We start from the raw sequence: 55,136 nt of genomic DNA on the forward strand, positions 1-55,136 counted from the left end.
GAGATCAATTATTGGGGGGGGGGGGGTCTCAGCTGCTCTATAGGGGTGTCTTTGAGGGGGTCCCTCATCACTAGAGGAGGAAGAGGAGCTTAAGATGAATCCTTCAAATTCCCCGCTTGCCTCACTGGCTGTGTCAGAGTCAGAGGCAAGCATGGCATATGCCTCCTCCGCTGAATACATTCTTCTGGATGACTGGGATGACATTTGGGATGACATTTGGGATGCCATTTTTATTTTTGTGTTTCTGGTAGTGAAATGTTTCAACACGTGTATAGTGTAGGGGGGGGGGGTACAAACTTTATTTCAACCCGGGGGGGTATGTAGTGTGTAGTGTGTATGTAGTGCAGAAAAAAAAAAAGGTCCTGCGCCAAAAATTGAGCACAGATGTTGGTCAGTAACGTCCGTCACTGAACAGCGCTCAAAGGCAACAGGAATTTGATCAAAAAAATAAATAAATAGATCAACCCTGTGCCGAAAAAGCTGATCAGTGATGTACGTCACTGATCAGCGCACAGTGGCCACAGGACACCCACAAAATCACAGTGTGTGTAAAAAAAAAAATTTAAAAAAGACCCCACAGCACCCTCAAAAAAAAAAAAAAGGTGATCAGTGATGCGACACTGATTACCAGTGAGGGGCAGCAGGTGCACAACCTTTGGTGCAACTGACAGTGCAACTGGCAGCAACTGACAGGTATATATATAAAAAAAAAAACCTGCACCCCCAAAAAGTTGCTGATCAGCACAGATATACTGATCAGCACAAAAGGGGGGGTAGCAGACACAAAATATAGCACTCTCTATCACTCTCTGTCACTATCTCTCTCTATCTCTCACTATCTCTCACTATCTATCACTCTATGACACTGCAGCAGCAGCACTGACAGTTATTTATATAAAAAAAAAACCTGCACCCCCAAAAAGTTGCTGTTCAGCACAGATATACTGATCAGCACAAAAGGGGGGGTAGCAGACACAAAATATAGCACTCTCTATCACTCTCTGTCACTATCTCTCTCTATCTCTCTATCTCTCACTATCTATCACTCTATGACACTGCAGCAGCAGCACTGACAGGTATATATATAAAAAAAAAAACCTGCACCCCCAAAAAGTTGCTGATCAGTTAATTTATACTAATCAGCACAAAAGGGGGGGCAGCAGTCAGTTGCACACGCAGCACAGCTGTATATATATAAAAAAAAAACCCAGCACCCCCAAAAAGTTGCTGATCAGCACAGATATACTGATCAGCACAACAGGGGGGGGGGGGGGGGCAGCAGACACAAAATATAGCACTCTCTGTCACTATCTCTCTCTATCTCTCTCTATCTCTCTATCTATAACTCTATCACACTGCAGCAGCAGCAGCACAACACAGGAAGTCACAAGAAGTCAGATCCAGGAAGCATCCAGCACGCTACAAGCAGTGATCAGGTGATCAGGTAAGTATTTGCAAGGATCAGGTCAGTATATCACGGCAGATAGGCACGGTGACCGCACTGCACGCAATTCCAGACCGGAATGGCGTCTGCAGTGCAGTCACCGTTAGTTTAAATCACCCTCCATGGCTGTGATTGGTCCGTCCGTCCGACGAACCAATCACGGCCTTTGGGGGCGGGTGGGTTGACACCAGGGACGTGCAGTCAGGGGAGGCAGGGGAGGCAGTGCCTCCCCTGTCATAAATCATAAAAACCAAAATACAAAAATGGTATTTATAACACACACTGGGTAATACATATCTTATTGCTATTTTTTTTTAATCTAATTTATGGTGTGAGACACTGCCTGGGAGCTTTGGGAGGCAGCGGGAGCTGTGCCTCCAGCTGCCAATTGAAAACTGTCAGCACCGGGGGCGGAGCTGATCGGAAGCACAAAAGGAGACTTAAAAGCCCATTAAAAAGTATTGGGGAAGCGGCACCTACATGTCTGCCTCTGTGACAGGGACGTGCCTTCAGCCAACATGAAAGCATGCCCCTGTCACAGAGACAGATGTGATAGGACAGCGGATCAGGCTGTCACACACTGACAGTCTGATCCGCTGTTATCCTTATACTGCGGTGGCTGTCTCCCCCTGGACCCTGCCGGGGGAACTGCCCGACTCTCTTCCCTCCTCCTCCCACTGCTGGAGACCGGGCACGGACATGTCAGGATGGCCCAGCGGCGAACCTCCCTCCTCCCAAAGCTGCTGGAGCCTGGCCGACTCACCTCCCTCCTCCTGCTGCTGCGGACCCGCCGGGAGGCCCGGCTGTCCTCCTGTTGCTGCTGGTGCCCAGGCATTGGCATGTCAGAGAGGTCCGGCCGGCTCACCTCCCTGCTCCTCCCACCACCGTGGCTCCCACCGCTGGGAGAACTGGCTCCCCTACCTCCTCTCCCTAATGCTGGAGCTCCGGCATGGGCATTTGAGGGTGGCCCGGCCGACTCACCTCCCTGTTCCTCGCGGCCCCATCTCTGGTCCCTCCTCCCCCACCTGCTAGATCTCAGGCATCATGGCATGGGCAGCAGTGGCAGCATCCGAGGTTCCTGCTGACGGTCACAAAGTCCTGCAGGGGGCTCCTCCACTGCCTGTCACTTCAAGCAGGGGTCTTTCAGAAGCAGTGAGCCAGGCCCAAGTCAGCAGGTCCAGCTGTTCCTACTGCTGGAAGGCATATCCAGGTGAGCACTCTGCCCTCTGGGGTGATGTCTGTTGGGAAGTATATATATATATATATATATATTTATTATATATATATATATATATATATATTTATTAACACACACTCATGCACAAACCATAATATTTTGTATTTTATTTTTGGGCAGGCGAGGAGGTGCAAAATTCTCCTCCCTCTTCCCATCACCGTATCCTTGGGAGGCTTCAAATGTGAGTAATACTTCAGCCCTGTGTCCCTGTCACTGTCCCCACGTCCCCTGATGTCACTGTTCCCGCATCCCCTGACGTCTCTCTCCTCGCGATGCCCACTGTCACTCTCCCTGGGTTGCTCGCTGCCACTGTCCCCATGTCGCCCACTGTCACTCTCCCTGCGCCACCTGCCTCACCTGACACTAACCTCACCGCACGTCACTGGTTGACACCAGTGTCACCCTTACACCCCGCGGTGATTGGTGCTGTACTTTACAGCACCAATCACCACCGATCCCTGTGTCACCGGCGAACGTTATTCGCCGGTACACAGAAAACGCTGTAATTGGCTGTTCACATTTGAACAGCCAATCACAGCGATCGCCGACGGGGGGAGGCATCGCCACCCCCCCTGGGCATGCAGGGACATGTCTGCTGTCAGGGACAGCAGACATGTTTAAACTGTCACCGCGTCTATAGACGCGGTGACAGTTTAAAGCCATGACGTACATTTATGCCATGCGTCGGGAAGTACATCCCGGCCATGACGTAAATGTACGTCAAATGTCGGGAAGGGGTTAAGTCAACAGTGTCTAGGTTGATAGTCAAAAGGTCAGCCACTATTCGTCGACAGCCAGATGAATGACCTCATGGTCAAAAGGTTGACCTGAACATAATCTTTTCTTTTTAACTGATTTGTTGGTACTTTATCATACAATTGCGCATAGAGCGAGAATATAATAATGTGCCGACCATAGTTTTTGTTATGTCGACCCTTCGACCATGTTGACTTTTTTCATGTGTTGACCTTTAGTTTTCACTGTTGACCTAATGACCAATACCCATCCCCAGAGAGGGCAAAGGTGGGAGTTGGGGCAGATCTGATTTGTTTGTACAAAGGTGCACCAGTTATGTGTTGCACACATTCAGCCTGTCAGCGAAACACAGCCACAGGTGTCCTCCCCACACAACTCTGACACACACCATGTGCACTGCGCATCTTGCTTCCAATGACAACAACCACGTCACCTCACACGCTCCCCGTATATAACGTTACGAAACAGGTCGCGCGGTCTGCGCGCTCCCGGCGCCACGTGAACGCGGCTGCATTGTGTAATGATGATGATGTCCCCGCGTTACACAAGATGCCGCTATGCGTTATCTTATCGCCGATCTGTACTGTGTGTTATATACTCGGCCGAGGTGACACCGCACATGTGTCCGCAGCAGGGCAGAGATAATAAAGCCTCTCTGTGTATATGAGGGAGGAGTGCAACGCCCGAAATGAAGTGAGGCTTCACACAGGGGCGCTCCCAGTTACGGGAGGGGTCACCATGGGGATGAGACAGGCAGAGGGGAGGGGGTCTGGAGGCACGGCCAATCACTGGGCGCGGACCGGAGTGTTTGTTGGTGGTGGTTCCATCGGGAAAGTTACACAAGGTTCGGAAAGAGAACGTGGGAGACTCAGTGACCGCGCCGTGCAGAGAGAGGGAGATCCCGGGGTGCCCGACCATTACACCATCCCGTGTACCGGGCACTGCTCCCTTATCCCCGGGGCTTCTCCTCCAGCGCCCTCCTCCTCCTGCCGCCGCTTCTCTTCCCATGGAGCTGCTGGACCCCGGGGTTCTAATCACCGGTGTCTCTTTCGCCTGCTTTCGTCTCCTGAACGGGGAGCTGCCGAGATTGATCCCCGCACCGAGCTCCGCGCACCGGAACCCCTGGAAATGGAGGAACATCTGGACGTCGTTTATCCACAGCCTGATCACCGGGAGCTGGGCATTACTGGGGTGAGAGATGGATGCTGGGTCTGCCGGCTGCAGGGGGCATGTATACAACTAGTTCATATCTGGGAGCCTGCTGTTTTGGGTGGCAGGGATCACGGGCAAACCCGGCTGTACTGGCATCCTGCAGTGCACACGGCTTTTAAACTGAATGAGCGTTTGGCACATGTGGCACCTGTGCAGAAGTGGATGTTGGTTACAGGACAATTTGGTCTCAATGGGTGTTGGGTGTACTGCTCCCCTGAACTCAATGGGTGCTTGGCATGCTACTTCCCCCTGATCTCAAAATCTGCTGGGTGCGCTGCTTCTCCCTGATCACAATGGGTGCTGTGCGTGCTGTTTCTTCCTGATCTCAATGGGTGCTGGGTGTGCTGCTTCTCCCTGATCTCAGTGGGTGCTGGGCGCGCTGCTTCTCCATGGGTTCAGTGGGTGCTGGGTGCGCTGCTTCTCCCTGATCTCAATGGGTGCTGGGCGCGCTGTTTCTCCCTCATCTCGAAGGTGTGATGGGCGCGCTGCTTCTCACTGATCTCAATGAGTGCTGGGCATGCTGCTTCTCCCTGATCACAATGGGTGCTGTGCGTGCTGTTTCTCCCTGATCACAATGGGTGCTGTGCGTGCTGTTTCTCCCTGATCTCAATGGGTGCTGGGTGTGCTGCTTCCTCCTGATCTCAATGGGTGCTTGGCATGCTACTTCTCCCTGATCTCAATATCTGCTGGGTGTGCTGCTTCTCCCTGATCTCAATGGGTGCTGGACGCGCTGCTTATCCCTGATCTCAATGGGTGCTGGACGCGCTGCTTATCCCTGATCTCAATGGGTGCTGGACGCGCTGCTTCTCACTGATCTCAATGGGTGCTGGACGCGCTGCTTCTCCCTGATCTCAATGGGTGCTGGGTGCGCTGCTTCTCCCTGATCTCAGTGGGTGCTGGGTGCGCTGCTTCTCCCTGATCTCAGTGGGTACTGGGCGCGCTGCTTCTCCCTGATCTCAGTGGGTGCTGGGCGCGCTGCTTCTCCCTGATCTCAGTGGGTGCTGGGCGCGCTGCTTCTCCCTGATCTCAGTGGGTGCTGGGCGTGCTGCTTCTCCCTGATCTAAAAGGGTTGCTGGGTGCGCTGCTTCTCCCTGATCACAATGGGTGCTGTGCGTGCTGCTTCTCCCTGATCTCAATGGGTGCTGGGTGTGCTGCTCCAGTGTGCTCAATGGGTGTTTGGCGTGCTACTTCCCATTGATCTCAGTGGGTACTGGGCGCGCTGCTTCTCCCTGATCTCAGTGGGTGCTGGGCGCGCTGCTTCTCCCTGATCTTAGTGGGTGCTGGGCGCGCTGCTTCTCCCTGATCTTAGTGGGTGCTGGGCGCGCTGCTTCTCCCTGGGCTCAGTGGGTGCTGGGCGCGCTGCTTCTCCCTGGGCTCAATGAGTATGCTGCTTCTCCCTGGGCTCAGTGGGTGCTGGGCGTGCTGCTTCTCCTTGATCTCAGTGGGTGCTGGGTGCGCTGCTTCTCTCTGGGCTCAGTGGGTGCTGGACGCGCTGCTTCTCCCTGGGCTCAGTGGGTGCTGGGTGCGCTGCTTCTCCCTGGGCTCAGTGGGTGCTGGGCGCGCTGCTTCTCCCTGGGCTCAGTGGGTGCTGGGCGCGCTGCTTCTCCCTGGGCTCAGTGGGTGCTGGGCGCGCTGATTCTCCCTGGGCTCAGTGGGTGCTGGGCGCGCTGATTCTCCCTGGGCTCAGTGGGTGCTGGGCGCGCTGATTCTCCCTGGGCTCAGTGGGTGCTGGGCGCGCTGATTCTCCCTGGGCTCAGTGGGTGCTGGGCGCGCTGATTCTCCCTGGGCTCAGTGGGTGCTGGGCGCGCTGCTTCTCCCTGGGCTCAGTGGGTGCTGGGCGCGCTGCTTCTCCCTGGGCTCAGTGGGTGCTGGGCGCGCTGCTTCTCCCTGGGCTCAGTGGGTGCTGGGCGCGCTGCTTCTCCCTGGGCTCAGTGGGTGCTGGGCGCGCTGCTTCTCCCTGGGCTCAGTGGGTGCTGAACGCGCTGCTTCTCCCTGGGCTCAGTGGGTGCTGAACGCGCTGCTTCTCCCTGGGCTCAGTGGGTGCTGAACGCACTGCTTCTCCCTGGGCTCAGTGGGTGCTGGGCGCGCTGCTTCTCCCTGGGCTCAGTGGGTGCTGAGCATGGCTCTCCCCTGCCTCTGTGGGTACTAGGCACTGGGTTTTCCTGATTTAATTGGTAAGGAGCACAGGGCAATGGCGCACGGCTCACACACCTCATACTCAAACTGTTGGGTAAATGGCTAGCTTGACACATTAAATATAGAACTGTCTTGGCTCCGTGATCATTGGGCATGCAGGTGCCTTGGGCCATTGAGTGCTGTAGGAACCTTTGGAACTCAGTTGCATTCACAGGAAGCCACAGAGCAGTAAGCTTTGGGAACAGTCATTGATGCAATTTTGTTGTGTACTTGAAAATATCTCCTCTCTTTTTGTTTAGATTTTACCTGCATCCTGAGATGGCAGAAGATCTGATTTCCACACATTCCAGCTTTTCACATTGTCTTATTGCTGTCTCCATAGGTCAGATATTTTGCATTGCTTATTTTCCATTTAGTACCATACATTAAATACAACCAATTTCTTACATTTATGAAAGTCTAAATACAGGTTTTACTGCTACTCATACAGCATACGGTTACCAGCTAGTCATTTTAAGTACAACTTTTAAAACGTGTCACGTGATTTGTCACACTCTCCTGGGTTTTGACATGTATATGTCTAAATCTCTAGTTCCACACTCCTCCTCCCATGTCTTTTCCCCTGTCCTATTATGTGGGCTCTCTGTTCTTCCTCGTGACATCTCCTCCTTGCCCTTTGACGTAAGAAACTGTTCTGTTTGCAGAACAAAACAACAACTGTTCTGGTTTGTAAATAAACTGCATTATGTAATTACAAATTGGTGGTACCCAAGGTCAGTCTCCAAAGATCAGAAACTGTGCTCTGATTTGAATGCAAACGGGCAGGGAACGTGAAGATTGCACTGGTATGATATTGCATTTACTGTTGCCTAGCAGCATCTGAGTTGCTACTTAGAGGAAGTCTTGTTGAGTTCTATACACACGGGGCAATCATGTGCTTAGTGCAGGGGTTCCCAATCTTTTTAAAATCACGGCACCCTAGAGTATCCACGGGGTATCCACGGCACCCCTAGGCCCAATAAAATAAATATAAAATTAAGTAGATTGTGTTTAAATGTGCTTCTTAGGTTCAGTTATGCGGTAAAGGGCACACATTTTATGATTGGCAGCCACCAGCACTGGTTTTGTCCATAAATAATTGACCATAAATAATTTGAGTTGGTCCTGATCCACCAACCCGTGGCACCCCTGCAAGTGTCCCGAGGCACCCCAGGGAGCCACGGCACACAGTTTGGGAACCACTGGCTTAGTGATCTATGCTGGGTGATCCGACTAGATATTAATTGCATGCACTAATTGTCTGAAATGGCAATGTGTGGAACTGCGCATCGACATCGCTGTGGGATGTACACAGCAATTTGTGCTTAATTTCTAAACGCTCTAAAGAGATCGCTTAGAAAAGAGGCACAAATTGCCCATCTGTATGCCGTCTAGACCTCAATTCAATTAGCTGTAACTAATTAGCACTTTAAGGGTTCTGTTTAGGAACAATTGCTAAATTGTTAAAATGACAGGGGCCTCGGCTGATATAATTAACACTATCGGCTGCGGGTCCCAATATTGCGTGTACCCAGGCATGTCCCAACTGAGGCTAAAATCCCAACATGCCTTGCCATAGTTCCTTAATAGCAAAACTGTGGTAAAGCATGATGGGACTTGTAGTTTTACAACAGCTGGAGGGCCATAGTTTGGACATGCCGGTGTTCACACTGAACGATATTGGTAAATGATATTGTTTAGTGACGTCAAAGAGACCTGCTTAACAGAACACATCAATCTTGTTAACGGCATGCGGGAGAGTGTGCATCATTAACAACATTGAGTATACACACTAGACGATATACACAATTTCACGATTGTGAAAAATATCACTTCGAAGGCCCTTTCTGAGCAATATTGTTCACAATATCCTCTAGTGTGTATTGGGCAATGTAATGGGACAGCAGTTGCATTAACACGCTTTTCCTACAAAGTCACTCCGGTAGCCTTGTTTTTGGAATCCCAAGAAGGACTGTTAATTGTGTAGATCAGACGCAGTCCTGGTGACTCAGCTCTTCAGAAGCATTGCATTATCACATGCAGCGCTGAGGAAAGTACACGGACCAGTACTCTAACAGAAATGGCCCATATCCCACTCTCCACTGTCTGTCTGTATAACATTAAGGGGCAAATTTATTAAGCACATTTTCTATTGAATATTTGCGGCTAATTCCCTGAAAACAAAAATATTAAGTACCGTCTGCATGTATCATGGAGAGACAGCAGCAGGAATATACGATACATGTTGCAATCCCTGCAGTCCCGCCGGCAGTCGCATCTCCCATAGGGCTATTTCACACACTGCGCTCTTGACAAAAAGCCAGACGAACTTCTGGGCCCTAGACACATAGCAATGTATGTAGGGCGACCTAGCTATGCTAGGTTAGGCAGTTCTGCGCCTCTGTCGCTCAGCACACATAGCTGAAAGCCCACACACAGAGCGAGCTGACAGCAATAGTGTTCACCGGTGAGAGAACCCTGGCGATGCCGAGATTGATGGACACTGCTCATCAATCTCGACCAGCGACGCGCATTGCTGTCGCTATTGCCCCTATACACACCGATGTAGAGGCATTTTCTAAGCGACTTTGCCAAACTAAGCAAAGTCACTTAGAAAATGCCTTAAATGACAAAATGAGAAAAATATATATATATATATATATATATCCATTTCTGCCATGCTCATCAAACTAATTCTGGGGTGATGTGATGTCAAGTTTGGGGAGAGCTGCAGTAGCTCACCAAAAACCAGTGTGTTTGAAAGACCCTTGAAACACTGACATGTTAGGACGGCCGGGCAGCCGTCTTTTTCAGTGGATACATCTTGCAGCCCGGCCGTTTGAAAGAACTCTACACCCCATGTCATAGATTAAAAGCCGGCACATCTTTTTTTGCCGTCCAGCCTGCACTGTATAGTGTAAAATAGCCCATAGGTTTCTATGTATCAATATCGGGCAGCATTGCATAAGGTCCCGGGCTACCGCCATTCTGATATGGTGGTAGTACGTTGTAGCCTTTGGGCTACTTACCACACTATTGCCGGGGAAGTGCACTCAGCGCAGTTCAGCCGTGGGTCAGCGCTAACCACGCATGCACAGACCCCTGGGGATCCTATGGTAAATGGGCTCCATGTCTGGGTTTGAAAAATGACAGTTGACTGGTCTGTTATCACTCTCCACTTTATCACTTTAAATAGCTTAATAAATCTACCCCTAATCGGTGGTATTCAATAACAGTTGAAAATATTGGTCAATTCAACCAAAGCTATTCAATCTGACTGTCAGAAATGTTCCAACAGTGGGAAAACACATGGATCGCCAAAAACTTGCATATCCGCGTATATTGTATTTATGCTAACTCTAGCAGTCGTTTTCACCAACAAAGATTCGATTTAAAAAAAAAGTTAAATCTGCATGGGGAAAGATGCCCCAAAACGGCCGAGATTGTACCAATATGTCCAACTGTCGGAAATAATGGCACACATTGCATATTTCCCAATGAATGTGTATACTTCTGAATCTCTGGGTGACATTTAATAGGATGCGGGGAAAAAAAATATTGGCAATATTTTTGCCAAAAACGGCCATTGTCTCACTTTTTCCAGAATCGCATCATTAATGAGATGCACATTCTGAAGTGGCGATTTTATAAAGAATACAAATCGCATATTTAATGAGATGCGAATTCAGGATACGTGGGAACCCCTACACTTTTTGTCCCCTGTATTTTTACATAAGGTCCCCTGGCCATATCATGCTCACCGTGGCTGGTCAGCCTTGGACGGGGTACCTGGGGGAGTGGGGACCCCCCCAATAAAGGGCTCCCCCCAGGGTTCACCCGTCCAGGGCTGAAGCCCGGGGCTGTCACCAGTGGGCTGTGGACGCCGGCCTGATAGGGTTAAATCATCCATACAAAACATTGCTTTACACAGGTGAACTACAAGTCCCAGCAGGCCCATTAATGCCCCACATGCTAGGACTTGTGATTCACCAAGTCCCAGCATGCGGGGGAGGCCTGCTGGGACTTGTAGTTCACCTGTGTAAAGCAATGTTGTGTATGGATGATTTAACCCTATTTGTGTGTGTGTGTGTGTGTGTGTGTGTGAGTTCAGCCGTGTGACATGTATACTGAAATTTCACGTTGCAGCCCGCTGCAAAGTAACAATGTAAGAGGACACACAAGTGTGTGTGTGCATATATATAATTATTGTGCATGGATTGGTAAAGAGCTAATTAATTTACTTTGTTTACATTGCGTCCTGTCAGTGCAAGTAATCCCTACATTGTGTGTTTCAGGGTATTTCATCCATGATTTTTTGGATATGTTGCAGAACCAGAAGCTACATCAGTCATGGGAGCTGCTCTTCCATCACACTGTAGTAAGTAACTCGGAAATAACTCCTCTTGCTAATACTGTTTGCTAGATTGATAACTTGATAGCCATTTTGCGGGCTATATCCATAATTCACTAGGAAATTATGATAAAAGATACGATTGTTTTGGTCTAATGTGAAATTAATGCAAAGTGCATCTGTCTATTTTTTTCTTAAGGGCCGTATACACTTGTCCGATTTAGGCACTTTTCACCCGATTCCGACGTATCGGGCCGAGAAATCGGGTATCTGTCCCGAGCGCATCGGATCAGAGTGGGAGGTCGGACCAGCTGCACGTCTGACCTCCGACCTGGTCCCCCTTCCAATATCAGCGAACTAGGTTGCATGTGATACATCACATGTCAAAGAACTGCATGCAATGTATCGCATATGAGCCCTTCCCAGGCAGCTCAAGGGGGACCGGATGGCTCTACACTGCTGTGAGATGTGGCAGTAGTGTGTGTGGCCACCTTCACCATAGCAGGCTTCAGATCAATTCTGATGCAAGCACACCAAACATTGTTTTGGCAGGAGTGGATCACATACTGTACAGCAGGCACTTACTGCATGTTAAGGTCCTGATGTTCAATCTGAGTCCAATATGGCCAAAGGCATCAGGCAAGGATTTTTTTGTGATTATTCTGTGACATTAGTGCACCAGTCACCCTTTTAGTAAGGAACAATTAAGGAGCTAATGTGCTATATAAGCATCCTTACAGGAAAAGGGAGGATGGCAGAGCCAACGCTCCTCATAGGGACTGTAGATAATCCCTATAGAAACTCCAATCTGCAGTGGTACAATGACGTCATTTACTAAACTTGAAATAATGACAGAGCCTGTGTCATCATGCTGAATCCTGCTGGTTATGGTATAACACTCCGGCAGTCGGGATTCCAACGGACGTTTCGCTGATATCGGAATCCCGACTGTCTGGAGCCTGATAGGGGGGCGAGAGCATTCATGCCCCTTGTGGGCTTGTGGGGAGCTGTGCTCGCTACCTATTCTATTCTCCCTCTATGGGGGTCATGGTCCCCCACGAGGGGAAATAGCCCAAGTAAGTCAGAACTGTTGGTGAGTCATCTGCAACCATCCAGCTACACTGAATGAAAACTAGCACTAAAAATATAGGCCCTTATTCAGATCTGATTGCAGTACAAATTAGTTCTCAAAATGGGCAAAATCATGTGCACTGCAGGTGGGGCAGATGTAACATGTATAGAGAGAGTTAGATTTGAGGGAGTTATTTTGTTTCTGTGCAGGGTAAATACTGGCTGCATTATTTTTACACTGCAATTTAGATTTCAGTTTAGACACACCCCACCCAAATTTAACACTCTCTGCACATGTTACATCTGCAGCGCACATGGTTTTGCCCATTTTGAGAACTAATTTGTACTGCGATCAGCTCTGAATAAGGGCCATAGTGTTTGAATGTGTATCTAGCGATCAACAAATACTATTTATTCAAGATTTTGAAAACAAATAGTTACAAGAGAGGGTTTATAATATAACTGTGTCTGTGTATGTGTAAAATGTATGTATGTATGTATGTATGTACAGATGTAGCCGGGCTCATCTTTGCAGGGGATGGCGATTCTCCCGCCAGCGGCCAGCTACCGCCAGGGGCCCGCGCGCACGAGACACTCGTGCACCCCGTGGCAACGGAGCTTGGCAGGGGTCCCCGCTGCTGCCATCGCTGCCCCGACCCCCCTGAACTGGGCAGCGTCTCCCTGAAGCGGAGACGGGCAGGGAAACGATGCCCAGCCGCCGTGATACTGGGACGCGCGTGCGTCCCAGTCTCTTATCGTCGGCGCTCGCCAGTGAAAGGGATCTGGCGAGCGCCGGCCAAGGATGGCAGCGGCTCCATCTGTGTATATACCAATACACATTCACGTGTCCCATTGATATATACAGTTGTCGAAAGCAGGACTCATTGGATTTTTTTAATGAAGAATCACACATTCATGTATAAATTTGGAAAGGGGCATGGTCACAGTAAATCCCGGGACTTTGTCTAGGCATTTCAACCATAGGTTGAAATGCCTAGACAAAGTCCTGGGATTTTTGGCCCAGGACCCATTCACAAGAGCACTAGGGCATGATCCCGGGACCGTATTCCCTGGTAAGTCCCTGAAAGAGTTAGTATCTATCTATTGCATATTTTATGAATAAGGCAACTAATAGCTAGAAATCCAGTGCAAATAATCTCCAACATATGAGTTTAGTATTTTAAACAAAATTACAGGTTTATCCTGTTGCTTATGTCACCAAGAAAACCCTGTTAGGGTGTGACTGCAATACCTTTCATTTCCTTTGTTTTTTTTTTTTTTTTTTTTTTTATTATAGTACAGTTAAATGCATGTTTCATGAAACTCCCTCAGCTTAAACTAGACTGTAGGTATTATGAACAGATTTATGGGACAGGCCAGCTGTGCTGATTAGTCTGCCAGGGGATGTTCACTTGCTACTTAAATATCAAGTAGCAAATCAACAGTCAGTTTTTGAAGTTAATGTGTTGCAAACATGGGTGTGGTATAGGGGTCCGACAGTCATTATCCCGACTGGCCGGACCCAGACAGCATGGCAAGCGCAACAAAGCCCCTTGAGGGCTCGCCACCTATTCCTTTCTCCCTCTCGTGGACCCCCACGAGGGAAAATAGCCGTCGGCCGTCGGGAACCTGGTGTCGTGTGAATGCCTGTCGGGACCCCGTCCGGCACCCGCAAACATTAGGATCTGAGCGAATATGGCAAGGATCAGATTGTGATGGCTGGATGACTGGGTCAGAGCATTTACAAAGCAGCAGGTTTTGTGGTTTTTCTTGGGATGCAACACTACGTACCGGGTGCCGGACGGGGTCCCGACAGTCGGGATCCCAACAGGCATTTATCCGACGTCCGGTTCCCGACTGTCAAAACACCGACAGCCAGGTTCCCGACGGCCGTCGGCTATTTTCCCTCGTGTGGGTCCACGACCCCCATAGAGGGAGAATAGAATAGGTGGCTCACGTAGCGAGCCACCGTGCCCGCAGCGTGGCGAGTGCAGCGAGCCCGCAAGGGTCTTTGTTGCGCTCGCCATGCTGTCTGGGTCCGGCCAGTCGGGATCCCGAAGTCAGTCTAATGACTGTTGGGATCCCGACTGTCGGACCCCTGTACCACACCCCTTCGTACCTACTAAAGGTGGTCCATAGAACGACAACCAGTTAAACAGCAACAATGTAATCGGTGCCCATGGATCATTGTGTGTGGGAAGGGAAGGCTAGCTCCTGTGATCCTTTCTCACAGAAGAGCTGCTGTAGCACAAATGTTAATGCAGGCTATGAAAGAAAGCTGACCTCCGAGTACACATGCTGACCACTGTCTCTTGCCAAAAGCACCTGCAATGGGCACGTGTGTTTCAAAACTGTACCATGGAGTAATGGCTGCAGACTGCTGGCTGTCCATGGCCATTACCTGGTGAAAAGGGTTATGGTATAAAGCAGTGATGGGGACCCTTCTGCCCTTCAGCTGTTGTTGAACTACACAACCCAGCATGCCCTGCAACCGTTTTTCTATTTGGCCATGCTAAAACTGTTGCAGGGCATGCTGGGATGTGTAGTTAAACAGCTGGAGGGCCAAAGGTTCCCCATCCCTGGTATAAAGGGTCGACAATAGGTCAACACCAAATGTTTTGACCCAAGATTGAAGTGGAAATGTTCAACACATCAAAAGTTATACAGGGTTTTACTTTTTTTTTATTGTGTGTATCAATTTGTTGTCACATGTAATCCAAATAGTGTTCCACATACCCTAGCATGGCTGCCGCTCACCGTGCTTTGAACACGTTACCATCCCCAGTCACATGGATGGTATGATAAAATCCCAAAACTCATGCTGACCTTTTAATGTGTCAACCGTTGCCATGACTACCTTCATGTTACAGTGCCTTACATGAGGTTCAGCTACAAAATATGGGAGATGGGACCTGGTAGCATCATTTGTACTTGGTTAAATTAGCTGGAGAATAGGGAACAGAGAATCGTGGTAAATGGAACCTTCTCAAATTGGGCTACAGTTTGAAGCGGTGTTCCTCAAGGATATGTGCTGGGGCTACTTCTTTTTAATCTATTTCTTAGTGACCTAGGACACGGTCTAGTGAGCAAAGTGTTTTGCAGATCACCGTACTTGGTAAGGTAATTACATGGATCAGGATGTAGTCTCTCATACTTAAATAAATTGGAGGATCGGGCAGCTAAATGGAAGATGAGGTTTAATATTGATAAATCTAAGGTTAAGGAATATGCGGGCGATCTATAAATGAAATAGGGGAATTGTTGATTGAAAAAGGATTTGGGGGTGTTCGTTGACCATAGACTTGGTGGCTCTGGCTAATGTCAAGGAGCAACAGCAAAGGCAAATAAGGTATTCGTGTGCATAAATAGGGGCATAGAAGACCGTGCCACTCTATAAATCATTGGTATGGCCTCCTCTAGATTACAGTGTACAGTTCTGGTCACCACTCCATTAAAAGGACATATTGGAACTTAAAAAGTTTCAGAGAAGAGCAATAAAACTGATTTTAAGGTTTTAGAATCATTGGGTTATGAGGAAAGGCTAACCAGGTTATGTATGTTTACATTGGAGAAGAGACGTGCGGGGCGTACAAATGGGGCGATTTTGGGCTGTTTTCTAAGCTATCTGTCTAAATTGCTTAGATATTAAGCACGGACTGCTCAGTGTGTATGCCCCATATCGATGCGTGGTTGCGGGAGTCTCCTTCGCCCGCTTAGAACTTTAGCACATGCAGTCAAGATCTAATTAGATCTGCTGCATGTGCTTAATAAATCACTGGCAGCACCGATTTGTTTATTTTATTTTATTTACAGTTTGTTACATAGCACAGCAGATTCCATAGCGCTTTACAATTGTAGACCGTGAAAGAACAAACTGGGAAACGGACAGACTTGGAGGTAAGAGGGCACTGCTGCAATCTTCAGCACCTATGTGTGTATATGCGATCTAGCAAGGGATGTGCTGAGCGATCTAGATAGCTTAGCACACATTGCATAACTTGCCCCATGTGTACGGGGCTTAAGAGAGGATTTGATAAATATATGCAAATACATAAAGGGCTAGTACAGAAAACTAGCTGGCGATCTGTTTATCAGAAGGACTGTACACAGGACACACGTCACCTCCTAAATTTAGAGGAGAGGAAGTTTATCACTTCTGTAAAGTTTATTTACAGTAAGCGCAGTATAGATATGTAATACTTTGCCAGAGAAGATTGAAAGATCTAAAATGGGCTAGAAACATTTTTAGCAGAAAATAGTATCCAGGGGTATAATCATTAATTATAATGTACTATAGTGGACTCCGATTGGATAGACACTTGGGGTGAAATTTAATAGGTCGAGAGATTCAAAAAGTGAGAGATTTGGTTAGAAATCTTCAATTTTTTTTAAAGCGCCAATCATTTACACTGCAAAATTAAACTGGTTTTGCAGTGTAAATGATTGCCGCTTTAAAAAACCTGGAGATTTCTTAGCAAATTTCTCACTTTCTGAATCTCTCATCCTATTAAATTTCCCCCTTTGGGTCATCGGGACTCTGGTTTATAGTGAAAAGATGTTAACCTCATCTGGGTTATGGACTTATGTCTTTTTTTTTTTTAACCTCACAAACTAGGTGACTGTGTTATGTTGACCTAGTCACTGTCAACCTATCAATCAGATACTAAAAATGTCACCAGGATGCACTATAATAAAAATAAAAAATAAAATACTTTTTGTTTTTATGGTGTTACCTTATGTGAAAAGCGCCCTTTGGAATAAAAGCAATTTGGATTTTTGTATACAAACAAATGGCGGTACTCAATGCATAAAAAAGGCCATGGTTCATGGATTTATCTATACTTCTTTGTTCTCCTTATGAGATACCTGGCCAGAGGGCTCCTGCATTTACTTTGGTATTATTGCTATTATAAGGAGAGTTGTCTACCAGGGAGCGCTATCAACTACAGTACATAATTGTAATTAAATTTGACCATGGTTGCCTACCTGACCCTCTCCTTCAGGGAGAAAATGCTCTGTTCCTGGACTTTCCTGGTAATGTATGATTGCCATCACCTGTGGTGAAACACCTTTCTTATCAATTACCTAGCTCCTCACAGGTGATGGCAATCATAAGGAGAGGGTCAGGTAGGCAACCCTGAACTTGACTATTTTATAGTTGGTAATGCATGAATTCCATACTTAATGTATATACAATTTAGGCATTAGACGATGTGCAGAATTGCCCTTTTTTTAAAATCCTGACTTGGTGGGGGGGAAGAGTTTAAGATTTCTTAATTATATGCTGCTTTATGCGCAGGTGGGGGATCACCAAATGTTGTATTTTAAATGTAGTCATTCCTAAGGGAAGAATAAAGTGAGAAGGACAGAAGACTGAGGGACCCCATCAGATGGAAGGAGAGGAGGATAAGTGTTTCAAAGTAGAGACACTGAGTTACTCAGCACACACACAGAGCAATATGTAGTGCTGTATGCTGAACAGCTGTCAGCGCCAGCGTACTCTGGTGAGAGAAAACTGGCAATAGCGACATTTATGCTCACTGAGCATTCTTCATTCTACCGGCACCTAAACACAGTGTTGTACCGTAGGGTCATTTTCTAAGCGATCTGGTCAGATTGCTTAGAAAATGGCTAAAAATCGCTATGTGTGTAGGCCCCATATGGGAGTCAGAATAAGAAGAGACCAGTGCTGCAAAGGAATGTGGATTGTATTGTAGAAGAGGTGAAAGTGGAAATGAACTTAAAGCCAGAGAGTGGGGAATAGGGACCCTACAACTTGTGTGAGGTGATTGCTTCAGAGAGCCCAGTCTTGGTTGAGCATAATGGGCAAAAGCACAATTGCATAGGGTCAAAAAGCAAGTGATTGGAATAAATAATATATTGTGGTTTGATAAATGGTACCATAGCTGAAGCTGGTTGGGTAGACAGTTTCTTTTGTATATAAAAGACGAGACCATTCTAAAATCTTAAGGTAAAGTATCAGTCGAGGATAGTTATGTGCTTGCAAGGATTGGCGAAGTGGAGGAGTTGGGAGGGAACATACTCTGTAATAGGACAGAACAAAATGATGGTGAGAGAAGTGGGCGTGTGGTTATTTATCTGTTGGCAGCCAGAGAAGCAAGTTAAAGGTGACAAAGATGCCATGGGGTTTGGTTGAGTGGGTGGATATTAAGGACAAATTAAAACGTATGGGAAGCAGTGTTTTGGCAATTGATGCTTTCTACTGGAGTATTTTTAGAGATGGCAAGTCTATTAGGATTGTTATAGTGTGGGTTGGATCTCTGTGACCTTAACAAAAAACAAACCCAGTATTGATAATGGCACTTTCAATCCATTGGGTTGAATCCTACTGGTCCCTAGATCACTCAAAATGTTCTATATGTAGCTATGCTGCTAAAGCTTCTCTCAAGGGCACAATTAAAAGTTATTTGGCACCATAGTAAGAGGTTGCTTCATCTTTAGCAAACAAATTATGTTGGTATTTGCAGACTGTGTGGCTAGGATCCAGGCTATGAGTGCCAATATGATCTTAGGAAGGATTTGTTTTTTCTCTTCTCTTAAGCTGTTTACGCACAGTGAGATATTTTTTGTTCGACTTGACTGTATAGTCCAAATGTTATCTAAATCGAATGGACATCGAACGCTTTTCAGCCTCATTCGATCCCGATGCACTCTCCCATTTAGTGTAATTTGCACAGTGAAATAGATTATACAGATCTGTACTATATAGTCAAAATCGAATGCGTTTTTTCTTGCCATTCACAAGCAACATCGCTCCGTGTGTACACAGCATTAGGGGCTAGATGCACTAAGCTTCAAAATTGATAAAATGGAGAGTGACAAACAGCCAGCCAATCAGCTCCTGCCTGACATTTTTCAAACACATGCTGTAACATGTCAGGTAGGAGCTGATTGGCTGGCTGTTAATTACTCTCCATTTTATCACCTTTTGAAGCTTAGTGCATCTGGCCCTTGGTCACGTAATTAAGAGATAACTGCTTACACTTAATAAACAAATGGCCTTTCATCCTATGTATTAGATCACAGGTTCTCAAAGTCGGTCCCCAGCGTGTTGTGCAGGTCTCCTTACAAAATCAAGTGAAATAATTAGCTCCACCTGTGCTTCTTTTAAAATTTGTCAGTGAGTAATAAGTGCACCTGTCGGGTGACCTGGAAGACATGAACTCTGCGGGGTCCTGAGGACCAAGTTTCAGAACCACTGTATTAGATTGTTTAAGATGCAACTGGTTGCAAATTGTGACACCTGATTTAGACATACTTTCAATCAGCTGTCCAGTTAATCATTCCAATGTGATTGGGATTAAGGAACAAGAAAGTGAATGATCACTGGGTCTGGTGTGAACAGTACATGGGATATCTACCCAAAAAGTAAACACTGATGTCACTAACTTTCCAAGTATAAGTACAAAGAATGTGCTTGTTAATATCAAAATATTTAATTATATAAAATAAATTAAGAACCAGTAATTACATGCAGCAGTTCAATGCTGCATGTAATTACTTCTTCTTCTTAAATTTAGTAATACCCCTTTCAGACATACGCCAAAATCCCGGGTTTTTTCACATGAACGCACCCAAACCCAGGACTAGCGTATGTCTGAAAGGGTATACCCGGGATTTCACTCCCTGATACTGAGCACCTGCAATTGACCAGGGTTTTTCCCAGTATTTAACTCCCGGGTATAGTACCCGGCTTATGTCGGAATGGGTTTACCCGGGTTTTTCAGTTTTAAACATGTGATGTTGCTTTTTTTTGCTGCCGGGGCGTGTCCCATTTTAATGAAGAAACACTGAAATGCTTGAAAAGCCTGGCTTATGTGTGAAAGGGGTATACCCGGGTATTTCCCGGATTTGAGGTGTAGTGTGAAAGGGGGTCTGTTACTAAAATCCTGGGAGTGACCTGGGTTGAAAAACCCGGGTAAACCTGGCCAAAATCCCGGGTAGTATGTCTAAAAGGGGTATAAACTACAATTACCAGCGCACCATAGAGCACATGAAGTCACTACATTGACTGCCTATAATCCTGTTTAAATGGCACAGACAACGACTGACCCTGTCGGTTGGTGGCTTGCTCACTTTAATCGTGGAAACTATAAATATACAACAGTAAAAGTGGTGTAGCCCGCCCCAGCACCCCCTTCGGCAGTGCAATTCTATGAAGGGGAGCCAGAATTCCCAATGTGGCAAAGCTATACAGCCTCCTTCCCCACCACAGTATAAAAACATCCCTAGATATTGGGACTGAAATTACTCCTTGGAACCACTGCTGATTTATTATTTTTTAGTCGCCAGTAAAATATGTCTAGGCCATGAGAATAACAGTCAACATGCCTCCCAACAGTCCCGATTTTAGCGGGACAGTCCCGATTATCGGTGACTGTCCCGCTGTCCCACCCGCGGCAAGGAGTGTCCCGCCGGCGGGGGAGGTTGCCACGGGAGATAATCGTGTAAAACCTCCCGCAGCAACCTCCCCCGCCCGCGGGACACTGCGGGCTGTCACTGCTGTGCCTGCCTTTCCGGCGATGTGTGCGCATTCTTTGCTGTCCGCTCCCCAATCGCTGCGGTGCTCCCTGGGGCACGGGGAGGACGTTCTAGCATATGTGCGCATCCGCCGCATCATCGGAGACACGGCCTCGGCTGCAGTGTCTAAGCCATTTCTCCCCCTAGCAGCTATTGTAGCTGCTACTAGGGGGAAAACAGTATATCGTCACGGCAGCGATGTCTGGCCCCGCCCCCTATGACGCGTGACGCTGGCGTGCCGCCCAGCCACGCCTCAGTCTGATGATTGTTAGAAGGATCGTGGGCTGGCTGGCTTCTCTGTGTAAGCTGGGGCTGGCGTTTCTTTACTGTTCAGCTGCCTTCACTAGTAAGCACTAAATAACTATTTATTATGCCAGATACTGGATATTTTAGATATATATAGATAGATAGATAGATAGATAGATATATAAATAAATATATTTATATATATTTATTTATATATATATTTATATATAGATATATCATACATATGATAATGTGCCCTGTATAGTTATATAATTATCATATAGCTATATATTCATACCTCCCAGCTGTCCCACCCGCGGCAGGCATTGTCCCGCTGCGGGGGGGTGGCAGTTGGGAGACCCCCAATCTAGTAGAATAGACGTTGTGCGCATGCGCACAGCGTCTATTCTCGTAGGAAAATGAGGTTGCGGCTAATTAGCATAAGCCGCACCCTCATTTGCATACGCCCTGCCCTCTTTTCGGGCGCTCGCGCGTCTTCGCCGCACGAGTGTCCCTATTTCGTCCGGACAAAAGTTGGGAGGTATGAGTCAATGGGAAACATAATAACCATTTAGTTCTGTACTAGCAATAATCCATAGTGCTGTGTGTATGATTAAATAAGAGGGAACACAAGCTGCTCTGTGGGGAGAAAATGAGTGATAATATCATAGTAATCTTTTACTTTGGTTTATTCATTTATTATACATGCTTATACCATGCAGGGAAAAATGGCTCTAAACTGCACACCCTCAGTAATGAAAGGTGCCATCTGCTGAGAATAAAATGGTTTACACAGAGAGTGAGAGAGGATGCAAATGCACTATGCAATCATTACATTACAATATAATATATCATAAGAGGTTGTTAGTATATCACTGGCCAGTGATATTGGCCTGCCCACAAATCGTCCAGGTCACCTCTTGTTGAGCAGGTCCCTAACACTATGGGGTCACCACATGGGGCGCAGGGAACCCCGAAACATGATCCCGCTAAGGACCCCCCCAGGGCATCACAATAAAGAATAGTGGGGCAGATGTATTAAGCCTTAACAAGAGATAAATGCAAGGGTGATAGAGAGATAAACGTCCAGCCAATCAGCTCCTTACTGACTTTTTTTCCAAACACAGGCTGTAACATGGCAGTTAGCAGGTGATTGGCTGGACGCTTATCTCTCCTTATCACCCTTGCATTTATCTCTTGTTAAAGCTTAATACATCTGCCCCACTGATAGTAAAGTGATAAAGTTATTAGTATGAAGGTGCCTACTATGTGTTCAGAGGTAGACAGTGTGTGAAAAAATGTGCATACGTAAATAATGACAAACATGATCTAAAAAGTGACTGTGTATTTAAGTAGTGATGCCCTGAGACAGAGCGGGGGGCCCCACGCCCAGATGCCAACCCCAAATTTACTGACACTATATAAAAATAAATAGGACTTGCTTAAGCTGTGTACACACGGGGGCGATAGGGGCTGAAATCGCTGGAAATGTGATCGCTGGCGACCATATTTACAGTGATGGGAGTGTGCCCCGGCAATAAATCGCCGGGTGCGCGCTCCCGTTTTCAGCCCCGTTCTAATCGCAACCAGCTGATTACCTCTGCGGCACCGCCGGCAGAGGTTCCCTTTTATCAGCGAGCATCTCTGGTCGCTGATGAAAAGGAGAAACTGAGCAATATATTGCTGAGCAATATATCTCCCCCGTGTGTTACGGGGCTTTAGAATTATACCTGTGTCTCAGTGCAGTCCATGCTGGTTCCCTGCTTAAAAAACAGAGTGCTGGCGGGAGAGAGGAGAGTGTCTTCAGCTGTGTACACACGGGGGGCGATGGGGGCTGAAATCGCTGGAAATATGGTCGCAGGTGACCATATTGCCAGTGATGGGAGTGTTCCCCGGCAATAAATCGCTGGGTGCGCGCTCCCATTTTCAGCCCCGTTCTAATCGCTGGTCGCAGGAGCTTGCTCCTGCGACCAGCTGATTACCTCTGCGGCACCGCCGGCAGAGGTTCCCTTTCATCAGCGACCATCTCTGGTCGCTGATGAATACATTGCTCAGCCATATATTGCTAGCAATATATGGCCTAGCAATATATCTCCCCGTGTGTACGGGGCTTAACACTGACCGTGGCTCTAGCTGCCCCCTCTGGTAAGCACTCCACTGCCTCCCACGCCCAGCTCCCCCGTCTGATCTCCTCAATCCAACTTTTTAAAGTCGGATTGAGATTGTCCCAGAAATGGGTTCAAAACTTGTCGGATTTGGCCACATCTCTGACAAAAGCATGTGGATCTGCGGCTACAAATTACATAAAGCGCAGCGAGCCCGCGAGGGGCGGCGGTACGCGTCCTCCGACCTTTTAATACCCCCACTATCCACGTCGGCGTGGAGTTGATTTTGCATAGTGTGGCGAGCGGACGCGGATACCTGTGAAGCCCGCGAGGGGGCGCGTATAGCTGTGAAGGTATCCACGTCCCCTCACGGGGCTCGCTGCGCTCACCACGCTTCGGGCTCGCCACACTATATAAAATCAACTCCACGCCGACGTGGATAGTGGGGGTATGAAAAGGTCGGAGGACGCGTACCGCCGCCCCTCGCGGGCTCGCTGCGCTCGCCAAGCTTCGGGTTGGCGTTGATAGTGGGGTGGCTTTAACAATGGTGGTCATTTAGCCATCAGGGTGGGTATACAATTAAAAATGGGGTCTGGGGGGCCATTTCACATATGAAACAGGCATCTGAGTGCCTGTACATATTAAAATCGCATCGCATGCAATACAATAGCATACAATGCAACGCGATTTTCTCTTCAAGGGAATTTCAAGGGAAATTGCGTCAAATCGCATCAAATAGCATGCTTAGGGTACTGGCATACAATTTCAACATCGAGCGCCCAGATAAGTCACAAGTACCGGATTTTCTTTTGTTGGTAGCTAAAAAATCTAGACATGCCTATTAAATGTGTCCGTTTAACTATTTTTTTCGGTGCTGCAGATTCAACTGTGTTTTGTAGTCAACTCTTCATCTACGGATAGAAAAATAGTTAAAAACTGGCGCATTTTCGAACAAAATGTATCGATCTGCAAGTTTTTTGATGATCCACCTGTTTTCCAACAGTTCATACTTTTCCGACAGTCCAAAAAAAAAAAAATCAACACTGAGATTCAATAAATCATATGCAAATTCGAACAAAAATTGTTGAAAAGTGGATGATCTTTCCGACTGTCGGAAATAGTGGCACAGACTGAAAACCCCCTATATGGCTTAATAATTGAAATGGTATAATTAGCCAGGATGTTCTGTAATCTGTACCTATTTATCACTGTAAAAATTGAGCTATAGAGACATGGGGGTTAATGCAATGTCCCGTCGCTATTTCCGATGCGGGGAAATAGCGGCGGGGTCCTATTCAATGCTGTCTTTAACAAAAGCATTGAAGAGGGATCACGGCAGAACGAGCCTGACTTTTGAAGCTGTCGGACCCGTTCTACCGATAACTGCCGTAGATTGTCATGATCTCAGCCGCAGATCGACAATCCACGGCCGTTTTCATGGCCACGCCCCCTTTTCGATGATCATTGAATCCTATCTGCTGTCAGTCAAACCGCAAATGGGCCAGGATCATGGCTGTCGGGAGGGATCGAAAGCCTTGACCCTGGATTGCATACCCCCCCCCATAAACTGCATATATTTCCTAAGTGAACAATTGCAGTTCTGTACCTTCTCGCCACTAGTAGAAGCACATTCACTGTCACTGCATTGTTCGTAAACCAGTTGTTCTTATGACAGTCAAACATTCTGGAAGCTAAAGTCTACTTGACATAGGGAAGCACACTTGTTTTATTACCTCTGTTTAATAACCTTGTAATGCAGCTGCTAAAAGGGCGGTCCCATGCAACCCTAGGATAACTGCTATTTTTGTACAAATTCATCATGTATTTGACTTTACATTCCCATTAAACGGCTCATGTTTACAGTAACGATGCTCCTCTGCATTCTAAGTGCGTCAGCAGATTTCCTGCCCTTGTTTTCCTGTCACACACAGATCATATGGATCCTGCATTAAAACAAAACCATGAAGAAAATTCAAATACACGTCTATATATTCATAAATTCTTAGGACAAGTGCGGAATGCAAGGTTTATAACTATAGCTTATGTGGATGTGTTTATAATCCTTTACACTTAGTTTGTTGTCAGGACAGCTTACAGAAATGCCTAGCCCTGTTGTGTAAATCGCTTTATCACGTGCCAAATTCCAGGAGCAATAACCTTCAAGAACCCGCTCCACCCCTCTACAGTGCCGTTATGAAAGATGAAGATTATGACCTACAGTAGCTAAGGGCTAATAATATGTAAATAGCTTAACAATACCAGAGAATCCCTTAAACCTTTTAGTCATATCACCTTTTACCCTGGGTAAGACTTCTTAAAATGATATTCATCTTCTAGAACAGTGGGGTCAACCTCATGGCTTGCCAGCTTTTGTGGAACTACATGTCCCAGCATGCCCTGCCACCATTTTTATATAATGGATTGCTGAAACTGCGGCAGGGCATGCTGGGACGTGTAGTTTCACAAGGGATACAGTCATATTGTCTACAGCATTTAGGTCTACAAGCATTAGGTCTACACCACTAGGTTGACATGCATTTAGGTTGACATGCATTTAGGTTGACATGCATTTAGGTTGACAGGGTCATTAGGTTGACAGGGTCATTAGGTTGACATGGGGAAGGTCGACAGGCAAAAGGTCAACATGGGGTCATTTGACTGTTTTATGAGCCGACAGGTGGTATTTCATGCCCTACCATCCACTAGGGCGTGGCGGGAGAATAAAATAGTGTGCCAAGCATAGCGAGGCACCGTGCCCGAAGCATGGCGAGCGCAGCGAGCCATGCAAGGGGACATGGTGCTATGTTGACTGTGTCGACGCTTGAAAAAACGAAAGAAAAAAAAACATGTCGACTTTTTCACTGTTGACCTAATGACCCTGTCGACCTTCAGTCAGGTCGACCTAAATGCAAGTCGGCCTAATGGTGTAGACCTAAATGCAGTCTGACGAATGATCCCATTCCTTTTCACAACAGCCAGAGGGCCATGAGTTTGACCCCACTGTTCTAGATGTTGCTGTTATGGGTGCAGCATGGGTACACTGATCTCGTTATGGTCACAGCGGCTCTCTTGGTATGGTCATGTTAGAATGTATGCCAATTACACCTAATTGCAACAGTCAGAACATGTACGTTTGGATCAGTAAAGCAGAGACCACCTGTAAATATACAGGTTATATACATTTTGTTTTAAACCATTTTTCTCTATTATTGACAAACACCATAAATACTGCTATTCACAATGGTTCTATGTACTAAGCCTTAGAGAGAGTAAGAAAGTACCAACCATTTGGGGGCTATTCGCACTGTTAGTAGAATGGGTCGCTGGGCATTCCACTAACGGGACGATGCCTGCTCAGGCGTGTTTATGAGCTCTCTCTAGGCAGCGAATGAATGCTGCTTAGCTTCACCTTGCTGAATCAGGCCCTTTATCTCTGTCTACTGTCTATTTTACTACATAAACCCCAAATGTGTCATTTGAGAGATGGTTATTGATCTCCTAAAGCTGAGGCCCTTCTTAGGGCCAACTACCAACTTATAGAATAAGCCAACCTGTGAGCTCGAGTTAAAATGATAAAACCTTTACGGAGCTGCCTGCAATATAAGAGTGTATATGTCCTGGCTGTCAGAACCCTAGGAAGTGGAATGTCTGGCTGGGAGAGAGACTATGATGCCAACAGCAGTGTGTTCCTTAATATGTGTAACTATTTGTGGCATGACAGATAGCTGCAGAACGCCATGGGTGCAGTAAAAAAAAAAAAAAAAAAAATGTACTGCCTATAATCAGTGTACTATGCTGTACCTCCAGAAACAGGTATTCATAACCTCTGTACTCCTTCCTTTGGGAAAGATGCAAGAAAGCTGTTAGGTGCCAAACTTTTTTTTTTTTTTGTGCTATTTATGTAACTTTTGAACCTTTTCATAATAATAAATACCTATAATAGAATAATATTCACTGTGCAGAGACCTATATTTAAAACAGGGTTGCCTACCCTCCCGGATTGCCCGGGAGGGTCTCTGCAATTGGGTCCACCTCCTGGCCCCCCGGAAAGGTGGGCAACCCTCCCGGATTCTGAGGTGCCCACCCATTCCCCCAGGGTCCCGTTATTTAAAGACCGTGATTCGTGGCTATTCAGGAGGGGCAGTGCTAAGATGACATCGCTTAGCCCCGCCCCCTCCACGGAGACCTGCAAATCCCAGGGTTTGCAGGGCTTGGTGGTGGGGCTTGATGATGCCAATATCAGGCACTGCCCCCTCAGCTCTGACGGGCTTCTCCCGGAGAGGAGACTGTAGAAGTACGCAACCCTCTCTTAAAAAAAAAATATATATATATATATATATCTCCAAATCGACCGGCACTCCTTTAAAGATCTCCCAGATAATAAGCCCCGGTGCCTGGATAATAAATCATGCAAAAATCCAAAGGGAAGCAGCACTCAGGAGGCAGTTTCAAAAAATGTAAATCTGTATTGGAGCAACAAGCTTTCGGGGTGTGACCCCCTTCGTCAGGTACATACAGCAAATAACAAACAGTGAACTTACCCCTGATAAACCCCAGAGCAGGTATGACTCGCCCACACACGCTGCCGCCGGCGCGAAGCGCTGGAACAGGAAATACGTCCTGTAGTATCCGGACTATTCGTTGCTAGGCAACTACAGAGTTTGCGTCTCACCTCGTTGAGGAAGAACGCGCTGCACGTTGATGAGTGGAGCGCACACGTAGCAAAGGCCGGAAGACAAATAGGGGGAGGACAGGTTGCTGAGCAACCATAAATACAATCCTCACAGCGCTGTAGCCAAGGCGCTGTATGCACAGTTGCAGCGATACGGGGGGAACCAGACCTGAAACAAATAAAGACACCATGAGTGTTACAAAAAATAAGAAAAAATACAGAAAGCACTGTGAAAGAATATAAAGCATATATGACAACATATAAAATATAACAGAAATGACATAAATCACATGATGGCATTCCAGTTGATCTTATCATTAAGACCAAATGGATGTGTCACATTGAGTTTCAGAATCCATTTGGATTCCAGTCTGAGGAGCTGTCTGGACGTATTTCCTGTTCCAGCGCTTCGCGCCGGCGGCAGCGTGTGTGGGCGAGTCAGACCTGCTCTGGGGTTTATCAGGGGTAAGTTCACTGTTTGTTATTTGCTGTATGTACCTGACGAAGGGGGTCACACCCCGAAAGCTTGTTGCTCCAATACAGATTTACATTTTTTGAAACTGCCTCCTGAGTGCTGCTTCCCTTTGGATATATATATATATATATATATATATATATATATATATATATATATATATATATATATATATATATATGTATGTATGTCTAGTGTCCGTGGGCAATTTGTTGGCAGCAAGTGAAACTACATTTACTAGCTTTTGAAGCATTAGCTTCGTGTGGGCTTCCTAGGATCTAATAATTTACTAATAAAACTTTATTAAAATGTAAAAAATAACACGCATGCAAATATTAGAAAAATAGGTACAGTCACTTTAACGATAAATAAACTAGGCCCTGGCTGCATTCAATTCACACACTGAACAATCCTACCACAATATCTGACCCAAGTATATATCTAATAAATAATAATTTTTTCAAGCAGGGCTCCACAAATACTGATCACCATGGAGACCATAGAGACGGTTATTCTCTTGTGGTGAGTGGTGGAATATCCTCATCAGTCCAAGCGGAGATTAGTAGTATGACATAACGGCAGCATTTCTTTTATGTGTAGCAGCACTTGATTCAAACGTAACAGCTGGCGCAGAAGCTACTCCTCTGTTCTAGGAACACCTCCATACCGCCTTAGGGGGAGATGTACTAAGCCTTGGAGAGTGTTAAAGAAGCGAGATAGTATCTGCCCATTTGCTCCTGTTGTGTACGCGGACGATATGCCGGCCAACATATCTAACTGTGAACACCTCAGTATGATGTAATGGACAGAACATTTCCTTATTCCTTTCTTCGTTACGTTGCGAGGCGCCGCATACGATATTGTCCCGTTGGCCATACATCACATCCCTCTAGAAAATATCGCATGCGACTGCAGGAGGGCACAGATTGGCTGTACGCACTGAACGACCCAGACGATATGTCAGACACAACATATTGGGCCGAGATTAATCAAGTGAGTACAGAGTTATAGCCACCTGCCGTTATTATTAATAACCGCCTTCTCAGCCATGGATCTATCCCCCACTACTCCCCATAAGGTCTCCTGCAATCCACTGACCATCATCCGCATCTGTGGGAAACATATCTGCAAGTACAGCTACCAAGCTTAAGAACGCCTCTGCCGGCCACACACTCCCTCCCTCCCTCCTCAGCCAGTTGTACTTAAGTTATATATAATGAAAATGAATGATTATTTTAATAGGCATATGCAACCTGTATGTCACCCCCTGAATGTAATGACAGATTCCTTTTGCGGTTTGACTAATAGTGCATACACACAGTGGGAGATGCACTATTCTTCTATTCGATTTTGCTTATAGAAGGTTTTTCTACATTCGGGCGCGAATTCGCACCGTTGCTAGTCAACCAGAACCCGCCCTGCAAATGGTGGTACACGCCATACGAAACATCCATTCGCATGCCAGTGGGAACCTCCCCCATCTTTCAATGGTCACCGACCATTGAATGATGGTGAAGGCGCACGCATATGTAAGGGTGGTCCAGACCACTTGTACATATGCGTGTAGATTTCCAGGGATTTGGGCGGGCAGCTGACATCCGGTTATGTCAGCTGTCCGCCCCCCGCACGTGCGTCACAGACGCATTAGCATGTGTACGCCCAGCGTTTTCATGGAAACGCTGTGTATTCACATATGCTAATGGCCCAGGACAGCACCCCACGCCCCTCTCCACCCCCCCGCTCGAATGTCAGCATATACACATGCGCTGCGCATATGCTAAACATCGCTCCCCTATGCAAATTCACGCCCAACTGAATCAACCTGAATAAGGGCCTCGATGCAGATCCAATCTTAATGCACGCTCCCGTGTAGTGTAAATCGAATAGAAAAATCGTCTTGGCAGCCCAGACTATATAGTGGAAATCTAATGTGTTCACTGCAGCATTCGATTCCATGTCCATCTTCTGCCTGAAGCCCGTGTTGATCTGATAGTAAATCTAATAGCAAATGCACATCAAATGAAAAATAGAATAGAAACTAGTGGGAATCGAAAAGGAGCAGAAAAAACTTCAGAGCAGGTCGAATAGTCCATATCTGATAGAAATCGAATCGAAAACAGAATTGAACCGCATGTAGGCACCTTAACATTCGATTGCTATGCAATCTTTGCTAACATGTGCTATTTACATACAATTCATACTATCTACATTCAATCTGCACTATATAGTCATTGCTGCACTGTCTATTTGGCTTTTTCGATTTCAGCTGAACGGGAGCGCGCATCGGCATCAAATCAAGATCGAAAGCTTAAAAACATGTTTTATCTCCATTCAATGTCTGTGATCCAGATTCGATTTTGACTCTATAGTCACAATCGAATGTCAAATTGTACCATGTGTACACAGCATTAGTTCCTTCCTCTACCTCTGCACTGTTACGTAGAGTACATTGTGGCTGATGTCAGGAATGCAGCCCCACACTGTCGGCTGTTTAGCTCTCCGATGATTGCAGACCACTTCAATTGCTTCTTTAACTAAATGTCTCTCTGCACTGCTTTCCACTGACTCGCTCAACTACTCAGAAGTGGCGGTATGGAAAATGCCGTTGAATGGAATTATAATCAAAGCAGTAGAAGTGGTGGTATGGCATATCGCCATATACAGACTGGTCACAGGGCACAGCCAGTAATATTACATGCCCTGGAGCTCCACAATTCCAAAGTATTCAATGCATACATGCAAAAAATGGTTCAATCGCTAGCATCCATGAGTAATTCATATTCCTTATATAAATAAGTAAATATGAATTTGCTGGCTGATGCAAGTGTGCTTCAACGAGGCACTAATATATATTAAGTGCTATAGAAGTTGTGTATATGTACTGCATTTGGTCACTGTTAAAGTCCATACACACTGGGCGATTATGGACAGTGATTATTGATATTCTTGCTGGGGGTGGGAAGCCGCTCAGTGCATACACACTGAGCAGCTTTCACCCTGCCCGGCGCCGTCAGCGGGGGTAGGGGGCTTTGCATAGCGCAGAGCTATGCAAAGCCATCCTCAAAGCCGATCATTTGCTGGTAATACCAGCAGATGAGCGGCTTTTCCCGCGATGATGCAGGAGCACGCAGCAGCACTCACCGCTGGGCCATGCACACTTGTTTTGGGCAGCTTTCAGCTCAAAGTCGCCGAGTGTGTATGGGCCTTAACAGTAGGTCTATAAATAATTGCTGCATTTTGGCAGAAAAGTCTTCTACTAACTGCAAAACTTAAATTAAACTTATAGATGTCAGCACCTGGGGGTATCGCAAACACTGCTTGTAAATAGGTATAATGTGCTTCTAGTACCTCTATATCAGGCATGTCCAACGTTGGCCCTCCAGATGTTGTGAAACTACACATCCCAGCATGCTTTGCCACAGTTTTGCTATTAGAGAATGCTAAAACTATTGCAAAGCATGCTGGGATGTGTAGTTTCAAAACATCTGGAGGGCCAACGTTGGACATGCCTGCTCTATATCTTACTATTTCCTGCTGGCTGTTTTCATAGACCTAAAGATAGTGGCTGTTGAGGCAGACTGCCAGTGCACATCGGCTCAGATGACTACATAATAGGAGGAACCTACAGTTTTAATCTCTGTACAAAGATGGGCTTGTTGTGTTTTTTTTTTTTTTTAAGATGTGCAGTAGATCTAAATCGCTTAACCCCTATGCACTGCTCCAAGATGTGATAAAAGTCATTAGCACACACATTTCTGACACTGACATCGGTGTCTCTGGTACATTTTAAATGAAGTGGGTGCAATTTTATCTTTATATTTAAATATTACATTTATGAGCTATTTTACATATGGGTTTTGTGAGAGATACAATGTTTTTCTCTATTTAAGTTACATGTTTGGATAGCTTTCATTAATTGGAGATGTAAACACTTTCAATAACTCATTGAGAAGGGATAATGACACAGATAGGTGAGCCTATTTTATGGAGAATAATGTATATATTGTCAGCATACACTGCAGCTCTTTATATTTTGAAAGCAAACCTCAAAAAAAGAAGACATGTGGCCAGATATAGGGGCTGATTTTGGTTTACTCTTAGTGAACCGAATTAGCCCCTATTCGCCGGGGCGGCGTCAGAAGGACTCTGTAAGCTGCGAGCTTCACAACTTACCAAGTCAATTAGAATCCCCCCCATGATGTGCCGTAAGTCTGACAGCCATGTGGGATGCCAAGGAAAAACCATGCATTGTAAATGGCTGCCTTTAAAAAAAAAAAATACAAGGTCTTCTGACATCCCACACGCATAGGCGAATCTAGGGGGTGGTCTGGGGGTGCACAGGACCACCCATTAGCCCATTTTGTAGCTGAGGGATGGGGCTTTCCAACGAGCCCAGCCACGTGTCTCTAGCCCCTTGGGAACCGGAGATACTGCCAGGCACGTTTTTCCCTATAGGATAACATGGGACCCGCTAATTCCGACCCAGTTCAACGGCTGCCAGTTCCCCCTTCGGCATCCCAGAAGCTCGAGGTTGATCTCAGTCGAACCCAAAATCGCTGGGCCTTCAATTTGATACCATGCTGGATCCATATGGGTTAATTGGTTCCATGGATATTGAGGTTAAACCGTTTTTTTAATTTCTTAAATGTAATTTCATGACTGTTTATGTTCTTTGAGGGCAGATTTCTCTTGAACCAAACAGCCCAGTTTCACGGGACCAAAATTATTCGAAGCCAACTCAAAAGTTCTTCAATATGATACTGGTCTCATGTAAATGGGTCAGTTGGTTCCGAAGATATAGCTGGTTGGTTAAAGGGGGGTAGGGAGAGAGGAGTGGTTGTCTCTCCCCCTCACACCAGAAAATGCAGGGACTAGGCTGGTGTATAAGGGGTCAGCCTGGGAATGTCCCTGCATGATCCTGGGACCATATTCCCGGGTAAATCCCTGCATTTTCTGTTGTGAAAGGGGTATTATTTAAAACAGCTGTGACATGCAGTGCTCTGAATACAGCCGGGCAGCCTCCTGCTCTCTGCCCAGCTGTCAATGACTGTCTCCCCTGCAGCTTCCGCTCCAATTCTTCTCCCCGCTTTCACCTCAGCCCGCTCCCCCCCCCTTTAATCATGTGGTGCCGGCGCCCGGCGTGCTCCCCCGATGTCACGCACAACAACAGCGCGCACAATATTTCAAATGTCCACTCGGCTAGAGGGGACACCAGGAGGGGAGTGGGAGTGTGCTCTGCGCTGCGCTCTGCTCCACACCCCATAGAAGCAGCTGCACCGCTCTCCATCTTTCCCTGCAGCAGCAGAGAAGGCTCATATAAAAATTTACAGTAAGTGGCACTTTTGGGGGCATTGCTTAAGGGACGCTACAAGTGGCGGTATGTGGGGGCATTACGCATAATGTGTGGCTTAATGTGTAAGGGGCATTACGGTGTGCAGCATCATGTGTAAGGGGCATTATGTGTGCAGCATCATGTGTAAGGGGCATTATGTGTGCAGCATCATGTGTAAGGGACATTATGTGTGCTGCATCATGTGTAATGGGTACTATGGTGTGCGGCATCATGTGTAATGGGTACTATGGTGCCATCAAGCAAGAACCCACTAGCAATGAGCACGTAGGTAAGCAGCACTTATGTGGCAAATATGTAATGGGCATTACGGTTTGTTATATAGTATGTAATGGGCATCATGATGTGTGGCACAATGTGTAATGGGCATTATGGTGTGTGGCCTTATGTGTAATTGGCATTACGGCGTGTGGATTTATGTGTAATGGGTGTTACGGAGTTTGCTAAAATGTGTAAAGGGCATTACTGTGTATGGTCTAAAGTGTAATACCACACCCCTTTTTGTGATGCCACGCCTCCTTCCCATGAGACCACGCCCTCTTTTTGCCGCGCGGCTACGCCGCGCAAAGGTCCCCCTCTTATTGTGTCTAGATCTGGGACCACCCATACCATAATTCTAGATTCGCCTATGCCCACACGGCTGCCGGATTCACATTTCCATACATTGGACCCATGGTTTAAACAAAGAGATACTGGTCTGCAATCTGGTTTACTGCAATCTGAGGCAGTTAGGATCTATGAAATGAAGGGCACATTGGAAAAGCAGCACATACCACATCTACATGGATTTTGCTACCATGAAGTACGTTGCTTCTGCCATCTAGCGTCTACTCCACTAATGCCTATAACATAGTGACATGTGCCAATTTCTCACCAGCAGCTAAATACAAATCCCTGGTATTATTTTTTTAAAACCTAGCTAGTTTAATAGCGGCAAGTGACACTTGTGGCATTTGCCTATTTTCCAATGAGTAAATAATTAGCAAAATGTGGTTTGTGGCACTGTGTGACAATGGCTGATTCAGACCCTATTAGCAAGGCTGCGATTTTTGCAGATAGATGAAACCATGCTAGACGAGCAAGACGGCTGGGTTTGCCAGGTGAGAAAGGTAAACCCAGCCCACCTGTCATCACCAGATCTGCAAAGGCCCAATTACCTGCATAGAAAGGGGAGCATAGCCGGCAGAAAGAGCCGACAGCTGCTGCTAGAGACAGCTCAGCTGCGGGTTAGTGCAGCGGTCCTACACTGTGAAATCAATGCAGCAGCACGGTGCATTCTGGATGTTCTAAAATGGGCAGGGCATGAAGCCCTGTGATAGAACTTTAGTTAGAGCCCTAAGATCCTCTCCCTGCCTCTTCCCCCACCCTCATTTCTGTCCTCTCCAGCGTCCCCACTGTCAATCTCTCACCCCAAACCCTTCAGCGCCAGCGTCCCTACCATGCACATGAGATGATACGAAACTTCTTAAGTCTCATATCAGTACAAGCCTGGGGAAAAAGCAGGACTTATATAGAATGGGTTTCCAAATGTCCCCAAACAAAGCCTGATTCAGAGTTTTACAATATTGCACAGCCCAAAGGAAGCAGCTGTGTAATACCATACAGCTATATGATCATGCAGCAGGAAGCGGTAAACATTCTGTACATTTGTAGTGTCTCCACCATCAGACTTGTACGCCCAAAATGTGCTGCTTTGGCTAATAGACGTGAGAGAAACAAGTGCATGGCTCAGGTAGACTCTCATGCATTTAAATGCGTGACACACATGCACCCCAACTGCCCTATGTATGCGCATTAACCCCTTCCTGACAGAGCCAGTTTTTGCGTTCCTGACAGAGCCCTTTTTTTCAAATCTGACATGTCTCACTTAAGTGGGGATAACTTTTTTTTGCTTTTACTTATCCCAGTGATTTTGAGATTGTTTTTTCGTGACACATTGTACTTCAAATTAGTGGTAAATTTGGGTCGATACAGTCTGTGTTTTTTTGTGAAAAATACCAAAATATCGTGAAAAAATGGAAAATTTAGCGATTTGCAAAATGTTAAATTTTCTGCTTGTGAGACAAATAATCTTACCACTCAAAATAGTGAATAACTAACATAGACCATATGTCTACTTTATGTTGACATCATTATTTCAACTTCCTTTTAATTTTTTGGGACACTAGGAGGCTTACAATATGAATAGCAAATTCTCAAATTTTCAAGAAAATTTCAAACACTGATTTTTTTAGGGACCAGTTCAGTTCTGATGTGACTTTGAGGGACTTGTATGTGAGACACCCCCATAAATGATGCCATTTCAAAAACTGCACCCCTTACAGTATTCAAAACAGCATTTTGGAAGTTTGTTAACCCTTTAGGTGTTTCACAGGAATTAAAACAAAGTGTAGGTGAAATTTCAAAATTTCTTTTTTTTTGCAGATTTGCAATTTTAATACATTTTTCTAAGGAACACAGTACATTTTACTAGAGAAATGTGACTGAAAATTGATTCCCCCAATTCTTTTGTTTTCATAAATATCCTATATGTGGCCCTAGTGTGCACGGTGACCAAACCACAGGCTTCATAATAGAAGGAGCACCTACTTGATTTTGGAGCCTCCTTTTTATGAGATTATTTTTTAGGCACCATGTAGGTTTCTAGGCACCATAAGATGCTAAAAGTTAGGAACCCCCCCACAAGTGACCCCATTTTGCAAACTACACCCCTCAGGGAATTCATCTAGGGGTATAGTGTACATTTCAAACCCCCAGGGGTTTCACCAATTGTGGTACAACTGGGCAGTGAAAATGAAAAATTATTTTTTTTACACAAAAATACAGTTCTGGCTCCAAATTTGTCATTTTCAGAAGGTATGAAGGAGACAAAGCACCCCAAAATCTGTGCCCCAATTTCTCCCGAGTACGGCAATGCCTCACATGTGACCAAAAAATACCAGTTGGGTGCATGGCAGGACTCAGAAGGGAAGGAGTGATTTTTGGATTTTGCAGCTCAGATTCTGGTGGAATTTTGGTGGGTGCTATGTCGCATTAGCAAGACCCCCAAAGCACCAATACAGTGGAACCCCCCCACAAGTGACCCCATTTTGCAAAGTACACCCCTCAGGGAATTCATCTAGGGGTATAGTGTACATTTTAAACCCCCAGGGGTTTCACCAATTTTGATACAAGTGGGCAGTGAAAATGAAAAATTACATTTTTTTACACAAAAATGCAGTTCTGGCTCAAAATTTTTCATTTTCAGAAGGTATGAAGGAGAAAAAGCACCCCAAAATCTGTGCCCCAATTTCTCCCGAGTACGGCAATGCCTCACATGTGACCAAAAAATACCAGTTGGGTGCATGGCAGGACTCAGAAGGGAAGGAGTGATTTTTGGATTTTGCAGCACAGATTCTGGTGGAATGAATGGTGGGTGCTATGTTGCACCAATACAGTGGAACCCCCCCACAAGTCACCCCATTTTGCAAAGTACACCCCTCAGGGAATTCATCTAGGGGTATAGTGTACATTTCAAACCCCCAGGGGTTTCACCAATTTTGATACAAGTGGGCAGTGAAAATGAAAAATTACATTTTTTTACACAAAAATGCAGTTCTGGCTCAAAATTTTTCATTTTCAGAAGGTATGAAGGAGAAAAAGCACCCCAAAATATGTGCCCCAATTTCTCCCGAGTACGGAAATGCCTCACATGTGACCAAAAAATACCAGTTGGGTGCATGGCAGGACTCAGAACGGAAGGAGTGATTTTTGGATTTTGCGGCTCAGATTCTGGTGGAATTTTGGTGGGTGCTATGTCGCATTAGCAAGACCCCCCAAGCACCAATACAGTGGAACCCCCCCACAAGTCACCCCATTTTGAAAACTACACCCCTCAGGGAATTCATCTAGGGGTATAGTGTACATTTCAAACCCCCAGGGGTTTCACCAATTTTGATACAAGTGGGCAGTGAAAATGAAAAATTACATTTTTTTACACAAAAATGCAGTTCTGGCTCAAAATTTTTCATTTTCAGAAGGTATGAAGGAGAAAAAGCACCCCAAAATCTGTGCCCCAATTTCTCCCGAGTACGGAAATGCCTCACATGTGACCAAAAAATACCAGTTGGGTGCATGGCAGGACTCAGAACGGAAGGAGTGATTTTTGGATTTTGCAGCACAGATTTTGGTGGAATGAATGGTGGGTGCTATGTTGCACCAATACAGTGGAACCCCCCCACAAGTCACCCCATTTTGCAAAGTACACCCCTCAGGGAATTCATCTAGGGGTATAGTGTACATTTCAAACCCCCAGGGGTTTCACCAATTTTGATACAAGTGGGCAGTGAAAATGAAAAATTACATTTTTTTACACAAAAATGCAGTTCTGGCTCAAAATTTTTCATTTTCAGAAGGTATGAAGGAGACAAAGCACCCCAAAATCTGTGCCCCAATTTCTCCCGAGTACGGCAATGCCTCACATGTGACCAAAAAATACCATTTGGGTGCATGGCAGGACTCAGAAGGGAAGGAGTGATTTTTGGATTTTGCAGCTCAGATTCTGGTGGAATTTTGGTGGGTGCTATGTCGCATTAGCAAGACCCCCCAAGCACCAATACAGTGGAACCCCCCACAAGTGACCCCATTTTGCAAACTACACCCCTCAGGGAATTCATCTAGGGGTATAGTGTACATTTCAAACCCCCAGGGGTTTCACCAATTTTGATACAAGTGGGCAGTGAACATGAAAAATTACATTTTTTACACAAAAATGCAGTTCTGGCTCAAAATTTTTCATTTTCAGAAGGTATGAAGGAGAAAAAGCACCCCAAAATCTGTGCCCCAATTTCTCCCGAGTACGGCAATGCCTCACATGTGACCAAAAAATACCAGTTGGGTGCATGGCAGGACTCAGAAGGGAAGGAGTGATTTTTGGATTTTGCAGCACAGATTCTGGTGGAATGAATGGTGGGTGCTATGTTGCACCAATACAGTGGAACCCCCCCACAAGTCACCCCATTTTGCAAAGTACACCCCTCAGGGAATTCATCTAGGGGTATAGTGTACATTTCAAACCCCCAGGGGTTTCACCAATTTTGATACAAGTGGGCAGTGAAAATGAAAAATTACATTTTTTTACACAAAAATGCAGTTCTGGCTCAAAATTTTTCATTTTCAGAAGGAATGAAGGAGACAAAGCACCCCAAAATCTGTGCCCCAATTTCTCCCGAGTACGGCAATGCCTCATGTGTGACCAAAAAGTGGCAGGACTCAGAAGGGAAGGAGTGATATTTGGATTTTGCAGCACAAATTCTGGTGGAATGATGGTGGGTGCTATGTCGCATTAGCAAGACCCCCAAAGCACCAATACAGTGGAACCCCCCCACAAGTGACCCCATTTTGCAAACTACACCCCTCAGGGAATTCATCTAGGGGTATAGTGTACATTTCAAACCCCCAGGGGTTTCACCAATTTTGATAAAACTGGGCAGTGAACATGAAAAATTACATTTTTTTACACAAAAATGCAGTTCTGGCTCAAAATTTTTCATTTTCACAAGGAATGAAGGAGACAAAGCACCCCAAAATCTGTGCCCCAATTTCTCCCGAGTACGGCAATGCCTCACATGTGACCAAAAAATACCAGTTGGGTGCATGGCAGGACTCAGAAGGGAAGGAGTGATTTTTGGATTTTGCGGCTCAGATTCTGGTGGAATGAATGGTGGGTGCTATGTGGCATTAGCAAGACCCCCGAAGCACGGTGAAATTATGAACCTAATATTCCATAGATGTGTGGTATATTTTAAAACACTCCTTTATACATAGGCCGGGTTTGTCGGGGCAAGTGTCACACTGGAAAATAGTTTGCTTTCTTATTCCCTTTTTATAGCAAACTTTGCACCTTTTTTGTGTCCTGCCCTTTTTTCCAGTGGAGGGGATTTCATCAGGAAAATGCTGCCCTGGTACAATACGGGGGCCAGTACTAGAAGTACTGGGGCCCTCTGCCTGCTGGTTCCCAAATATTAGGCCCTTTATGACTTCCTCTTGAAAGTGCATAAATGTCCCCCTCTGGCCGGTAGAACGGAATAGCACGTAAGCGTTATACAGTGCCATCTGGATGATATACACGGCCACCTTCTTGTACCAGATTTTTGTTTTCCGCAGGGCACTGTACGGCTTCAGTACCTGATCTGAAAGATCCACTCCGCCCATGTACCTATTGTAATCCAGGATACAATTAGGTTTTGAGGTGTGGGTACTGGTACCTCGTACAGGGACGGAGGTGGTACTGTCTCCGTGAATTGTTGTCAGTATAAGGACATCCCTCTTGTCCTTATATTTGACCAACAACATATTTTCGTTGCATATTCCCCTGCTTTCACCCCTTCTCATTACTTGGGCAATGTGCGTTTTTGGGAGGCCTCTTTGGTTCTTGCGCACAGTACCGCAAGCTGCTGTACCTCTTGAACCAAGGGCCTTAAACAGGGGGATGCTAGTGTAAAAGTTATCCACATAGAGGTGATAACCTTTATCCAGGAAGGGGTGCACTAAATCCCAGACAATTTTCCCACTAACACCTACGAGGGAGGGGGGGCATTCTGGCGGTTGAATTCTTGAATCCTTCCCTTCATAAACCCTAAACCTGTGGGTGTACCCTGAGGTGCTTTCACACAGTTTATACATTTTTATGCCATACCTTGCCCTCTTACTGGGAAGGTACTGGCGGAATTTAACCCTTCCTTTAAAATGTATAAGGGACTCGTCGATACAAATAAATTTTTCAGGGATGTACACCTCTTCAAATTTGGCACTGAAATGATCAATGACCGGCCTGACTTTGAATAGCCGGTCAAAGGTGGGATCATCTCTGGGTGGGCACTGTGCATTATCGGTGTAATGTATAAATTTAAGAATTGTCTCAAATCGAGTCCGGGGCATGGCCATACGGTAAAATGGAGTACTGTACAGAACATCTGTACTCCAATATTGCCTAATTTCTGGCTTTTTTACTATGCCCATATGAAACACCAGACCCCAAAACGTCATCATCTCTACTGCATCTACAGGGGTCCACCTAGCAAATGATGACGTGGGGTTTTGAGCAATAAACTGCTGGGCATATAAATTAGTTTGGTCCACCATTAAATTTATAAAATCATCAGAGAAAAATAATTTGAAAAAGTCAATTTCTCTGAGACCTGTGGAATCAAATTGGATTCCTGGCATGGCCAAAAACTCAGGAACCTGGGGCTCAAAATTGTCTGGTGGTGGGGTCCATACTAGATCAATTATTGGGGGGGGAATCTCAGCTGATCTACGGGGGCGTCTTTGAGGGGGTCCCTCATCACCAGAGGAGGAAGAGGAGCTTAAGACGAATCCTTCAAATTCCCCGCTTGCATCACTGCCTGTGTCAGAGTCAGAGGCAAGCATGGCATATGCCTCCTCCACTGAATACATTCTCCTGGATGACTGGGAGGACATTTGGGAGGACATTTGGGAGGACATTTGGGATGCCATTTTTATTTTTGTGTTACTGGTAGTGAAATGTTTCAACACGTGTATAGTGTAGGGGGGGGTACAAACTTTATTTCAATCCGGGGGGTATGTAGTGTGTAGTGTGTATGTGGTGCAGAAAAAAAAAATACTTTATACCAATAAAAAAAAAAAAAAATGAAGGGGTTAAAAATAAAAAATTGAAGGGGTTAAAAAAAAAAAAAAAGGTCCTGCGACAAAAATTGAGCACAGATGTTGGTCAGTAACGTCTGTCACTGAACAGCGCTCAAAGGCAACAGGAATCTGATCAAAAAAAAAAAAAAAAATTGATCAACCCTGTGCCGAAAAAGCTGATCAGTGATGTACGTCACTGATCGGCGCACAGTGGCCACAGGACACCCACAAAATCAGTGTGTGTAAAAAAAAAATTAAAAAAAGACCCCACAGCACTCACAAAAAAAAAAAAAGGTGATCAGTGATGCGACACTGATTACCAGTGAGGGACAGCAGGTGCACAACCTTTGGTGCAACTGACAGTGCAACTGGCAGCAACTGACAGGTATATATATAAAAAAAAAACCTCTGCGCCCCCAAAAAGTTGCTGATCAGCACAGATATACTGATCAGCACAAAAGGGGGGGTAGCAGACACAAAATATACACTCTCTATCACTCTCTGTCACTATCTCTCTCTATCTCTCTATCTCTCACTATCTCTCACTATCTATCACTCTAGGACACTGCAGCAGCAGCACTGACAGTTATATGTATAAAAAAAAACTGCACCCCCAAAAAGGGGGGGTAGCAGACACAAAATATACACTCTCTATCACTCTCTGTCACTATCTCTCTCTATCTCTCTATCTCTCACTATCTATCACTATCTATCACTCTATGACACTGCAGCAGCAGCACTGACAGTTATATATATAAAATAAAACCCCTGCACCCCCAAAAAGGGGGGGTAGCAGACACAAATCTCTCTATCTCTCTACCTCTCACTATCTATCACTATCTATCACTATCTATCACTGTATGACACTGCAGCAGCAGCACTGACAGTTATTTATATATAGAAAACCCCTGCACCCCCAAAAAGGGGGGGTAGCAGACACAAAATATAGCTCTCTCTGTCACTATCTCTCTATCTCTCTCTATCTCTCTCTATCTCTCTCTCTATCTCTCTATCTCTCTATCACACTGCAGCAGCAGCAGGAAGTCTCAGGAAGTCAGATCCAGGAAGCGTCCAGCACGCTACAAGCAGTGATAAGGTGATCAGGTAAGGTATTTGCAAGGATCAGGTAAGTATTAGCAAGGATCAGGTCGGTATTCACGGCAGGCAGGCACGGTGACCGTTCTGCACGCTATTCCAGACCGGAATGGCGTCTGCAGCGCAGTCACCGTCAGTTTAAATGTCGCGCCTTGGCTGTGATTGGTCCGTGGGTCCCACGGACCAATCACAGCCTTGGGGGCAGGTGGGGTGAGGGTGGGGTGAGGTGTCATCGTCACCGATGACCCCCTCATGCCCCCTGACGCCCGGCGGTGATTGACACCTGTGTTACCGAGCGTCCGATTCGCTGGTAACACAGGAAAACGCTGTGAATGGCTGTTCACACTGAACAGCCAATCACAGCGATCGCCGACGGGGGGGCGACATCGCAGCCCCCCCTGGGCATGCAGGGACATGTCTGCTGTCAGGGACAGCAGACATCGTCCCTCTGTCACTGCGTCTCGAGACGCAGTGACAGTTTAAACTCATGACGTACATTTATGCCATGTGTCGGGAAGTACCTCCCGGCCATGACGTAAATGTACGTCAAATGTCGGGAAGGGGTTAATTAGTGGAGGAGGCATATGCCATGCTTGCCTCTGACTCTGACACAGGCAGTGATGCAATTAATTTGCGGGTGTCCACTTAAACTTGCAATACAGTTGATTGCATGCTGGGGGCCCAGCATCAGGTCATCACTGCTCCCCTAAATGCTGCATCATTGCCCTATTTGCGCCCGCAGTTGTCCATCAAACCTTGCTATTTGAACCTTGCACCCACGCCTGATTGCGATTTTCGCACTCAAGGGTCCCTTATTGATTAAAGGCCTATGGGGTCGATTTATTAAGCTCGGTGAAGTGATAAAGTGTCTGGTCTTTATCACCGGCCAATCAGCTCCTACCTGTCATTTTTCAACCGAAGCATGGTTGGTGATAAAATCCAGACACTTTATCACTTCACTGAGCTTAATTAATCTGCCCCTACTGTAAGTGTAGGAAAATATCCTAATAGATCACCTTATGACTGTACTAAAAAAGAAAAAAAGTCCTTCATTTTTAAACTTTATCCCCTGCATATAATAATCTCTGCTGTATGGTCACAATTTTAACACTAATGTGTCGGCAGCAGTGTGAAGTTGAAAAGCACTTCTGTAAACAAATAAAAGACCACAGTATAAACCCCACAGACAGCGGCATCAGCACTGTACAAATTGTTTATATCCGGAATTGTTTGGGAGAAGTCTGTGGTTGCTGAAACGCTGGACTAAGAGGAAACTTTGGCTGCATTCAGAAATAATGACCGCACACTGTAATACGATCTTGTAGCCATCACTTCCACCACATGATGGATTGTCACTGCTCTGTAAACAAGCACAGAATTTTGGTGGAAGTCAAAGGGGCCTCCATACACATTCTTCCTGTGGATAGCTAGCTGGGAATTTCTGGTAGCCTGAATATCATGTAAATGAAATGATAGCATACTAAGGAATGTAAGTCTGGCACCCTCATGTGGTCATATGAAAGCATTGCATAGCATTCACCAAATAGTATGTACATTAATGTTTGATTATGTGACACGGTGTTCATATTATTTATACCCACTGGTATAGGTATGACTGATACCCACTTCATTCATTGGGGATGTAGTTATGAGTTGGCCATCACAATCCTGGTGTTGGAACCCTGATGCTCACAATGCTGTTGCATCCCAATGGCGAGTATTAGGGGGGTATTCAATGTTTGGTCACGGCTGTCAAGCTGGCCCGACAGCCGAGACCCTGTCTCGTTCTCTGTCTGCTCAATTGAGAATTTGCGGGATTCAATGTCCCGCCTGCTGCAGGACGAGAAGGGGGCGTGGCCGCGAGCTGCACCCGGGAAACGGCGAGCTGCAGCCGGGAGCTCGTCAATTCCTGGCCGTTCTCGGCAGAACGAGCCCGACTGCTTGTGCAGTCGGGCTCGTTCTGCAGAGATCACCTGTTCAATGCTGTCAGGGAACACAGCATTGACTAGGGCCCCACAGCCATCTCCCCTGTCGGGAGATGGCTGCAGGAGATTGAATGCCCCCCTTAGAGTTAGTTTAAGGCAAGCATGTCCAAACTATTTACCCTAGAAAGATGTTTTTTATTAATTGGTCCCCATTTTGGTATAAATCAGCACCTGAATAGTTTGTGTTAAGTTTTTCTAGATGAAAGTTGGTCTAGGGCAGGCATGTCTAAACTATGGCCCTCCAGCTGTTGTGAAACTACAGGTCCCATCATGCCTTGCCACAGTTTTGCTATTAGGGAATGCTAAACCTATGGCAAGGCATGCTGGGACGTGTAGTTTCACAACAGCTGGAGGGCCAGAGTTTGGAATTGCCTGGTTTAAGGATTAGGCTGTGAGAGGAGGCGGTCAGGCATAGGCCGGGAGAGGGATAGGTTGAGTGTAGGGCCAGAATACTCTTTGGATCGTGACTGCTGGGATTTTGTACCCAACACATTGGGCCAAGCCCTATTACTATTGCCTGCTGAGCCATACTAGCATATTAGGGTGTCAGAAACATTTAATTTACACTGGTAAAACACTTAAATGCTTAAGGTTCCCATGTGGCAATAACTTTGTTAGTCTTATCAGACACTGTTGACTCCTGATCATGTAAAGGACTGTGGTTTTATCAAGGGATCCTTTTTTTTTTTTTTTTTGCAAGTTGCCCATGTTCTCTCTAATGCTAGGTACACACCAGAACGGTCATGATCGTGAGCAGATAGTGAGACCATTGTACGATCTGTTGGAGCACATGATCTGCGATCCCATCACGATCTGTATCCAGTTGAATAGATCTTTTACAGACCCTGACTTCAGGCCGGTAGGATCTCCAAAATGACCAGCAGGGACGTGAATCGGATCCAAAACATGCCCAATTTACATACACTTGGTTGAAATTGGGGGAATTGAGGCCAAATTGTTCTGGTGTGTACCCTACATAATGCTTGACCAAGTCTATCTGATGGCTAGACGCACATGCAGAAACTTGATAAAATTTGATGTGGTCATTAACATAGACGAGGCACAGATCAAACTTCAAAGCCTTTGGAGAATGTGAGTTTTATTTGACCAGAGTTTTTATTTTTTTTGCAGAGGGGTGATAATTTTGATGTAAATTGTACCTTTTTGTAGTTTTACATTTATTTATGTTGTTTTGTACAATATTTGCACTTCAATGATAGTTCTAAAGCCCCGTACACACGGGAGGAGATATATTGCTCAGGAATATATTGCTAGCAATATATTCCTGAGCAATATATTGCTCAGTGTCTCCTTTGCATCAGCGACCAGAGATGGTCGCTGATGAAAAGGACCTCTGCTGGGGGAGCTGCAGAGGTAATTAGCTGGCAATATATTGCTCATGCAATCAACTGTATTGCAAGTTTAAGTGGACACCCGCAAAGTAATTGCATCACTGCCTGTGTCAGAGTCAGAGGCAAGCATGGCATATGCCTCCTCCACTGAATACATTCTCCTGGATGACTGGGAGGACATTTGGGAGGACATTTGGGAGGACATTTGGGATGCCATTTTTATTTTTGTGTTACTGGTAGTGAAATGTTTCAACACGTGTATAGTGTAGGGGGGGGTACAAACTTTATTTCAATCCGGGGGGTATGTAGTGTGTAGTGTGTATGTGGTGCAGAAAAAAAAAATACTTTATACCAATAAAAAAAAAAAAAAATGAAGGGGTTAAAAATAAAAAATTGAAGGGGTTAAAAAAAAAAAAAAAAGGTCCTGCGACAAAAATTGAGCACAGATGTTGGTCAGTAACGTCTGTCACTGAACAGCGCTCAAAGGCAACAGGAATCTGATCAAAAAAAAAAAAAAAAATTGATCAACCCTGTGCCGAAAAAGCTGATCAGTGATGTACGTCACTGATCGGCGCACAGTGGCCACAGGACACCCACAAAATCAGTGTGTGTAAAAAAAAAATTAAAAAAAGACCCCACAGCACTCACAAAAAAAAAAAAAGGTGATCAGTGATGCGACACTGATTACCAGTGAGGGACAGCAGGTGCACAACCTTTGGTGCAACTGACAGTGCAACTGGCAGCAACTGACAGGTATATATATAAAAAAAAAACCTCTGCGCCCCCAAAAAGTTGCTGATCAGCACAGATATACTGATCAGCACAAAAGGGGGGGTAGCAGACACAAAATATACACTCTCTATCACTCTCTGTCACTATCTCTCTCTATCTCTCTATCTCTCACTATCTCTCACTATCTATCACTCTAGGACACTGCAGCAGCAGCACTGACAGTTATATGTATAAAAAAAAACTGCACCCCCAAAAAGGGGGGGTAGCAGACACAAAATATACACTCTCTATCACTCTCTGTCACTATCTCTCTCTATCTCTCTATCTCTCACTATCTATCACTATCTATCACTCTATGACACTGCAGCAGCAGCACTGACAGTTATATATATAAAATAAAACCCCTGCACCCCCAAAAAGGGGGGGTAGCAGACACAAATCTCTCTATCTCTCTACCTCTAGGCATATGCCTCCTCTATATTGCTCAGTGTCTCCTTTGCATCAGCGACCAGAGATGGTCGCTGATGAAAAGGACCTCTGCTGGGGGAGCTGCAGAGGTAATTAGCTGGTCGCAGGAGCAAGCTCCTGCGACCAGCGATTACAATGGGGCAGAAAACGGGAGCGAGCACCCGGCGATTTATCGCTGGTGCGCACTCCAATCACTGGCAATATGGTCACCTGCGACCATATTCCCAGCGATTATAGCCCCTATCGCCCCCGTGTGTACACAGCATTAATGTTTTAATGTGTTCATTTTCACAAATCACTGAGCAAATCATGCTTTGGACCTTTTTTAAGTACTTTGGATGTCTTTTTTTTATTCTATAATAAAAAGATGCTTCTAATCTTTAAGTAATAAAAGTAAAGCTGTGTACACACGGTACACTTATTGCTGGCAATACGGTCGCTGCGTGCGCGCTCCCGTTTTCAGCCCCTGAATGGTCACTGGTTGGAGGAGCATGCTCCTCCGACCAGCGATTCCACTGCCTCTTCTCCCGGCAGTGTGACATTTTCATCTGCGACCATCTCTGGTCGCAGATGAAAACGGGACACTGAGCAATATATTGCCAGCGATCATATTGCCCTGGGTGTACGCACCTTTAGATATATCAGTCAGCAGAAAGATCAAAATGTAATCGAACTGAAACAAAATGAGAAAGGAGTACTGCCAAGTGGTCAGATTAATGGTGCCCATACACTTGTATACTGTGATTTCCCTTGAAGCTCCCGGTGCAATAAATCGCATCTCAAAGGTGTTTTTTTTAGCATTCGATGTGCATACAGTCATGCGATAAATCGCATGTCCCTTGCGACCTGAAATCAGGTGATGGAATGAGGGCTGGCATTGCAATAAATCACATGTGTTCAAAAACCACATGCGATGCGATCGATATTATGGGCAGCACTTTATTATCTTGAGATTTGAGAATCGACCAATTTTCCCGTGCTGGGTGACATGTGCGATTGGTGTGCGAGCCATGCAATTTGTCAGTGTATGGGCACCATAATAAGTGCAAGTAAGGGTAAGTGTATGGTAGGGTGACCAACTCATCCCTTTAATCCGGGACACATATTAATTACACAGGTTCTGTGACAGTTTAAAACCAGGTGAAATGGAATCTTGAGGTTTGGCAGTTTAAAACCAGGTGAAAGCCAGCCACAGAACCTGTGTAATTAATATGTGTCCCGGATTAAAGGGATGAGTTGGTCACCCTAGTGTATGGGCACCATAATAAGTGCAAGTAAGGGTAAGTGTATGGGCACCATAATAAGTGCAAGAAACTAATCAAAGGGAGAGATTAAGGAAAGGCAATAGATGCAGGAAAACAATATTCAATTGTGTATAGCTGAGAAGTCTGAAATACTAGTGACCGAGATCAGAGCCACTCAAAGTAAAAGCTGTAATACTGTAGAAGTGGATAAAAGAACAAAATGAACCAGTAATATAATGAATAGCTATTGAATTAATTATAAATTCATTTTACTATAGAGAGAACATTTTCCCACCTGGCTAAAAAAGTGCCCCGCTCGCCATGCTTCGGGCGCTGTGCCTCGCTATGTTCGGCACACTATTTTATTCTCCCACCACCCATAGTGGATGGTAGGGCATGAAATACCGCCTGTGGGCACATGTCGGCTCAAAAAAAAAAGTGAAACATTCCATGTTGACCCTGTGTATCCTGCTAGCACAGATCGCTCCGCACACATCCCGGGTGCATCGCTTGTGTGTCAGGATGTGTACTGAGCGATCTGTGCACCTTGCTCAGCATGGAGGCAGCGGCGCCCCGTGTGTACAGGGATTAAGAATGAGAGAAAATAAAAATCAATGTTAGACTGGTGTAACAGGGATTGATAAAATCATTTGGCTTTAAAGATTGGTCCATATTTCTTGACTATCACCAGCTGCACAACAACCGCAGGCATTATTATATATTTCTGAGGAATATTTAAAATGCAAAACTGTTTAGAGAACATTGTATTATTGGAATGTGTGCTTCAAAGGCTGCAGAAACCGGTACTTATGTAATATCTGGGCTCCTGTTTTTCTTATGAGACCGCGTCCCCTCGCTGCGCTCACCACGCTTCGGGCACAGTGGCTCACTGCGCTCGCCACACTATATAAAATAAACTCCATGCGTAGTTGGATAGTAGGGGTATGAAAAAAATGGGGTGCATTTAACATGGGAGCCCAGATAATACATAAGTACCCAGAAACCCTATAGGCAAATGGGGTGGTACCACCATAACAAAAACCCGGAGAGCTCTCTCTCTGCGCATGCGCAGGTTTGCAACATGACGTCATGGCGCCACGTCTCAGTTCTTAAGAGGACGAGGCGGCGTCGGCAGGAAATGCAGCGCGCAGCCTGGTGAGGACTGGAGATAAACCAAATCGCACTAAGAATATCTACCGCATGGGTATGTCATTGGTGCGGTGGGTTTAATTGCTGGCTGCAGCACTTATCTGCGTGTGAGGCCTATTGTCTTCATAGTTACCATGTAAATGTGACCAGCCCAGCAGTGCCTGCATGCATAAACCTACCCCCACCCTCAATAGCCTAATAGTTTTATAAGAAAATGGGCTTTCAATTTGGTTATGCCTTTTGTTATGCAGCCACTCCCCCTCATGAGATATGGCCACACCTCCTAACCACACCCATTTTTCGCCACACAGTACCACTAAGAAATTTTTTCTACTTGCACCACTGCCTCTGGGATGCCTTTAAGGCACAAGCTCAGCATTACATTCTCCCTGGAAATGCTGCCAGCAATGTATGGTTAGAAAGACAAGTGTTATTTGTATTCTTCTGTAATAGTCTATTAAAAAAGGCTGGTGTGAATATTATTTGTAATCGGAATATGTAGCATACAGGGTTGTCGTGTTTTACCCCATACCGTTTCTCACAAGTGTTTCTCTCTTCCAGGTTATTACATGTTTTGGCATATCTCTGCTGCTGCACAGCTATGTGGGTTTTACCGTTGTGGCCTTGCTCGTGGAAATTAACTCCATCTTCCTCCATCTGAGACAAATCCTCCTCATGGCTAACCTTTTGAAGACCACAATGTACAGGCTGAACAGCTTGCTAAACTTGGGTACATATGTCATCTTCAGGATCCTCACACTGGCCTGGATGACCAGGTGGTTGGTGTTAAACCGAGATAACATTCCACTCCTCACCTACACCATCGGCAGTGTTGGAATGGCCATCATGACTGTAATGAATATAGTGCTCTTTTATCGCCTCTTGCGAAGCGACTTCCTTAAGTCCGCTCGTGATGTACCAAGCGAAAAGGATAAATAATAATTTCCGACACAGGAAAAACAACTAGGGCTTCATCCTGAAGGGAGGATTCAGGAACATATCAACTTGGAGCTCAGGAAAATGAAAACTACTTGCTACAACTCCAAACATATCCAATACTGGAGAACAACATGTCATTGGACGCTGCTGCATTGCTGCTCTGTATTGAGAAGACCAGAAAAAAGGTCAACTTAGGTATTTTTCAAAGGACAGGACTTGGAATATTTTGACTATCCATTTTATATTTAAGCACTTGCTAAATTAATTACCTACGGTCACCTATCATGTTAACTTTCCACTGATAAATTGTTTGGCTCTGAGTAGATCTGAAAATTAGGTTTGTGCTCTTCCTAAAGTGACCGTACCCCTCTCATTTGTTCCTGGAGGCTAATGAAAAATGCATTGAGTGGATGGGAAAGATGACGAGACGATAAACCTTTTAGTATACATCTTTTAAAAGTAGAGAATTCATAGTTGAGCAGCTAATGATATTCTTTCAGTAATGGAAGCACTAAAATTAGACCTGCTGTGGAAAGACAATGACCGCACTTATACTGCAGATTAGAGAGTCTGACAGACACCCTACTAACAGGTCTCTCTGCACTTAGCATCGACTTGTCCCTATATATACAGTAGAGGGAACCAATATTCTCACTGGAAACTAGTGACATTACTGAGGTATGAGGCACAAAGTGCGGGAAAAGACAAAAAATATATCCCGTTCAGTGGTGTTTTTTTAGGGAGCGCCCCCCACTGGGCGAGTTTTTTTTTGGGGAGCGCTCCCTAAAAACCCCACCACTGTAACCCCTGGTTCCTGGCAGTGCCACTGAACAGTCCATCAGCCGCTGCTCGGCCCTGCCCCCAGCAACACAGCTGTGTGCAGCATGACGTTACAAGGTCACGCGGCACACAGCAGGGGGGAGGAGGCAGGATCGGGCAGCCGCTCAAGCTGACCGCAGCGCTGATCTCATTGCTTAGCGTCACTGCCCAGCAGGAGGGAGCAGGCAGTGGCACTCCTGAGAATTTTCCGGGTTTGTCACTTAAGAGGTTAAAGGAGGTGGTATTCGCTTTAGCTAGAATCCACAATGTTGTGGTAAATAGAATGCCAGCTTACCTTTATGCCAGTATGTTCTGTACATAAAGCACTGATGTCAAATGTGAAGGTAGTCTGTTTTGTACTGTGCATCGCTCATTTGAGCCTTTGTTTCTAGCAAGGATAACCAACTGGAGGTTTACAGATATCATTGACTTGACCACAGCTTTACTTATCCTTAGCTATCCAACGCCTCAAACCTAATGCAGTTTTAGTACATCTGACATAGGTTCTACCTCTTTGTTATGGTGCTATGGTTGTCGGCTTCTTCTTGAAAGAACAATCCACCTCACATAGGGTTCAGTATAGTTTTCTCATCACAATACTGGCCGTGTTTCTATTCCAAAGGTATGTTCCTCTCCGCGCACGTGACTACCTCACAAGCTTTTCCTTGGCACCTGCGATGCTTGTTTCCAGCGGAGAGGACAACTGGCAGCCTTCCATCTCCATTCATAGCCGTTCATTTTATACGGGATTCATGCTTATTTAATAATAAATTACTTGTCAGATACAAGCTGGTGAGGAGTTGTACTTTTCCATACTGCATTACTATGTGACGCCAGTAAGTTTGCAAGTTTCTATAATCCATAGGTGCACAGGCTAATGCAAAAGTAAGTATTTGATATAAATTCCAATGGAAGCCTGATTGAACTGCAGTGGGCTGGGCGGTGCTGTTATACAAACTGATGGTCATCAGCTGATCCCGTTTGCCATTATGACCGTAATGTATGGTATATTGTTTGGCCAATGCAGTCATAAATGATCAAACAGACCAACAAGCAACTAAGGCCTATACATACACACTGGGCGACTGAGCTGAAAGCAGCTCAATTTCCTTGTTTGAGTGCTTTCAGCTTAAAAGCCGCCCAGTGTGTATGGGGCAGCGGTGAGTGCTGCCTCTCCTCTTCTGGTATTACCAGCAGATGAGTGATGGTGTGGACGGCTTTCCGTAGCATCCAACTATGGATAGCCGTCCACTCCCGGGAAAATCGTTAAATGGGCGAAAATTGCTGTGTGAATGCCCAGCAATTTTTTTTCTTTTCCTCCCATCATTGTCGTACATGCACGGTGGGCAAAAACTCCCAGTGTGTATGGACCTTAAGTCTGTATGTTAAACCGTTTCTCTCTCACACGCACTCTACAATTGTCTGCCGCCTGAAATTTTCAGCGTCCTGTAATATCTACTTGATTACCCGCAGGCATCATGCTAGTTTTGGGACTATGCTCACAGTACTGATGGCAACATTCAAAGATATTTGGTAATATAACACATGCTGAAGGGTGCAATTGTCCTGAGGCCCCCTAGGGTTCCTAGGAACAAAGTTTGGGAACCACTGATTTAAAGTAATCAGTTTACAGAACTGAGGGGTAGATTTAATAAGCTTGGTGAAGTGATAAAGTGTCTGTTTTTTTATCACCGGCAAATCAGCTCCTACCTGTCCTTTTATAAAACCAAGCCTGTAACTTCACAGTTTGGTTTTTTATCACCGGCCAATCAGCTCCTAACTGTGAAGTTACAGGCTTGGTTTGAAAAATGACAGGTAGGAGCTGATTGGCCAGTGATAAAAACCAGACACTTTATCACTTCACCTAGCTTAATAAATCTACCCCTCAGTTCTATCATTAAAAGTGTTTTGCGATGAAACAAATGCAGTAATTGATATGTATCCATTAGCCCTTAACAGCATTTTTTTCTTCTACAAAACAAACTTGCTTTTGCAGAAAAAAATCTCAACCAAAGCACCAAATTCTGGCACTTGCCGCAATTCACCATCTATTACATTTGTGCCAAAATCAGTTCTGCATTGGTTCGTGCAACACACAATGTTCATCATCTTTTTCATTTCTCTTTAACATTGTAACTATGTCAGTGGGGACCTGTCGCATATTCTATTCCTCTCGTACATACGTAATTCAATATCATGGAAATTGTTTATTTTTCTAGCCAGAAACAGAATAAATACTGTAATAAAAATAAATTAAAAAAACTTCACTTCATGAAATCCAAAGCTGTAAAGTAATCAACACATCGGATTAAACTTCCTAGATCACACACTATAGCTATAGATTTCCTTAGAACTCCCCTCAAACCTTCCCAGGAATAATTCCATCCGATTTGGTTCTTTGGTGTCATTTTTTTGCATAAGATATATCGAATACAATCTATCTAGCCACAATACATCACATGGGATATATCTTATGGTATACAATTGTACCATAAGATATATCGGATGCATTGGATTTAGGGGCTAGGGTTCCTGTGATAAATCACATATGATATATTGTGAGGACAAAAAACACTCCTTATTCCATCCATTTCCGATAAATCATTGGTGCAGTATAAGCGACCCAGGGGCTCCTATCCAACACTCACAAGACCGTGCATCGGATCGGATGGAAAAAACATACAATTTAACACTTTACAAACAATATATTGGACCAAAAGGTCGTAATCGAATGAAACCATTCAAATTGTTGTAGTGTATGGGGCTCTTAAGAAGGAAGCTCTGTACTCTTGTCAAAAATCTGAGCAAACACTGAATCAATGTTGCATGTTGGGCACAAGTAAATGAAGTCTAAATGCGAATTGTGTCCTGCACAGGAGGAACAAGATACTAATTAAATCGCTGAATTTTAGTAAAACTGCATCTCTACTATTTATCTGATTCCTTATTTTGAAAAGTAAGACACCGGATTACATAAAATACATTCGGTATGAAAAAGCTAAATGCCTTTGTTGCCTTTTTATTTTGCTTAGCCAATTGCACTATAGGTTATGTATTATTCTATGCTGCTCAGGCATTAAATGCGATTTCAGTTTTTTTTAATGCTTTTCAGTTTTATAAGTAAGATTAGTTTATCCCAGCATTCAGAATACTGACAGTTCTTCCTAAAGAACACAAGCCTATTCCTTACCCTCTCAGTAAGGGATTCTGGCATCTGTATACTAAGCAGTGCCTGGAGTTCGGCACGGATCTTCCGTCTGCTGGCCTACTGTGGCTGGATGCTAAATACTGTACTTCAGGTTTCCCAGATTTGCTGTATCCTCCTACACTATGGAGACTGTGGCCACATACTGTACTGTGGTTATGCAGGTAACTAATCCTGTGATCCTACAAAGCCATTTTTCCCTGCAGGCAGCTACTGTATGTTAATATCTGTCTGTTTTCAAGAAGCTCATACAGGAATTTCTGAGAAGTGTTCTGTATATAAGTTACGTAAATATTGTACTGTAATTTTAAATAATTCTTGCAATTGTTTTTATAATATTTAATTGGCTTTTGTGCATTTATTTTGCATAATTGTAATATTTTGCATATAATATATTAAATCTCATCTGACCGAGGTGCTGTTTTTTCCATGTTCAATGTTGTACATTGCAGACACCTAAATGAAATACAACAAAATATGTTCAATAATAAATGGGAATATTAAAGCCGTCTTCCTTGTCTATTTGTATCTGTAAGCAAATCTTCAAGATGAGGCGGATGCTTTGAACAGGTATAAACCGCATATATAATTGCCAAGCCTACTTTCTATACAGTGATAACCCTATGGCAGTGGGTGTGGCTTCCCTATTTGAATTTTCAATGATACTGAAGACCCTCCTCTGGTAATATTACTTCTAGAGAGTTCCGCCATAACACCCATCTAAAGTCTCCACATGCTTATGTTATTACTTATCATTTACTCATCACATGGTGGAAACAAAAACACTCAAAAAAAATTCCCCAATGATCTATTGATGTTATCCACAAACATAAACAGAATTCAAGGAAAAAGGCACAAAGCAATGC

The 55,136-nt window shown here is 45.3% G+C and overlaps 1 protein-coding gene across 1 annotated transcript; it reads left to right on the forward strand.

The window, feature by feature from the left end:
* Nucleotides 1-4,001: 4,001 nt before the first annotated feature.
* On the forward strand, nucleotides 4,002-54,790 carry TLCD2 (TLC domain containing 2). Its single transcript, XM_083172167.1, has 4 exons — nucleotides 4,002-4,628; nucleotides 7,085-7,167; nucleotides 11,120-11,202; nucleotides 49,869-54,790. The coding sequence occupies exons 1-4, from the start codon at nucleotides 4,444-4,446 to the stop codon at nucleotides 50,244-50,246; spliced, it is 729 nt and encodes a 242-aa protein (XP_083028293.1). The 5' UTR covers nucleotides 4,002-4,443; the 3' UTR covers nucleotides 50,247-54,790.
* The last annotated feature ends 346 nt before the right edge of the window (nucleotides 54,791-55,136 follow it).

The sequence above is a fragment of the Crinia signifera genome, chromosome 2 (assembly GCF_055691185.1).
Source record: "Crinia signifera chromosome 2, ASM5569118v1, whole genome shotgun sequence".
NCBI lineage: Eukaryota > Metazoa > Chordata > Amphibia > Anura > Myobatrachidae > Crinia > Crinia signifera.

Coding starts and splice junctions, on each gene's coding strand:
- TLCD2 (XM_083172167.1), top strand. CDS start 4,444: ATGGAGCTGCTGGACCCCGGGGTTCTAATCACCGGTGTCTCTTTCGCC. Junction 4,629..7,084: donor GGGAGCTGGGCATTACTGGG/GTGAGAGATGGA, acceptor CTTTTTGTTTAG/ATTTTACCTGCATCCTGAGA. Junction 11,203..49,868: donor TGCTCTTCCATCACACTGTA/GTAAGTAACTCG, acceptor TCTCTCTTCCAG/GTTATTACATGTTTTGGCAT.